The 72089-nt window shown below is 42.5% G+C and overlaps 1 protein-coding gene across 3 annotated transcripts; it reads left to right on the plus strand.

The window, feature by feature from the left end:
* Positions 1-9937: 9937 nt before the first annotated feature.
* Arf6 (ADP-ribosylation factor 6) lies at positions 9938-51583 on the plus strand. 3 transcript variants are annotated; one of them, XM_076210700.1, is made up of 4 exons: positions 9938-10091; positions 42015-42218; positions 42809-43007; positions 45635-51583. In XM_076210700.1, exons 1-4 carry the CDS (start codon positions 9954-9956, stop codon positions 45775-45777), a joined length of 684 nt encoding a protein of 227 aa, XP_076066815.1. In that variant the 5' UTR covers positions 9938-9953; the 3' UTR covers positions 45778-51583. The 3 variants fall into 3 exon arrangements, with proteins under 3 accessions (XP_076066815.1, XP_076066816.1, XP_076066817.1); XM_076210701.1 differs by lacking the exon at positions 9938-10091 and adding an exon at positions 11041-11124; XM_076210702.1 differs by lacking the exon at positions 9938-10091 and adding an exon at positions 19840-19860.
* Positions 51584-72089: the final 20506 nt, after the last annotated feature.

Here is a 72089-nt window from a genome sequence, read left to right on the forward strand (position 1 = left end):
AAATTATTCAACTGCGTTGCCGATACTTTCTTAAGACGCAGCTAAGGGAAAGTTTAACCATTAAATATGAAGAGCGCATTATCATTCCAAGATCAATTTACCTCCGAACTTCGCTCACTTGTCAGATGTCTTCGGTCAGAAGAGGCGGAAACGGGAGAAAACGAACAAAGTTTTCTCGTGTTTGGTTTCACAAACTTTCGGTCGAATTATTCCGAGGAAAGAGCTCGAATCCACGATGAAGTTTGATTACAGATTCATTATACAGTTGGGTACCTCTTGGTGAACTAGATCAACATAAAATATATAATAAGGCAGCACGACGGCGGATAGAAACGCTCGTGAACTAACGTCCGTAACAATTAAAACTGTGGGTATCTTTATCTCGAGGTGCGGCCCTGAGGGGCCAGTACCCGGTCCCCGGACCGAGCCTACTACCATGACCACTCCTCTTCCTTTTCCTCTTCCTCTTTTTCCTCTTCCTCTTTTTCCTCTTCCTCTTTTTCTTCTTCCTCTTCCTTTTCATCTTACTCTTTCTTCCTCTTTTCCTCTTTCTCCTTTTGTTCATCCTTCTCTTCATCTTGCTCTTTTTCTTCTTCCTCTTTCTATTTCGCTTCTTCCCCTTACGCCTCTTCTTCTTTTACCACCATCGATCAAAAACTTAATATAATCTTTGTTTCTTTGTTTTCAGGTGAGAAGCTTGGCGGTGCGTCGGGCGTCGCCCTGGAGGCTCGACCGTCTTCTTGGTCCAAGAACGGCGACGGTGTCAGGTCAGCTTTGTCCGTTGTTCCATGTTTACCTTTTATTTTAATCGGGGGTAGGGATGGTCTTCATTTCTCCCACCTCCTTGTTCTTCCTCTTCTTTTTTTTATTTCTCTTCTTTTTTTATTTCTCTTCTCTTAATGTTGCCCTTCCTTTTCCTTCAACTTCACCTGCTACTTCTCCTTATCCTCCTCCCCATCATTTAGCCCCCGTCCTTCCCTCCTCCTCTAACCACAAAACTCATCCGCGTCCCTTTGTTTCTCCGGATTTCATTGCACAGCCCCCCCCCCCATCACTCGCGACTCCTCCCACCCCCTCTCGTACTCCCAAATCATAGAGGTGTAACGGACGCAGACCACGTCACGCTCCAGGTCGTCACCGTGAAAAATGACTCGTGTGTGACGTCGTTTCCGTTACGTGACGACACTTGGCGTCGGAGGACCTTCCCACGGCTGATCACGTGATGCTCCGAGGGATGCGTGTCACTTGTAGGGAAACTCTCTCTCACTCTCGCTCTCTCGCTTTCTGTCTCTCTCTCTCTCTCGCTTTCTCTCTCTCTCTCTCTCTCGCTCTCTCTCTCTCTTTCTCCGCCTCTCTCTCTCTCTCTCTCTCTCTCTCTCTCTCTCTCTCTTTCTCTCTCTCTCTAGATATAGTTTGTGTGTGTGTTTTCCAGAAGGCAACAAAATAAACGACATAAACGATAACCAAATTGAAAATAAATGCTCGCTTGATTATTAGTTTAGTACAAGGTAGTTTACAGTCTTTGTTCAAGCTAAAAAGGTTAGGATTTCTCTGCGGCTGAAGGGTTCGAACTTCCAGTTCGAAGGGGCTTTCGAGACCCCTTCACGCTAAAGGGATCAATGTTTACTCTCGTTTTTTTTTTTTTTTTTTGGGGGGGGGGCAATTAGGAGCAAGGCTGAAGGGAAACTCAGCAGGATTGGAAGAACTACATACAAAAGAGCAGTTATATTTATGCATTGAAATGTAGGTAGCCATTGATGGATATTGGCTATAAAGTTAGCTAGATTTAGATAATGATGGTAGGTGTATGTATATATGTGTATGTGCGTGTGTGTGTTTACCTAGTTGTATTATACGGGAAGGGGAGCTATGCTCGTGGTGACCCGTCTTTGTATCTCGCAACATCTAGTTTGTTCTTAAATTCTTGTATGGTGTTTGCACACACTATTGTTTCGTCCAATTTGTTCCAGACATCCACCACTCTGTGTGGAAAACTTTTTTTCAGATCTCTTCTATAACTATCCTTTTTGGGTTTCTTTTCATGTCCCCTTATGTTTCTTCTATCCCACTTTAATAAGTCTTCTTTGTCAAGGACTTCCGTGTGTGAGTGTGTGTGTGTGTGTGTGTGTGTGTGTGTGTGTGTGTGTGTGTAAAGGCATTGTGAGTTGATGTACCTGAAGCTAGTTAGCCAGCTTCACCCATGCTACACCGTCCCAGAAACAGCTTTCTCTTCCGATGAGCTAAAGCCAAGATGTACTGCGGATGTGGAAACCGTCGGAGGCACAAAACCGGACCCGGACAGGACCCTCATCATCGAAAAAGCGCAGACGTTTGCCGAACTCGGGAGTCCTGTGTGGACAGATCATTACCTGCCTGGAGGAGGGGACGAGTAACGAGGGGGGCCGCGAGATGTGTGTACACACGCTGAGTGCCACCTCCCAACCCCCCACACCCTCCGCGCCCTTCGCTGGCGCCGGGGTTCAGGGGAGTAGGGGGTACTGGGGGGAAATGATTTAAATCGCGTGGCGCCAGCCGGGAAAAAAAACTTCTAGCCTGTAAGGATAAGGTTAGTCTGTGTTTTTTTTCCATAGGGTCGCCACGGATGTGAATGAAATCGCCTGGCGGCAGGTAGAGTAAGAGGGAAAGTGCCACCTGGTAAGGAAGGAGGGTGGGGGGTGAGGGGGTTGTGTTTCTGCATGAACGAAGCTCATCTCTCGGTCACGCTTGCCTGAGTAGATCCAATTTTCTCTCGATTTTATTCCTCCCAGTGATGAAGATTCCCGTGAGAAACGAAGGTTCATGTCACGATGGGAGACTTCCACTCCCACGCCATGCAGTGGGAGGAGAGGAAGGTACTCCTCCCAGCTGAATAGAATCCCTTGGTGGCAGCTAGAGGGAACGACTTTTTTCAAGTTTCAAGCTGGGTTTTATATTTATTTTGTCTGTTTATTAATTTATTTATTCATTTTTATTTTTTGTTATATATCTCCAGAACTCAAGTTCGGTTCGTGATAGAATTATAAACCCTTCCACTTCGGAAGGAGTAAATATAAACTATTTTCTTTTTATATATTTTCATTTTATTTACTAAATTATTTTATTTTATTTATTTTTTTCTATTTGTGTCTGTGTACTTGTTTATTAGCGCCTCTTTCCCCTCCTGTCCCCCGTGACCATTATGGAACTGCAGATGCTGTTACCAACCCCTCGGTCTCCCCTGGCGTCAGCTGTCAACCACACATGTCATCTCCCTCTTTGATATCTTCTACTGGTCGAAGGACTAGTGGTTAGCGTCTGAACCAAACACCGAAGGACCGGGTGTGATCCCCGACAGTCCTGGCCATTTGCCAGCAGCGGTGGACATTAGAGGGACTATACACCAATATGGTGTTTCGGTGTTTGTAGTAGTATGAAGTGCAGTAGAAGTAGTAGTAGTAGTAGTAGTAGCAGTAATAATAGTAGTAGTAATCACGTCAGGTTGTGTTAGGTTAGGATAGGTTGGCAGAGATTAGATATTGCAAAAGTATTGGCTAGGATTATAAAACAAATAAATACTGATGATGATATCTATCGAGTATATAGCGTATTGTCCATGTGTGTGTGTGTGTGTGTATAATGTATATATATATATATATATATATGTATATATCAGATTGACATATCGTGACCTGTTGTGGCAGGATTGTGGTATGAATTGTGGTGAAGCTCCACAGATTGTGGTTACCCACCCTCGTCCTTCCCCGACGGGAATGTGGGGAGGGGGGGAGGGGTCGGTGGGTCAGGTTTTATATCAAATTCTAAGTAAACAAAGAATCTGTTTCAGCCCTCGATCTCTCCTGACTGTGATCGATCAGGAATAAAATGCCGTTGACCCAAGTGTCGGAAATTCGTGTGAAATGTACTTGAGAGACTCGTGACTAATCACCCATTGAGTTGTGAATTGTTATAGATCCCTGATGTTCTGTGGAGAGGCAGTTCCAGTATAATTATAAAGCCGACAATCCAGAGTCTGTCCACTTGAGATGAAAATATCGAAATGGACGTGTACATCGATCAAATAATTCCGACAGTTGTCCCCGGACTCGAACCCGAGACTTGCGCGTGGCAGGTCGTTGCTCTCCCGACTATGCTACCAAGACTATAAGATTCTTCAACCTCGGGGTTAATCTATTATTTGATTGACATCGTCGTCATCGGCGATTCTATTCAGCTATATATCGATGTATAATAAGCGCAGGGAGGAAACACACACATGACAGGATAACGCAGTGGTAGAGTTCCCGGCCGCCACTACGGCGGTCCGGGTTCGAATCCCGCCCAGGGCTGAAAAAATTCAGTATCGCTGCGCTGCGAGCCGTTACTTCAACTCGTGGGCGGGGAGTTGTGTGTGTGTGTGCATGTCAGGTTACAGCATTACCCATAGATCGGTCATATATACGAGCTCTGAGCTCTCTTCCACGAAGGTAATAGCTGTCGATCACGAGTCCAACACGTGATCCAAGACCATGGTGGTGAGTCACACAGGGATGGGTTCTCGACAGTGAGTGTCTTTTATGGCCGATCGACGTTGGAGTGTTTGGGATCGATTACGATTGTGGTCGTCGACGTCGTGGAATGTTGACTCCGGAGGCGGCCGTTTGCTCCACGTGGACAGTGACGACGCGCCACCTGGAAATGCCTGGAGCTTTTGTGTGGTGGCGAGATGTCCGGCTTTAGACCGAACGCTGTTATTTATTAGTTTATTATTATTACCTCACGGGTAGGCATTCAGGTAGGCTATATTAAGTGTATGTGTGTGTGTGTGATTCACCACCATGGTCTTGGACCACGTGTTGGACTCGTGATCGACAGTTATTTCCCTCTCCAAAAAGAGCTCAGAGCTCATTTATGACCGATCTATGGGTAATGTTGTGACCTAACACGCCCACATACACACACAACTCCCCGCCCACGAGAGTGGGAGTAACGACCCGCAGCGCAGCGATACTAAAATTATTTCAGCCCTGGGCAGGATTCGAACCCGGACCGCGGTAGTGGCGGCCAGGAACTCTACCTCTGCGCCATGAGTCGTATGTGTGTTTGTGTATAATAAAAAAAAAAAAACACCGGGAATTTGTGTTCAAATAATATAGGATTCATTTCTTGGAATGTTATGTATATGGAACAGAGCGGATATGTATACATTTCCAGTGCACGAAAGTACAAAAGAAAAAGGTACAATAGACAGAATATATGCATAACCTGGAATACGATGCATTCCAGCTCCGTCCTTTGTGTTTTTTTGGAACTTAACAGTAAGATGTGTGCGTGTGTATTGTCATAACTTTTGTTATGACACTGAACTCACAGGTCTTTAGTTTATGGGTTGGTTACATTTCACCAAATACTTCGAGTGAAAAGCCGTCTACAACTAGAACACCTGGTCTAGCTATCGCCAGCCGATTTTATTCGGTCAAAGGAAACCCGAATACTCAGCGAAAGGGTTAACACGTTACAGCATTAATGCGTACTTTGTGTGCGCTGTTGACGTCATCAGCAGCGACTCTCACCTGCCCCAACAGCGTCATAGGGCAAAGATGACGGCTTCGACCGCAGTGACGCGCCTCTTGGCGTAGACTCCTCACTCTCTTCGAGTCCATCGATACCTGATTATTATTTTTTTTTCGTGACAGGTGTATTCGGAACGCGCATCCTCGGCTGAAAAGACATTTCATTTTGTATTCCATCAAGCCAGATGTGTATGCGCACGCACGCACCTACTCACTCGTGGAGCAGTGGTAGAGTTCCCGGCCGCTACTACGGCGATCCGAGTTCGAATCTTGCCCAAGGCTGAAATAATTTCAGTATCGCTGCGTTGCGAGTCGTTACTCCAACTCTCGTGGGCGGGGAGTTGTGTATGTATGCGTGTAAGGTTACCATTACCCATAGATCGGTCATATATGAGATCTGAGCTCTCTTCCGGGAGGGAAATAGCTGTCGATCACGAGTCCAACACGTGATCCAAGACCATGGTGAATCATACACGGTGTCGCGGGGATGGGGGGGGGGGCGGCGAGGCACGTGGTATTCCCACCAAGTAAAGTGATGGATGAGACGACGTGAGATGGAATTGACACGAAGGGACGAGGGAATGAGCTGAATACGTCATGAGAGGTACAGCTTACCCCCCACCCCCCACCCCCACACACACGCACACCCTGACTAAACAGCAGCACCAAGTTGTCACTATTTTTGTCCAAACAGAATTTGATGAGGCCGGTCGCTCAGTTGAAATCGTTAAAAATGGTCATGGACATTTTCGTGAGTGCATCTGTAAAGTGATAAAATATTGTTTTTAAATACATATTTATGTGAATCAGACCAGTTATATAATAGGGTGACAGGATATCTGATTTTACTCCTACATTATGCAGTCTTCTGTTAACGTCTATCAACACCTCGCATGTTACGTTATGACGTCATGTCGTCTCGGTTCCAGCAACGTCCGTTGGTCATGCAGGGTTGCCAGTTTGCCTTCTTTCGGGAGCGGTTGGTGTTGACATTTTTATTTCATGTCCCAGACACTGACTGGCTTTATTTTGAACATATTTATGGTGTGGGCAAACTACATATGTTTACAGTTTCTAGCGCTGTGGTTGGCTTGTGTCGTGGAGGTTTCTTTTCTCAGAGAAAGTGACCTGAAATACCTTAGGACAGAGGTTGGAGATGGAGACGGGAGGAGGGAGTGGGGAGACGTAAGACGCATAAGGAACAGGTAGTGGGGAAGGAAGTAAAGGATGGGGGGGGGAAACGAAAGTTGATAATTGAATGGAAGTTTCTCTCTCCCTCTGTGTGTGTGTGTGTGTGTGTGTGTGTGTGTGTGTGTGTGTGTGTGTGTGTGTGTGTGTGTGTGATTCATAATGGCCTCCCGAATGTGTGTGTGTGTGTGTGTGTGTGTGTGTGTGTGTGTGTGTGTGTGTGATTCATAATGGCCTTTGGTCACGTGCTGGACTCGTGAAAGACAGTTTTCCCTCCCGAATGTGTGTGTGTGTATGGGTGTGTGTGTGTCCACCGTCCACATACTCCATAATTGACCTCTTGCCTGCATTGGCGTACTACCGACAGCCACTATAGAAGAAAACGGGACACAAGTTAATACAGAAGGGATGTGGAGATTGATTTCAACGCTGCCTTATACATCCATTTATTTTTTCATCATCCCAACATATATAGTATGTACATTTTGTGATGCGTAGTGTATTGCATAGTAATAATGATAATGATAATATAGTAATAATAATGATAATAGAATTCTAGTTCCTAGCATATGAATAAAATCACATGACGGCAGCAGAGCTAAAAGGAAAAATAACATCCAGTACAAAAGAGGATGGTGATTTTTTTTTTTTTTATGGAAGAGTGGGTGGGTGGGGGGTGATTGGGGGGATTGTCACCCCCCCTCCCCCCAGTCTGACCAAAAGGGGTGGGCAGTGTGCCAGAAAGTTCGGGTGCCTCTTCGATAGATTTACATCGCCGGCCGGAACTTGGCGTCCGGGAGGGAGAGGGAGAGGGGAGGGGGGAGGGTTCTGGAAGGAGACGAGTTTGCTCATCTCCCCCCCCCCCACACACACACTCCTCTCCCCCAAGCTCCCCATTGCACTACGGGTACGTGACTTGAGATATTTTGTTCTGGCGAAACTCCAAATGGGGGAAGGATCAGAGCGAGATGGCTCTCATTTGATCTCGAGTTTATTCAACGATGAAATTCATCTTGTTCCTCCGGAAGAAGGAAATCTAGATGGAGGAAGCCTCTCTGGAAACCTCCTCCTCCCCTCCCCCCCTCAAACATCTCGAGTAAATAAAATCTAACAAAACACATATACCATATATTTCTCATTTTATTTTCATCGTAATAATAGGTTAGATAGGATGATGTCTATTACATTATCACAATAACCAAGAATATGCCGTGTGTGTTTAATTAAATTACGTATATGAAGTTAAATAAAAAACTAAAGTGCATTAGCTTATCTCACTTGTTCTCGCGGAACCCTTAGGGACCTTTTACGGAACCTTTGGGTTCCGGGGAACCCTGGTTGAGAAACGTTGAGGTAGAGGAATGGGGGCCGTTGGCTGTGATTTGACGCGCGTGCATGCATATGCATTTTATGGATATTTCCTTCGTCACTGAATGAGTTTGTTCGTATTTGTGTGTGTGTGTGTGTGTGTACACCAGAGAGAGAAAAGCGTTAAGGTTGGGCCATAAGAGAATGCATATAATTTGAACAAAGAATCCTAATTCAACAAAAACCCACTGTGTTGGATAAGAAGAAATGAAATAAATTAATTCCATATATTTCGATCACGGACTGTGATCCTCTTCAGTGGAATACAGAAAGGTAGAGCAAAAGGCATGTCTTATATACAATAAAAATAAGGGACAAGGGTAGGACTCAGGTAGCGTCTAGTGCTTTGCGGGGCAGGTCACCCGCCTTCACCAACGATGGTAACAATTTGTTGACTGCCCAGGTGGTAATACAGTCAGGTGACCACTGCCCATATGATATATTAAAATTTGGAAATTATGTAGTCCACATTATTTGGAAATGGAGATAAAAACCATCAGGAATCAATTAAAAAGAATATGGTATCCTGATTGGTTTCTAAACAGAGCCCTAAGTAAAGCCAAAATTAGTTACTTTGGATCCACTTCCCATTCCAGTAAGAACTTCAGTTGGGACAAAAACTGTATTAAATGTCCTTAAATGACATTTCTCAATTTCTTCCACAGGAAGATATTAAAATTGTTTTTAGTTATCCCAATAATTTTTTTAAGAAAATAGTCAATGTACATCAAAGACCTAGAGAAGAAATACATCAAGGTGTGTATAAACTCCCTTGCTCTGATTGTAACAATGTATATTGGGGACAAACAGGTAGAGATGTATATACTAGGATGCAAGAACATAAAAATTCAATTAGATACGCACAACATAATTCCGCTGTTTTCTAACATGTAGACAAGGAAGGCCATCATATGGATTGGAATGAGGCAAAGATTATCTTTAATTCAAAATGCAGTTTTAAAAGAAAAATAATAGAATCATCCTTGATTAACAAATTTCCAAATTTTAATATATCATATGGGCAGTGGTCACCTGACTGTATTACCACCTGGGCAGTCAACAAAGTGTTACCATCGTTGGTGAAGGCGGGTGACCTGCCCCGCAAAGCACTAGACGCTACCTGAATCCTACCCTTGTCCCTTATTTTTATTGTATATAAGACATGCCTTTTGCTCTACCTTTCTGTATTCCACTGAAGAGGATCACAGTCCGTGATCGAAATATATGGAATTAATTTATTTCATTTCTTCTTATCCAACACAGTGGGTTTTTGTTTAATCTTTACGAATGTGTTACGACATTACTTTATAGTTAAAGAATCCTAAAGTTAGGCACAAAAAAATGATGTACTTTTCACACTCCATTCTTTCAAGTCCTTTTCTCTTCCTCCTCCGTTTTGTGCTGCATCCTCCACCACCTACTTTATATCCACTTTCTCATTCTTTTCCTCCACCTCTTTAATTCTCTTTGCTTTTTTCCTTCACATTTTTGTCTACCATTTATTCATAGTGTGGGGGGGCCGTCATTAATAGTATTTCCATCTTCCTTTCCCAAGCTTATTCGCACCTCTTACATTCCCACATACATCAGGTTTTTGTTCTCATCATTCCCCCCTCCCCCCCCCCCATCCATTAAAGTGACCCCAGTGAAAGGAGAGTGAGGAAAGGGAAGAGGACGGAGAGGAGGAAGGAGAGGTAAGCGACGAGCCGAAGTGTGTCCTCCTCTTCCTCCCCACGCTCCTCTTCTGTCATCTTTCCCTCATGGCTACGCCCCTGCAAGAAACCGGGAACGAGGAGGGAAGGAGGAAAAGGAGGGAGAGGGGGAGACGGCGAGGCTGGCTGGGTGAGTATGTGTGATCGTGTGCGTGTCCGTGTGCAGTTGACGGGAGAGCGTGGAGGAGGGAGGACGGGCCGCGTCAGACCTCTCCTTGGTTGCACGTGTGAATTGACTTACACGTGGCATGGCGGCGTGTGCCTGCTTGTGAAGGTACGTCGATGTGACGTTAAGTCGTCAAAGAGTGATCAACGTGTGGCGTAGGCCTGAGGCGATAACGGCCTACCAATATTTTTTCCTAGTTTGAAGCCGCTTTCACGGGCGAGACAAGAGAATGTTTCGATAACCGTTTGTATTAGTATTTGAGCTTGTGTATTTGTGTGTAAGGAGGTTATGACTTTCCTTCGCCACCGCTAGTGTGAAAAAGAACGGCTCAGTGCGCGTGTGAACGTATCCAGGCATTTTCGCAGTGGTGTGTTCGTTACGACCGGTGGAGTGAATGGGAGGAAGGGGGACGTACAGGGAACCAAGTCCTGGCGGCCTGAAGGGCAAGCCTGAAGGTAAGGAGCTATTAACCTTTAGACTTAGAGCCTCCCTCAGCAGCTCAAAGGTTGTCCTCCGGTGCATAAGATCACCAGGCTGCTGCAGTAATTGTACAGTGAATAGTCTTGAAAAAAATGAAACTGCAATAAGCCAATATTGACTGGACAGATATATCGCAATTGTGAAGGAGTGCTGGAATGAATAATGTATACCCAAACTCTTGGGAGATGTTCCCGGCGTCGAGAGGCCTGGCTGGTCGCAGAACAAGTGATGTGTAATGGAAACCAAGGACATTCTGTGTCAGGAAAAATGTGTGGAGTGGATGGAGGGGGCCATAGGTGGTGATTATTAACTTACGTTAATATTGTCAGACTCGTTTTAAGACCATGTTATTAAATTTAAAAAAATAATTGATAGCTTGAAATTGTTAAAAATTCTTATACACGGTGGCAGTATGTTAACATCAGTGAAGCCATGAAGCGTCACTGGCTGAAAAAAGTGTGTATATTGTGCTCTTTGATAAAGTGAGAGAGCTTATCGGTCAGTATCGAATTACGTTATAGTCATCAGCTTATGGACGCCCCCCCCCCCCTTCTGGACGTTTTGACTCCCCACCAAATGAAGTACCTGGGAAATGAAGCCTAGTGTGTCTGGTGCTGCTACTACTGCTGCAGCGTCCTCAGAAACTGCGACAGCTGTTGTGGTTGGTGTCTTTGTCTTGTGGGAAGTGAAGAGTGCATTTTCGCCTGTCGAACAAGAACAACGGTAGTAATTATTTGAGACGAAAGCCAGTGTGGATTAATGCTGTGTCGAGTGGCTTAGAATGCTGGTTTAGAATTTTAGTGGCTTAGAATGCTGGAACCCCGGTTTCAGACTACCAGTGCATCTCTTAGGTCGAGGTTTTCAATGTTGAAGAGACAATGCGTGGTGTTGTGAGATGGATATGTCATTCTTTGAAGTGATGATATTTTGGTCATGGTGGAGAAAATGATGCAGTGATGTCGTAGTCGACGTTGTGTGAGTATGTAGCCGGTGTGACTTTCCCTCCTTTGGAAAAGGGTGACGAGTATGTCCATGGCCCGTTCGCATGTTTAGGAAGATCAGGACTTCATGATTAGGGATGAGTTGTGAAATAGCGGTAGCGTGAGATCATTTGGGCTGATGAGTCAGCGCTGTCTTGTAGTTGATTGTCAGTGGCCACGCATGCTGGAGCAGATGCCGTGGTGGCGATAAGAGTGATGGCGGCTTGATAAGTGCGCTTGTTTTGTGCAAATTTATTTTGAGATGTAGTGTATAGGAGACACGGGGTAAAGATAGCCATTGACCCAATTAAAATGTGTTTCCTTGTTGAATAGACTCGTCTGGCAGCACCCAGAACATGCTTTTGCATTATGTTGATATCGCGCGCGTGCCGGCTTGTACGGGCTAAACTTAATGAGGTGGCGGTGAGGGAGTTTGTGTTGGGGCAGCTTCCTCAGCCTCCCTATTTCGTAATTGAACGCTGCTGCTTTTGCAGGCGACGCCTGGAATATTGATGTTAGGCTGGGGAATTGGTTAAACATTTAGGCGTTTCTCTCGCGCTGTGCACTTTTCACTGTAACACTTTCTGTGCTTTGATGCTATGTTTGTATGGTATATCTTTGCCTGTATGTAGTCGCTGTGTGTATTTTTTATATAGCTGAAGGTAATCTCTTGGCGACAACAAAAGTAAATGAGTAACCGGATCAGTTTTTGTTTTTGTGTCATAGGTGCTTTACGGATGAATGACATCATCTGGAGTCAACCAGACGGTGACTGCTCGGTTTAAACGGGGTAATCGATGTAAGACTCAATTCTCCTTTCTGTAACCAAACTGTTTGATAGCCTGAGGACGCATGATAACAATGCAGAAGGCTGTACATGGCTGTGAGGGAGTGAACTGTAGTGAGGCCGTGTTGGAATGCGTGCCTTTTTGGGTATCTTATGTGCGTGCGTTTTTGAATGTGCAAATGACTGTTGTATCAGTGGAAACTTTTCTGGACACCGTGAACATTGCTGAATGTCCGCGAGCGCCTACAGGACTCTTCTCTCACGGTTATGATCTTGTTCTTACATAGGGGGGTGGGGGTGAGCAGGGGATTTGAGGGTGGGTGGGAAGTGGAGGGGATGAGGCAGGAAGGGAGGTTGGGTGGAGGGGGGAGGATGTCGGCATGTAAGGAATGGCGGATGGTCAAGCCTTGTTCCGCTGAACTTGCTCTCTGTATTCTCTCCTTATTGATATTGCTTCACTGATTTTTTTTTTATTGAGGGGCGTTGCTTTGTACTTCTTTAACGAATAAGCAGTCTGGTCTGATACTTATGTTGTCAAGATAAAATCACCTCTCCCTTAACCTTTCTCCTCGTTTTTTTTTTCTATCTTTCCTTTTGTATCCATACTTTATTTTCTTTCCTTTACTCCCGTCCTCACTTTCTTGTACTACAAACTATTTCTCTCTCATTATTTCTGCACAACACTTCACTCTTTTCTTGTGATCTTGCCTTCACTGCCTGCCCCCACCTCTCCCTCCCTCCCTACCTCATCCACCATCATTGCTGCTGTCTACTTTCGTCGCTTCCACTTGTGTTCTTGTCATGCCGCCCATTGTCGTGCACTCCCCCCCCCCCACTACCTCCCCCTCCCTTCGCCACAGGAGGAACGGCAGGGTGGGAATGAACTATCCTGGCGGTAGACGGAATTATATGAAGTGAATTATATTAAAATGGTTGATATAGACTAAACACCTACGACGAAAGGTGTGGCTTGGCTGAATAAATTCGCCTGGCGTCAATCAAATGGAATATGTACGTCAGTGTTGATGGAACTTGGGGCGTTCTTATTGCCTTCCCTTTCCTTCTCATGTTTCAACTTTCCAAATTGGCACTTTATCGGGGTATAACTCTAAGAGCTAATTTCCTAAGGCAACACGGGTAAGTCTGATGATGGAGTTTATCGAGTTTCAAGCGTAAACTTGGCTCCGCGTTAACCGAGATTAACGAGAATTCCTAATGGTTCAACACTGGATTCCTGTACGTTTAAGTTCCCTTGAAGATTTTTTTTCCAAACGTCAGGAATAAAATAAAAATCTCGTATCTGTGTTGGATCCTTTTCCATCTTAATTCATCTCCATTGTAGTTGTCGGTGCAATTGAAAATCAGAAGCAAATTGAACCCTTTTACCTATAATGAATACGTATTGTGGTGTTGGCAGAATGCAGCACTAGTTGGACGATGAGTAGCTGGGTCCTGCTCTCTCATAAAAGGAGTGGAGAAAGTGCTGAAACGGAAGAGGTGAAAGTCTTCTTGTCGACCTACAAATGTATTTATTAAGACTCCATACTTGCCATGGCGCGTGCATCTGGCAACCGCTTAGGGAGGTCAGGCGCGTGGGCTCGACTCCTTATCATGACGCAAAGGCGAGTCCCAACCGCCAAAGCCAAATGTCCTTTCATAAGATCCCGTACTTATGACAAGGGAGTTCATGATTTACAACCATATCTTTATAATTTACTAAACCACGAATGTCGCCCACGTCTTTACTCTCCTGTCCCTCTTCTTAAAACTTTCTCCCCTTACACTCACCCCCACCCCTTCCCAAGCCTTTCTACTCAATAAACTTTAACTTAAAAAAGGGTAGAATTGGGAAACTGTACCCATCTATTTTTATGTGCCCCCAACGGCAGTAAAATATTGCCCGAACACATAAAAAAGTTTAGGGGAAAAAGTGTATAGACCAGAAGTGGGTGATATAAACGAAACTTGTAGACAAGTTCAAGTTTGGTAACGGTTGGCGCAGTAGAGGTGAGATGATGAGAATAGCCTGGCAGCGACTAGGCTAGAATAAAAAAGTGACATTTGTTACGAAAGTGGGTGCCCAGAAATAAGATTAGTCTTTTATAAGCGAGAATCCACGATTTCATTTTTTTGTGTTCATTTTTCCTGGGTTGTATTGTACACCAGGATTTTTTTTATTTCAAAGTTAGTTCTCTTTATTTAGATAGATTGTTTCGTAGATATTGTTTTAGCAATTTCGGTATGGTTCTGGTTATCAGGCAGGTTTGCATCATGGTTGTTATGCAACGTTTGTAGTGTAATCTAAAGATAGCACCGTAGGTATAACGTAAGGTAGTTTACGAAATTTTAAATCTGGCTGTATATCTTGCTTGATATTTACCGTGTCGGGTAACACTTTTCTCTGTTATTGTGTGTCGTCTGCCTGTTTTATTGAACTTCGTGGCAGTACCTCGATGGCAGAGGGCTTGCAATCCTCACGTCATGACTTGCCAACGGCTGGGCGTCATGACGTCACTCGAGAAGAACAATGCGCGCTATCTTGCGCATCTGGCAACATTCATGTCGACTTAAACCAGTGATCGTTTTGTTATCCCTTTTCCCTCTGTGTTTTACTTAGTCGTTAATCATTGCTCCTCCCCTCCCTCCCTCTGTAGTAGCCCATGTTTCCCTTTGTATGGGGTGCCGTAAAGATAGATGAAATAGATTGACAGGCGGAATGAAAAAAGGGAAAAATGCCTTTCGATACGGAAAGGCTCCATGGAGTTATTCAGGCCCCATCACTTTCGAAGGGTTGGCGTGGTTATCTAATTCGCCTGGCGGCAGTCAGAGTACAAGGGCATATATCGTGTCAGCAATGAGCTTAAAATTGCGTATACACTTGCGTTTCTGTGAAAGTGTTTCTTAAAGGTGATTATTTTGCTATGGTATGTTTCGTCTTTTAAACAAATTCCTGCGTCTGAAGAGGGGGGTTAGTCATTGATTTTTACTCAAAGAATTATAGTTCAAAATTGATAATTGATAGATGAATATAATATGTTGGCAAAGGTGTTTATGGTTCATGGAAGTTAAAAATTCCTGTTTGTAAATAGACCACTGAAACTGTGGAATCGAACTAGCTTCGTATGACCCGTCAGTAAGCGTGTGAGTGACGTAATGTTGCCGTTTCCTTGCCCCAGATCACAGAATGTCGACAGGATGTGACGTCATGTCGATTCCGTAGACGGTTTGGACTAATTTATTCAGGGTCTATACATAGAGATTCTCTGTCTGTCTGTCTCGCTCTCTATTTGTTCCTTCACCTTTACACATTTATCTCGCTTTCTCTTTCTGTCTCCTAACCCTTAATAATTTGTTTGCGTGTGTGTTTATTCCAGTCGTTGTCCCCTCCACCTTTTGTTTATATGTTTCAGGTTGTTCTTCCCTTGCATCTTTTGTCCCTTCCCCTCACATCCTGTGTCCAGCCTCCCCTTCTCCCCCACCTCAACTTTTTCACATTTTCCCCTCACGACCAGCAGGTGAAGTCCTCTTTGTAATGGATTTCCATATTCTATCTCTATCTTCCCGCTCTGTATTGGTTACACTCTTCGTTCTCGGCTGAATAGAGATACCCTGGCGACAGCCAAAATGAAATTCATATATAAAGCATAGCTTGAGTCCTCACCCACTCCCCTAGCACGTGTTGTTGAACATTTCCCCTTGCCGTCCTCTCTCCGCTTCTTTCATTTCCCCCCTCGCACCTGTCCTTTATAGAAAGCCGTACTCAGCTGGGGCAAGGATACGAAAAAAAGGCGACCAAAGGGTCTGGCTCGACTCTTTCGTTTCGTAGGGTGTTGTCTTCGGTTGGGATTCGTCTCATATTAGCGGCATCTAGAAGTCATAAAACACAGCGAGAGTGGTTGTTCCCCCTCCGTTCAGATTAAACACTATTCTTGCAGCATCTCACCCATAACGATCGCTCCCCCCCACCATCTCACCAGCCCTTCACACATCTCTCACTCTCTCACGTACTCTGTCGACATCTATGATACGCTTGCCTACCCCACCTTCTTCCTTCCTCGCCCTCACCCGGATATAGTTGACATCGATATTATATTTCCTTTCAGTATATTTGCTGCACACGCTTTTATTGTCACCCTACACTTCCTCCTCCTCTACCTCCCCTCCCTTCTCTATTCCTCATCCTCCATTTCCATCCTCGCTACGGTGGTGCTTCATCGGAAGCGTGCTGGTCCCGCGATTGTTAGTTGTGGGTTCGATTCCCGCATTCTTCTTCGATTTCCAGAAGTGACAGTTACCAGCCCCAAAAAATAGAACGCTGAGGTGGCGGCTTCGGCCGCAGCTACACGTCTTCTCACCTTTTTGGTCCTCCTCCTCCTCCTCCTCCCCCCCTGCAACATTCGTCCTGTGTTATGCTACTCCTGTTCCCCGTCCATCACTTGCTTTATTGTTCGACCCATTCTTGTTTCGCGTTTTTGCTTCTGTTCCCACCCGGTCTCGTTCTCCTATCCGCCGTCTCCTCTCACTCGACTGTTCTCTCCTCTTTTCCTCATTCACACACACACCACCAATTCACCCCCCCCCCTCCGTTTTATACACCAGCACAAAGGAATATAGGATCACTTGAAGAATCGTCACCCTAGACTTCGGCAGGGTGACAATTCTTGATGTGTGCTATTCTAGGGTAAGAATTCTTCACGTGGGCCATCCTGGGCTTACGATTCTTCGGTTGTATGAATTGATGACAGTAAACATAACCCTCATTCAACCTAATCTAACCCAATCTTTATCCTACTGTTGATATTCGGCGTACTGGGGTGACAATTCTTCAGGTAGGAACTCATGGGGTGACGATTCTTCATGTGACCCACCTTTTGATATATATTATTGTTACCGGTATTATTACTTATTTTTATGTTTATTTATATCTGTTTATTTTTGCCATGGTTGTTGTTATAATTATCATCATAAATCACAGTAGCATGGACTTCATTAGATGTGTAATCCCAACTGGCCTTTGTGGATAAAATAGTACTGCCACAATTAACATGTTTCCTCGGGTTAATAAAATGCCAGACGACAGACAGAAATACAGTAATGTCCATGAGGGTGATGACCTTCCGTCCTGACGTTGGGATGCGTCCTCTGCCCACACCAGGAACCGGAAATCCCGCTGGGAAGGGATTTCTGTCCGTCCGGTCTTGCTCTCCTCCATCCGGGAAGGCAGGACCTCATCTCCCGGCTCTTTTGTTTTATTTTTTCTTCTCCTCCTCCTCCTCCTTCCTCTTCTTCTTCTCCTCCTCCTTTTCCGTCTCCGTCTTCTTCTCAGGAGGAGGTCACGAAGGATCGTATTTTTTCTTCTTTTCTTCTTCTCATTATCTGTCTTCTTCTCAGGAAGACGTCATGAAGGATCATACTTACTACCATGGCAACATGTAATTTATATTAACTCTTTTGACTATTCATATGGAGTTCGAATATATATTTTATATATAATATAGTAAGGCTGATAGACTAGAGAGCTAGAGTAAGACTACTTTGTGATGGTAGAAGGCGTTCACTGATATCATCACGGCCCAATATATGTCAGGGTTTATATGTAGAAGAAAACGCGTGGAAACACGTGTATTATATATATATGTGTGTGTGTGTGTGTGTGTACCAAACCCCCGATACAACAAATGTGATTTAATAGATGGAAATTAAATTATGTAATATCCGGGCATTTGAGCATTAATAGATTCTGCAACCTCTGTGTGCATACGCACTCGTGTGTCATTATGAAAAATATATCCCATTTTTGTTCTGGTTCCCACCTCTATTGGAATAAATCGTTACCTGTCAGCCAGAACAATATTTATAAAGCTTCACTTGTGAGTAAATAAGTTAATGTTCTGATGTGTGTGTGTGTAATCCGTTTGTTCTTTGAAGCTCACACTCCCTCTTGTGAGTGATCGGGCCGAGCGGAACCTAGCCAAGGGGGATCAGCGCGTACATGCATGGAATGCGTTTATGAAAGACAAAATATTTCCTCGACATTTTGCTAATTTCCAGGAGTATTTCCCACATATTATTAATGTAGACTTTTTCGTCAGAACCTTTTAGATGTAATTTGTTAGTCTCAAGAAATACGAACCCAAAATAAGTAGACTATTGAGGGAAAACAACCATGGTTTGTGTGTATTTGCGTTCGATATTTTGGGTCCTTCCGTACGCTAAGCAAGACAACAGTAAATCTGGGCCCACATTGAGACTCGTGTAGCACAACAAGAGGCAGTGCCGAGTGCCCACATTGTCCATCACCAGTGTCACACTGTCAATGCTGACAGATGGTGTATACACACGGCGCTGCACTCAGCACCGCCAACTGCATCATGCAGCGCTACACGAGGCTCGGTGTGGAGCCGGCCTTACGCCCTCCCGTCGCCCCCTCCTCCTCCTCCTCCCTTCCCTCGCAGACCTCCACCGGACCTCCTTGGAGTCTTTCTAATTATTCGCTTCACTCGAGGAATGTTTACCTCCATCAGAGGAAGCTATGACACTCGGGCGTTTCATGCGAATGCCTCAGCTTGCCTCCGAAGTACTCGTGTGTGTGTGACGAAGAAGGATTACAAAGGGGGAGCATGTCAACAGGAGACCTTTTGGTCCATAACTAGGTCGAATGCATAAAAAACAATAATGATAAATAAATATATAGATAAGTAAAAATACTATAGATATATAAAATAAATAATAAACAGTAAATAGTAAATAATACATTGAGACATTATAATAAGTGAAAATCAAGCAAATGATAATAAACAAACAGACATACAATTTTGCGCGCTCAATTGTTCTTTCATGCCCGTTTTGATATTGCTCGCACGTCCTCCCAATAACATTAGGTTCCTTGTGCACACACTACTCGTATTCTACGTGTGTAAACATGTGATTCCGATTTCATTGTGTGTATAATTTTTGTTTTAATAGCTAGTATGATTGCGTATTATAGTCTTAAAAGTAAACCCACCCACGGCTTCTTTATAGCTGAATGAAATCGCCTGACGTCATTAAGGATAAAATATCAAAAGTACGAAAAGAGTTAATAAGACTCTTGCCCGGCCTTCTTTTCTGAGCTGAATGAATTCTCTTTGTGCTAGCCGGAATAAAGTTCTTAATTTTATATAGATTTATTATTTAACACTTCAGCGGTGTGGGCTTCCTTCAACGGAATAAAATAATATAACGATAGTTTGCATTGCTTTACAGTTGAGTAGTGTATCCCGTCCAGTGATAATATTTAATTAATTTCTATATGCCGTGGCTTCTCTTAGGTGAAGTGACTTCTTATTAACAAAATTGTTAACGTAACAAAAAAAAAGTATATTTGCTTATTTGTGTTGTGTCAGGGATCAGATTCAGGTGTCCGGGTGTTACACGACATCTTGCAGTACTGTTTCGTGCACGCGCGCACACTGTGTCGACCTCTTCTACGAAATAAACCGGATGCTATGACGTCACAGCCGGTGGTGCGAGAATTTTCTCCACTGTGGCGGCATTTTTTTCGAGTTATCATTACTCGACTCTTTCCGCAGTTTGTCAGACTTAGGTGGCAGCTCCTCAAGTGTTGTGTTGTCTTGGACTGCGTTGGCAGGTGTGTGAGCTGTGTGTCGTACACTGACCTCAACAGGTCTGTTTTCAAAAGTTGACTTCTGTGGAATGGAACGTGACATGAAGGGTACAGTTATCGGATGTGCTTGCGTGTTATCAGATGCGCTTTTGGCATACACACACACACACATATATATCATATATATATATATATATATATATATATATATATATATATATATATATATATATATATATTCGAACGTGTTAGTGTTTGATATGAATGGTGGGCTTGCTGATAAAAGTTATTTTTACTGCCCTCTAGTTCGAAGCTGTACTGTGCTGTTACTAAGAATTTGTGTTTGATAAGTGCAGTGCTCGGGTGTAAGTTAAAGTGGTTTTCTGCAGTATCTGGTAAGATAAATCTTCGAAAGATTCTGACAGTCTTAAGGTTTGCATGTGCTCTGCTTGATGGTTTATTGGGTATGTATTGCTCGTGCGATTGATATGATGAAAACCAAACCGTGGTATTGTAGTGGTCACGTCGCTGCAGACCGGTAATAATATTTGAACGCAGCCCAGTTAGCAGGGCAGCCAACTTTCGCTCAGTTTCGTTCGATATCACTTTGGCGTCTGGAACACGTTATATTTTGACAGTATAACAAGCCATATGTTGTAACTTCGGTAGCGCTTCATTTTTCTTTTTTATAGCTAGACTTTTTGTGCGGTCAGATTTGTGAGAGTATGTGCTGGCTTTTGGTCATCGGTTGGTATGCCTGGAGTCTATATATTTGTTGTTGAATTCTTTCACGCATCTGCCAAATGTGACACTGCTTATGTGTAATGAGAGATGCACCAGTCTTCGTATATTATCTTTAATAGTTTACACGTTGATGTTAACGTAAAGGCGTGATATTGTTACGCAATGTAAAATGGTGTTCAATTTTTCACTTAGCATGTTGATAGATCTGATGTTTTGGCGGGAACGAGACTCGGTATTTACTGTACTCATATAAATGGCTTTGCCAAGTGACAGACAATTAACATGCAAGAGAAGCCTGATTGCGCATTTTAGATATGTTATCCAACAGTGGTATGCCATCAATAGACCATACATGCAGTCGTTTCATGGTATTTGGGGCTGATGAATGTGCAAGTCAAGTCGAGACAGTTGATTGTTATATCTCGTGACGTCATATCGATTTTCTGTCTGAAGGGAAATTACGTAACTTTTCATTTGTACCTTGATTTATGCATGTACAATTAATGGTATACGTGTGTGTGTATATATAATATATATATATATATATATATATATATATATATATATATATATAAAGTAGCACACTTAACACATGTACATTTTAACAGCCGTATTGTATACACCTGTGCTTATTGGTGATATTTCTTTCATGTTTGTGTTGATGTCAAGACCACAACCAGCTGGCATACATCAAGTTGTGGATAACTTTTCAGCGCTAAACACGGAATGAAATCGTTAGTCATAAATCTCAACGAAATAACACAATGTGATGAGATCAATACTCGCCCGTGGAACGAACTCATGACTTCTGATCTTTCTGTCGTATACCGGATTTGAACAGCGAATATCTGGTGTTGGTCAGCGACCATAAGTACTTACGGTGGTATTCTTAAGAAAATATTCCATATAAATTTTATATAAATCCTTGGGAGGGAAAGATTTCTTTTAAGAATACCTCCGGAAGAATCTTACGTTGGTATTCTTAAAAAAATATTTATATAAATCTTTCCCTTTCAAGGATTTATATAAAAAATTATTACTTTTTATCTTATTATTATTATTATTATTATTATTATTATTATTATTATACCACCGTTAATTTCTCCACCTTTCCACTGGACGAATGTTCACAGGTCTGTTCCCAATTTCTTCTATTGCACATATTAGTCTTTCCTTCAGAAGTCTCACTTGTAAAACTCATCGCGCGCACACACACACACCACCCGGATGTTGTGCTTGCAATATATCATTGACTATAAAAATATTACTCTAAACTAAGTTTAATCGTTCACTGTAGTTGCCGCCAAGCAATTTTATTCAGCTAGGATGTGTGTGTGTGTGATTCACCATGGTCTTTGGACCGCGTGTTGGACTCGTGATCGACATCTATTTCCCTCGGAAGAGAGCTCAGAACTCATATATGACCGATCTTTGGGTAATGTTGTGACCTTACAAGCACGCAGACACAACTCCCCATCCGCGATTACTGGAGTAACGACTCCCGGCGCAACGACACTGAAATTATTTCAGCCGTGGGCGGGATTCGAACCCGGACCGCCGTAGTGGCAGCCGGGAACTGTACCAACTGCGCCATCGAGTGTATGTTACCATGGTCGTGGACCACGTGTTGCACTCGTGATCGACAGTTATTAACCTCCCGGGTGAGAGCTCAGAGCTTGTATGACCGATCTGTGGGTAATGCTGTGATCTTACATGCACACACACACACACCCAACTTCCCGCCCACTAGTGCTGGAGTAATAACTCGCAGCGCGGCGATACTGAAATTATTTCAGCCCTAGGCGGGATTCGAACCCGGACCGCCCAGGGCTGTGTGTGTGTGTGTGTGTTTGTTGTTTCACCTTCAGAAGGAAAGTGTTGGCAAGAAAGGGGACACTTCCCGTCCGTATCCTGCAGGAAGAACCTCTTTGCTCGGTGAAGTTCTCTGGAGAGACTTTTCAGGGAATCCCGGGTGTCACCATTCTCAAGGCCGCCATTGTGGTCAACCACGATCTCACGGCACTACACTTCATTCGTCACTGTCTCATGGGATTGCAATGCATTATTTTCACGTTATCTCAATATTGTTTCACTGCATGTGCGTTAACGTTAAGGTTGACTAAATTCACTGTAGAATGTGGTGTCACCTTCAACAAAACTTGGTCACGGGATTGTTTCGGTTATTTTAATATTAAATTTGTCCGTGAGTAAGCAACTGATATTATCAGTGGGGAAGTTCCCCCCCTAAACGGAATTTAATGTCCCGCTGATAACCAGGAAAAGATATGGCTAAGATAACATGGTTAGGTTTACTGAAGATAACGTTGACCACTCGATAATGGTGAGGTTGTTGCTCGATGATACGTACTTCAGTTAAATCAGTTATGATCAGTTGATATTGACTAGGCAGTGATTTTTAACCTGGGTTCAGGGTGAGGGTGGGGAGGGGTGTCACATACAGAAATCTAGTGGGATTTAGTGGATGTTTAGCGATTTTGTTTAGTGTTACAGTATGGGGTTCGTGTGAAATTTTGTTGAATCCCTGGGCTTAAACATATGGAGGCATACACGAAGCCCACCACTATAGGTTTGGTTCCCTCGGCGTAATAAAATCGACTGGCGACGCCCAGAACAAATTAGAAAATCAATAACCATGAAGAGGGAGAGTTGAATCCAAATTTTCCCCAGTTTAGAGGATATGATAGTAACCAGGTAAGCGCATTCACGATTGAACAATTGGAATAGTTTTAAAAGGAGTAAATATTCATGAGTCGTGGTTCGAAGTTGGAAGGCGCCTCTCCTACCCGCCTTCCCCCAATAAACTACATTTTTCGCCTTCGTTGGGGTTGTTAGGCTTGCCACCAGCAGGACCAGCCTGCTGCGGGTACTCTCCTTCCACGGGTACAGGCTAGTATAGAGTAGACCAGGGAGCTAGTTACAGGCATTAGTGTGCTAGCCTGTCCGCAATGCCCATGTAAACGTGATCCTAGTTCTTGTATACAGTGATCATTATTTTACTCTATGGGTCACTGGCTTGATCTTTGTGTCGTGATGCTCCCTGCCTTTATGTGAAGGAATTGTCAGATTATTGGTCTACTAGCCCGGCCACTTTGCCTGTAGCCCAGGTTTTAAGTCTTAATAAGGGAAGATGTTTGGGCGAGATACGATCTGCCCTTGTGTAATGGAAGTGGGCACCCCGCATGTGATTAGTCTTAGCGTAGGAAGATCGTATGTCCCAGCGGTTACGAGCCTTGTGTGGCTTGTGAGGTCTATCTTTGCGTGGGGTGGGGGGTGGGGGGGATATGGAGAAGCGTTTTAAACTAACTTTCCTACCTATTCTTCTCCTTCTCCTTTTCCCCCTCTTCTTGTTTTGCCTTTTCTTTCTCCCCATTCTTCTTCACGTTCTTCAAATTTTTTTTCTTCCTCTTTCTCCTCTTGTACTCGTTCTTCTACTTATTTCCCTCCTCTTCGTATTTTTCTATTTTTCTTCGTCTTCCTCTCCTTGTTCTCATTTCCCGTCTCCTTTGTTCAATAGTAGCGATCATTTTCAAAACATCTGCTATATTTGTAGGATATATAGAAACATATCTATCACAGTGACCCCCACACGCGTCATTTTAATGATTACATTTAAAATGAGGTGTCCTTTAGATTGGGTGATTATGAGCGGCGTTGAATAAAACGCCCGTTGTGGTCAGATTGTGACGTCACATCCGGTGCAGGAACCCAGATGGCAACCGGGGGACGTCGAGTGACTGCCACGGAGATGAATTAAATCGTTTGACGGCAGCTTGGGACAGGAAAATAAGACAGGCAGTGTAATGGAGATACCGTGGAATCAGTGGAGATTTCCAGATGTACTGTTGCGTGAATTGTCCGTAGGGCTGTCAGTAATATCCCAAAGTTATTGATTACATAGATATAATGTAATTACTAGCATCTTCAGTATCGAAGAGGTGCCTCGTAGGTGAATAAAATCACCTGACGATAGTCATGTTAAGATTAAAAGTACCCCCCGGTAAGAAAGGGAGTTCATTAGCACCGTCGTATCCTGTGACGTGATGGATGAGTCACTTACAGTAGGAGGCCCAGCGTGACTACGGCGAATTACCATAAGACAGTCTTTTATTACAAAAGTACAAAAAAAAAAGTGTATATGTACTTGTTACCCCATGTGTACTTGTATCACGTGGATGCATGCCACTGAGCAGTACATCGCAGTCTAACGTTTCTCCTCAGAGAGGTCAATGGATCGTACTTTCAAAACTTTTCGTCTCTCCTGGCGAAGGCTGTCTACCACTAGAAAATAGAGCTTGACCTAATTTTCTAGGTAACCTTAGGTGTCTTAGTAGGTAATCTATAAAATCTAGTTTCCGTAAGTATAGGTACTGAAGTTGTTTTCTAATAGAAGTTATTTCATAATAGTAAAGAGCGCTCGCCAAAGCTGGCTCTTGCTTCTCTGGGAGTTCAGGTTTTCTACAATTGAAACTGAAAAATATAGTTGTTACTATTATTATAATTATTTTTATAGTTTATATCACTTGGGATCGCATGTGACGAGAAAGGGAGGAGTGAAGTTGGAGGTAGATTTTAAAGCGAGAGAAGCAAGCAAGTGCCTTGGGGGATTAAAAAGTGTAATGGTAAATAGACATTTGGGATTGGGTGCTAAGAGGAGATTGTATGAAGGGGTGATTGTGCCAACAGCACTGCCTGGGGCAGAGACACGGAGCATAAGAGAGGAAGAATTTAAATGTGTTTTGAGATGAAATGTCTGAGAAGTATGGTAAGGGAAGGTTGAGTTGAGTTAGAAACGAGGAGGAGAATAGGGATAGAAAGGGAGATGAGGTTGATGAAGTATTGGGATGGTTTGGACGCATGGAAGGAATGAGTGAGAAAAGATGATTAAAAAAAGTGTAGAAGGCAAAAGCGAATGGAGTGAATATAAGGGGACGACTGAGAATGAGGTGGATGGATGGGGTGAAGGGGGCATTGAGCGGGAGGGAGATGTCTGTTGAGGAAGAAGAGAAGGCAGAAGATAGGGCAAAGTGGAGAATGGATGTGTATGGATGATACTCGATACATGTAAGGGAGTGGGTGGGGGATGGCGGGATAGAGAATGGTTATGTGGGAATGATATCTTGATGCAGTCCGAAGGGATTTTGTCCCCGTCTTCAATGTTATTATTGCATGAAGGGACGGAGAGGCGATGGGCAAGATCCAGAGATGACACGTCATCGAGGAGGAGCCATGAAATGAGGGAGGGAGGGGTGGAATGGGTGCGAGTGAAATTATGCCTTTTGACTTTGGCTACCTCCCTTGTGAGGGGGGAGGTAGCCTTTGGTATATATATATATATATATATATATATATATATATATATATATATATATATATATATATATGTGTGTGTGTGTGTGTGTGTGTGTATGTATGTATTTGTTGTCATCATCACCCTTCTCCTGCTCGGAACGTTACTTTTGCCTGTATGAAGTCACCTGGGGATTATCCAGTGTTGGTGAATTCCCTCGAAAGTGTTCATCTGCGTGGGTTGCACCGTTTCCCTACGTTGAAGCTTCCTCGCTTACGTCATGTCGCCTGCAGATGGCGGCTGGAACAAATTTGAATAACGGTCAGAATGATGATTAATTTGTATATCGTAAAACGCATTGTAATTAACTTTCGGTCGTTTGATTTTCATTAATTTACGTATGTCTTGGTTATTTGTATCTTCTTGGTTCCAACTATTGAGCCTATACAAAACGGTGTCGTCATATTACGTTGGCTGCCACCGGGAGTAATGATATTTGTGGACCGTTGATTTCCAAGAAAGGGCAAGTCATTGCTGGTTTACTCAACGCGACCGAGATGGTGGTGGTGTGTAGGGGTGAGTGGGCGGGTGGGGTTGACAACGGGTCTTCCATTAGTCGGTGGTGCGGAGCAACTGGAACTGGTTTTTGAACCGCCTACCATCTCTCCCTCCCATCCTCTCCTTCCAGGCTGTTCCTGTGCATTTCATCCACATCGTTCTCTTTCTCGCTCCCGTCTACTGTTCCTGTTCGTTTCTCACGCGTCCAATTTCTGTCTTGTCTTTCCTGTCTGTGCCAAATTTATTCTGCGCTTGTCTTCCGGTTGAATCCTCAGTTTGTAGTACCAATTTCCTGTCTCTTCTCCCACCTCCCTTGCAATCCCCTTTCCTATCATGTGCGTGTGTGTGTGTCTTCCCTCCCATCCTATACCATTCACGCCCTCCCCCCTCCCCCTCCCTCACTCCAGAAGTCAGCCGTCGCCTCACGCGTTGTGTTGGCGTGCGTGCTATCGTGAAGGGTGCGGTGAGGGTGGGAGCATCGGTGACAGAGACACAACGGTGCTTTGTCGAAGAGTTACACTGGCGTGACACCACCGTTCATTGAGATAAGAGTGTTGCTGCAGGTGGTGACCTTTTGTCGACGATAACCAACCGTTCTGTCCACAGGGACAGTGTCTCCCCGAAGAGGTGGTGAAGGGGGAGAGGTTTAAGGAGAGCGGAATTTAAGAGTAATCTGTCATTGTTTTTAGTGTAGATTAGTATTCCAGTCGTTAAAGGATGCTTCGTGATTCTAGCTCGTAGGAATGTAACTAAATTCACTAAAATAAGAGCTACATAAATTTATATGTAGTCAGTGGGGGTGGGGTTGGCTCTCGTGGTACAGTGGTCGTGCGATGTTGCCGTTGTTGTGGTTGTGATTTATCGTCTCAAATCACCTAGTAATAACCCCCTTTACCACACGCACACAACAGATTCCATTGACTTCTATTTGCCTTCGAAGTGCCTAACACCCAGGGCAAAGGTGATGACCTCGATCACAGCTAAGGGACTCGTGGCGTGAGCCACGGTATACATGGAAGCGAGCGACCGTTGGGCGATGGAGTGGAGGAAGAGGAAGGGGAGGGGGATGCAGGTCCAGACAAACAAATACTTATTATTTGAATTACGGTGTATTTACAAACATGAGTACGCTGTGTTAATGGATATTCTGGATCACGATAACACTACTGGTACTACTACTACTTATACTTCTTTTCCTTCTTATTCTTTATCTTCCTTTTCTCCATCCTCTTTTTTTCTGCTTCTGTCGTGAGGACTGGTTCGTGATATGATATTACACGGATCCGGTCAATAGACGAATCCCAGAAACCCACCCAGAACTGACTGAACCCGTCGTTGACTAACCAGGCCCAGTAGCCAATTCACTGGATCTTCCATCCCAACCTTAACCCCTTTACTACGAGATCGGTGGCCGGGTTAGTCAAAATTCTACATACATAAAACCCCGTATTTCCCTTTGTAAGGGAGACTGGATAGAAATTATAAATATTTAATCGAGATATGGGTGTCTGTATTCGTATATCTTAATGAAATCACCTGACGGTAGGAATAGTGAAGGGTAAAGTATCGTATGGTATTTAAGAGTACACAGTTCCTTCGTCCTCCTAATCTCTCCCTCTCCCTCCCGATATTGGATATCAATTGCATGTTTTATGCAGTAGATATTTTATGGAGACTAATTTCCATGAAACTAAATGTAATGCAGATCACATTAGTTATTGGTGACAAATACTGAAATATTCTCTCGTGGTTGAAATCGCCTGATTTTGACAAGCTGTAGCGTTCTGGTTTTTGTTGTTTCTTTGGGGCCAAAAGTCTGGCTTTGGCGACTCCGTATTGTATGCGCAGTGCAGTGTCCCCCCCCCCACCAACACCACACCCACCCCCGCACGCACACCGCCTCCATCTTGCGGGGAGGTTGGTGAGGGGGGGGGGACGGTCTGTTGTGGCTTCGGCAGGTGCTCTTACCAGACCCTGGTAACAGACCACGAGCAAAGAGGTCTGCAGGGGAAGAAGAGGAGGGAGGAAGAGAGATTTGGTGTCTGTGTGTGTTCGTGTTTGCCCGGAACAAGAGCTCTTGAACCACACACACTATCACCACACATCACCACCATGCCCTTGTACCCCTATCCTACCCACCATTCGCAACCCCCCAGTGTCTCTACCCTCCTACTTACATTGTCCTTGTCTCCACGCTTAGGTCATACCTGTACAACCCAAACAGAGTGAGATCATGTCTTTACGAACCGTGTAGTTCGCATTTCTTAGGTGCAAGAAGGAACAGAGAAATCACGACATGATTAAGACAAGAATTTCCTTTTATTTCTTTCTTCCTCTCCATTGATGCCGCCGCCTCGGGTTAAAGACTATTGATCCTGGCCTCTTCCGTGTTTGCCGTCTCTCTCTCTCTCTTTTTCTTCTCTTTTTTATTATTTTTTTTTCTGTGGCTGGCGGCAACTAGTAGAACAAACATGTAACTCGTAAATGGCAGTGGAAGAGTTGCTCGTGACGGCTGGAACCTCTCTTATTGGATAAAATCGCCTGGCGACGAGTTTCCGAGTTGTCACCAGTGACAACTGTCGATAATTTAGTATAAAACGGAAGTTATTTGGAGCTGTTGGAGCTTCAGTTTTTGTCACGTGTTTGGTGTGTTGTCAGGCGATTTTATTCAGCTGCGGGAAACGCCAGCCCCCCTCCCCCACCCCCCGCTCTCTGCGGCGATGGGGCATTAAGGAAAGCGGATATGGTACAGGTGCGATTGTCCGCGGCTAGGAAGGCGGGCAAGGAGAGGCAAGGGGAAGAGTCGAGGGACAACCGGCAGGCAGGTAGGTAGGCGGGTTGCGAAGGTTGCGACACCCTGTAGGTTGTCCTGCTGTGAACAATGGGTGTCGGACGCAGGCTATAACGTCAGCAAGGTTCTTCACAGATGACCGTATTGGTGGTGGTGGTGATTGGGAGGGAGTTGGGGGTTGTCTTCTTACCTGTAGGGATAACTACCAAACACATAAAATTGTAGTATATAATGCCTTCATTCGATTCCCCGTGAAAGTTTACAGAAGATGAATGGCTGTTGCCCTTGTTCTATTACCCTCCCGTAGTAGTACTCCTAACACCAAAATAAATAAATAGATCAATAGATGAATACGCAGCAGAAGTTAACTAGACTAGTAAGTTAAATCAGTAAATAGTCTATTGTTGATAGAAATGTGGTTCTGTTCGTTTCACTTTTTTTTTTTTTTTTTTTTTTTTTTTTTTTTTTTTTTTTTTTGGGCACAACTCTCCGACCTTTGTAATTAGTCACGCTCCCCGGGTTAAGAACAAAGGCTGATAAAGAATTTAAGGCGTTTTGTCTCCCCTAATGGAGGGAGCTGGCTTCTTCGAAGGCTGCGTTGTTCCTGGGTACCACAAGATGGGCCGCTTTCATTTTCCCGCGATTTTTTTTTATTTTTTTTTTATTTTTTATTTTTTTTTGGGGGGGGGGGGTAGCCAGTGGGAAAAATTATGGGAAACCAGGTCCATTTACTCCACTCTCCACGGATGGATGGATAGATATCGGCAGAAACCGTTGATGTGGACGGTAGCCATCGCTCGGTCCACTTTTCTATCGGACGCGAGCCACCATCCACTTAACAGTGGCCCGTGCGCGGGTTGGGGGTACTGAGACGCTGTTGTCCGTTGGATCCGGGAGAGTCCGATCGCTTGGATGAGTGATGGGCAGACTTACATTGTGTCCCGGGCAGCGTTAGTGTTGATGATGGATTAATGTGTAGGGGAAGGCAGGAGCCAGGGACCAGAGGACATAATGGTGATGGGGAGATGGACATTGGAGTAAGGGAAGAAGAGGAGGAAGTTCAAGAAGAAGAGTAGATGCTGGGAGATGTGGTAATGGAGGACTTGAGTTCGGGTGACGGGAGGGGGGAGGGGACTGTGGGAAGGCAAGGAAGCACGGCAGAAGTAGAGCAGATAGCGGAAACGATGGCGTATATAAGCGGAAAGGGTGAATGGAAGAGGAAGGATGAGCGAGTGGGTTGGTATGGTCGCCTAGGAGAGTGTGGGGGGAGGTTGAGGTAAGAAAGCGGGTGAAGTTGGGGGGATTGTAGAGGGGTGGGGGGTAAAGGAATGACACAACAGAGGCGGGGGGAAGACGCGCATAGAAAAAGGGAAAGAAAGCAAAGGGATGTGAATGGGGGAAGAGAAAGAAAGGAGGAGATAAAAAAAAAACGTTAGGGGGCTAGGGAGAAGCATAATAGTGAAAGGAATATGAGGGTGATAATGAGAGAGAAGAAAGACGCGGGGAGGAGGGAGTGGGTGGGGTAGGGGAGGAGGTAACCAGGGAGAATAGAAAACGTGCAATAATAGCGACAGGAAGACGAAGGTGATAACGAGTGGTGGGAAAAGGAAGAGACTGTGAAGAGGGGATGGGTGGGGTGGAAGAGGAGGGGGAAACGTAGAAGGTGGGGGGCGGGGGGGGGGGAGTCGCGCAGGAGCGAAGAGCGGAAGAGGGTCCCGTGTAAGTAGAAGGGGAGTTGGAAGACTTCAAATGGGATTACCGTACCTGGTGTGGTGGGGGGTGGGGGGATTGCGCGGGCAGGTAGTCCAGGGATTTTGAGGAGTGGGAGGGAGGGTGAGGGGAGAAGAGAGGAGGATTGGAGGGAAGAGCTTTGGGAGGGAATGAAGTGGTCTGTGGTTACCCGGCGCTTCTGTCTATGTAGACATTCATACACGGGAGAAAGGAGGGAAAGAGAGGAGACGACGGGAGGAGGGGAAGGAGAGGTAGTGAGAATGGGAAGTTTAGGCAGGAGAGAGACGGGGGGGGGGAGAGGAGGTGTGGGAGGGAATGGACTGCCCGGATGCTTTCAAGAGTTCAGGAGTCGATCTGGAGGAAGGTGAAGACTGCCGAAGGAGGCACGAGTCTGTTGAAGATGCTCACAAAGGGAGAAGAGGTAATGCGAGGCGATTGTAGAGGGACTGAGGCGATGCTGTCAAACGTGTAGCGAACCCTGTCAGTTGGTTATTTGATTATGACTTTGTTTTTATTCCGTTTTATTTGTTTGTGTGAATTTTGTTTTCTTAATTATTTTTCGTGGGTTTACTTGATTTCTTAATTATTTTTCGTGGGTTTACTTGATTTCTTAATTATTTTTCGTGGGTTTACTTGATTTCTTAATTATTTTGCGTGTGTTTACTTGATTTCTTAAGCCGTATGGAGGGCCTCTTTGCACCTCCTCGTAACATGGAGGTAGTGCGAGAGGGAAAAAGACCTACTAGGAGGCGTTTATAGACAAGAAAGAGATGCTGCAAGGAGGTTCCGAGAGAGAGACACGAAGCGCGCAGAGGGATAGGAGGTAATAGGAGACTGAACGAGAGGTAAGAGTTCATAGGAGGCGCACAGAGAGGGAGAGGGTGTCACGTGAAGCCTCAAAGGAAGCGAGCAAAGCGAAGCTATGCAAAGCAAAGCAAAGCGAGCCAACGGAGCGAAAGGAAGCGGAAGCTGTTGATACAGAAGTACAGGCAGGAGGGTGTTAGAACCGACTGTGGAGATGAAGTTCGCTATTAGGGAGATGATATGGTACGTCACGTCGGAAATGAAATCCGTTACGGGGGGACATGTACGTCACATGGGGGATAAAGTCCGTTACGTGGAGGGAAATGCACGTCACATGGGAGATAAAGTCCGTTACGGGGGGAAATGTACGTCACATGGCGGATAAAGTCCGTTACGTGGGAGGAAAGGGTGCGCGTCACGCAGGGGAGAAAGTCCGTTACGGGGGAAGTGTACGTCACATGGGGGTTAAAGTCCGGGGGAAGTGTACGTCACATGGGGGTTAAAGTCAGGGGGAAATGTACGTCACATGGGGCATAAAGTCTGTTACGGAGGGAAATGTACGTCACATGGGAGATAAAGTCCGTTACGGGGGGAAATATACGTCAAATGGGGCATCAAGTCCGTTACGTTGGAGGGAAGGGTGCACATTACGTGGTGGATGGCCTATTAGGAAAGAATGGGGTCTTCACGTGTTTGTGTGTCTGCGTGCGTTTAAAGAACACCATATGGTCAGACTGTTTCTGGTAAAAAAAAATTAAGGAGGCGAAGGGGTAAAGGAGATGAAGGTGGAAGGAGGGAGGCGACAATCAAGGAGGGAAAGTGGAGGGAGGAATGAGGGGGGGTCGCCTAGCGAGGTGAATAAAATCCCTTCTGGAAAGGCGTTGAATTACATGTTTGGTCTTTTAACGAAACAAGTGACGCTTTTTTTTTTTTTTTTTTTTTTTTTTTTGTCAAGGGCAGACGCTTTTGTTTCGTCGTTGTGCTCGTCGATCAAGTGCCTTATTATTTTATTGATTTATTTTCGTCTTCTGGGTTCTTCCATTTTTCTTACGCCTCAGCGGAGCGAGATTGCCACAAGGAGAGAAACGCTGGTAAACTAGCCCATAACAGCAACAAAAGTCATCCTCGTCTTCCTCTTCTTCCTCGTCCCATTCCACTTGTTCAAATTCTTCGTCCTCCTCTTCCTCTTCCTCAACTTCTCCTCTTCCTCGTCTTCCTTCTTGTGTTCCAGGCAGGGTTAGGTATTGATGTCTTTTACCGTTATTAAATCCACCCCTTTCCGTTAGGTCTGTTCTCTCCTTTCTTGTTCTTCTCGCCCCCTCGCACTTTTCCATCCTCCTCCTCCTCCTCCTCCCTCCATTCCCCGGCATTTCTGTCTGCATAGTCTAACGTTTTGAATTTTCATTTCTTCGTTTATTCATTTCTTTATTTCGAGTCCAGTTGAGACATTTCAATTAGTTTCGTCCATCTTTCGCGGGACGTTTCTATTTGTTTCGTTTGACATCCCCCCCCCCTTGTTATTTGCGTTTATCCCCCTTGTTTGTCATCTTGACTCCCTCTCCCCTCCCCTCTCATCCGTGTGACCCTTCATCTTCAACCAGGTGCCTGTCCCCTTATCCCCCCATTCCCCCCCCCCTCAGTCCCCTCACTTGCAGAGATCTCTTCAGACACTGGAGAGAGAGAGAGGGGAGTTTCCTCTCCAGAACTGGGTAAAATCGTCTGCCACCAGCGTTGTGTTGTACTAAAGATTCGTATCAAGTTTGGTGTTGGGTTCTTCAAAGACGAATTGAATCGTCTGACATCCATCCCAAATGGATATATCTTTCAAAGTTGGCGGTCTTCGATTTTTTTTAGATTATTTGTTTATTTTTTCTCTCACTGGGAGGCATGGGGGATCGATAGGGGGCGTAAGTGATCGTTCAGGGTAGGGGGTCGAGAGGGGAAGGCGGATAGGGGGGGGAGAGGAAGGGGGCGTTTCCTTGTTATCATAGGGCGGTTGACGATGCCCAGTTCCGAGGCCAGTGTGTTCGTATGTACGTTCAGTATACATATAATGATTGTGTGTGTGTGTGTAAGCTGAATATACAGAAAACCTACATTTAAGAATACCGTCTCTGTTTATCAGTCCAGATTCGTATGTGTGTGTGTTTGCAGATTTGTTATATACAGGAAAATATATTTGAAAGTTTCCGTTTCAGGCTGTGGTAATGTGTACGTGTGAATTATTTTATCGTTTTGCGCCTGGAAAAGAGAATTGCGTGGCTTTAGAAAAGGAATGTGTTTAATTTTCAGTAGTATATATTATTCATTTTGGTTATTTGCTTGCTTGCTTTACTGTGTTATTCCAAGACTTCGAGTGGTTTTAGCTTGTAACAACATTTTCCATACCTGGTGATCTTTTTTCATTCTTTAACAACATATTGTTACACCTCTATGAATACACAACACCCTCCTCCTTAAAAAATGAAACACGTTTCGTCACATCCAATTTACTTATACATTGGTTCTACCCATCGTCTCACCACATAACCCCTCTTCTCCACACACACACCCCAGCTTACTTGCCTCCCCTCTCTCCCTTTCGCTTACCTGTATGGGACGAAATTTAACTTTATCTCTTAATTCACAGATTGCTTGCGTGCTTTATATGATTTATTGATTCATTTCATAACTTAATGATTTGTTTATTTGCTTGTTTTGTTTCGAGACCGGTTGGATCAGGTTGGCCGAGATGGAAACGTAACGGAAAAATCGAACGGAACTGTTTTTGAAATCGAATTTCTGATCAGAATTGAATACTTCCTTTTACAAAAACATGACCCTGCTCTCCGTTATTCTGCGGATTTGTCTGAACGTGCGCGCGTGTGCAGGAACTCCTTATCACTGAGAAGAAGAAAAAAGTAAAACACACTTCTTTCAGCACTTTGAAGTTCGACCGAATGTTAGTTCCTTGATTTCCCGCTCATGCGCGCTGTCGGCGTGGGTCCCGGTTTTGGCGTCACTTGCCTGAAGCGGAAGATATATTGACTGCGGTTGTGGAGTTTGTTGTTATAATAATTTTAGTATCCCAACAACAAAGTGCTGCTGGTCAGGCTTGAGTGAGCTGTGGGGGTGATGTTTGCAATGTTCCTACACAATTATTATGTTGTTTTCCTGCTGCTTCATTTTATTACTACGACCGCTGCTATTTTATTATTGTTATTGTTTTTACTATTTATTTTTGTATTATTTTTTATTTTTCTTAGCAACATAAATTTTCGACTATTGGGAGAGGGGAGCCTCGGAGAATGATAGAATAATCTGGCAGCATCAGTAGTAAAGGGGAAATCGCTACCCTGTACGGAAGGGGTTATGATAAACTGTCACTCCCCAATTATTCCTCCCCCCCACCCCCACCCTGATCTCCCAGCCTGTGAACTGCCTCTTAAATAGGATTCTTCCTTCATCTTTACCTCTCTCCCTTCCTCCTCCTCTGTCAGTCTGTCTCTCATATCTGCCTCCCCCCCCCCCCATCTTCCCCCTATTTCCCGTAGGGTGAAGGCTCTCTTTCCTCCGTCCTCCCCCTTTACCCCCCACCCCTTCCCTGCTTGTCCTCATTGGGTTCAATTCAGCTCCAGACGCTTCGCACTCTGCTCTAGTTATCATATGTTCTTGTTTCTTGTGAGTCCTCACTCTCACCACGAGAGCGCGTGCGCACAAGCACACTGCTGGATAGATGTACGAGTCTATGTTATTGACCGCAGTTTACATAATGCATATATATATATATATATATATACAATACACTATCGTAAAACTGTAATATCACAAAACCAAATGCAGTACTTGGCACTTTTAATTAAGTTACCCTAGATTAGGGTCGACATGCCAGTAACTAGGCACATTTAGAGAAAAATAGAAGGAAAGAGTTGGGTAAGGGGGGATTCGACGGAATGGCACGCGCTGATGTACAAGCCAATGGGATTAGTGGGATGGGGGTGTGGGGTGAGGTAGAGGGTTGCTGTAGTGGAAGGGTAGGATGGGAGTGGGAGGTGGTTGAGCGACCAATATCATTGTACGCACGAATTACAAAGTTTCCGGATGTTCTGCAGACCTTTGTGTGTTCTCGGTCAAGGCCAAAGTCAAGGCCAGCGAAACTACTTCGGCCTAAACAAGAACAGGGTGGTTCTATCTGAAGTGAAAATAACAATGGTCGTATGACGTCATGAGGAGGCTTGTCTCGTCACCATGACGTCGTCGTGAGTTTTGATTTTTAAGTGAATGTCCTGTTCTTTTTTTCCACCATGGTATTGGCTCTCTCTCTCTCTCTCTCTAGCTGTAGGGGTAATTGTTGATGTGGACGAGACAAAGAAGAAGAAAGGAAGCAGTCTGTCTTGGTGGCGGGTGGCACTACACTTTGTTAATTTCTTACAAGTGGCAACAATCATGCGTGGTGGTGCTGAGGGAGGAGGAGGAGGGGGATTTGTGTTGGTAGAGGTTGGTCGTGAAAAGGAACAACATGGATGTTGTCAAGAATTGTCCCACATGCAAAATATATGATTTTCTCAAGTCTTAAAATTTTATTTATTGATTTATTTTATTATTATTATTATTATTATTATTATTATTTCTATCGAAGTCACATCAGTTGGAAGCCCAATTCAAAGGATTCCACAAGGTAAGCTGCGATGCCTTACGTTTAGCAAACTGAAATGTTGACTAAACATAAAATATCTGGGTATGATTTGTCATTTTCACCCCTTATAATCTCAATCGAAGACGTTTCAAAAGTAAAAAATAATAATAATCAAGATACTGTATCACCGCATCATGGCTACCAACAGATCTTACTGAGAGATGAATGAGAACGATGTGACGTCATAACGTCTAAGGAAAATTAAAAGAAAATGTGTTGGGAGATTTATAGCCTACTAAAGTGAGATGCAGAAAAGTAATAAAATGAACAAGTAGATAAAATTATAACCGAGTAATCAGTCTGACTAATTAAGTAATTAATAAAGATTACAGCGTAATGCTTGAGGCTTATCTAAGTGGATCATAAAACCACGAAATAATTACATGCCATTGTTCCTTCATGACTTCAGACCATATCAACGCTCAGACATCCAGAGGCCATTGTTTCTTGTCTGTTTTTGTATTTAGTGTGATATCTCGTTATTAACTGTCATGTTATCAGTTTCCTTTCAGTGAGGGTCTCTCTCTCTCTCTCTCTCTCTCTCTCTCTCTCTCTCTCTCTCTCTCTCTCACCCCTTCACCATGGAGATGGACTGAGAAAAGTGTCACCCGTTAAGGAAGGGTTTAGAGGACATTTTTATGTTAATCACGGGCTCAGGGGGCGTAGGGAAAGGATTGGGATGATAATGGGAGCGGGGAGGGTTGTGGGACGGGATGGGAGTTGGGTGTGACGTGCAAACGAGTGGAACAGGAGGATGAGGAGCGGGAGGGACGGTGGGATTTGGTTGTCTTTGGGATTTAGGGCAAGACGGGGATTGTGTGTGTGTGTTTTTTTAAGTGTGTGTGTGTGTGTATTTTTGTATGTGTGCGTCTTTGGATCACGTGTTGGGCTCGTGATCGACATTTATTTCCCTCCCGGAAGAGAGCTCAGAGCTCGTATGTGTGTAAGTGTGTGTGTGCTTTAGCTCCTGAAACATTAGAGCGAAGATCACTCTAGTTTTAACCCTGTGCAAGGCACGTGTCTCCAAACAATCCAATTCATACTCAGGTGGAAATAAAAATACCTGGTGAGGGGGGGGGTGAGTTCCAGAACCTCCCAGTGAAAGGAAAGATCATATTGGCTCGGAAAAGGTCATGGAGGGGAATAGTAAAGGTCATTGCAGTGCCACGGGAAGAAGATAATGCTTTGGAGAGGGGAGGGAGTACCCGTAGGGTGAAGGTAGATCCTGGAAAGAGGGAAAGGAGTCCTAAAGAGGAGAGAAGAAATCCTGGAAAGAGGTGAAGGATTTGCGTAAGTGGAGAGGGGGTATCCTGTAGGAGAGGCTGGGGAAGAGGGAATCCTGAGATAGTGGAAGGAATGCCGCCAGCGAAGAGGAGGAAATCCTGGAAAAGGAAAGGAGAGTCTTACATGTGGAAAGGGGGAAATCTTGGCCAATGGGGAAGGAGTATTGGGTACATGTGTGTCGGCCGACTCCGAGGGGGGGGGGATGCGGCAATTCCCGTTGGCCCGGGAATGGGAATGGATAAAGTTTAGGTTTGGGCCAAGAAAAACGGGAATGCCCTGGCGAGATGGAAGAGATGGCGGCGGGCGCCAACTGCGTTTTGGTTTGCGCCCCCCCCCCCCCTCCGGCCCAACCCCAACCGAAAAAAGTGACAGTTGGCAACCGCGAGATATTTTCTTTGTCCTCAGTGACCCGCAGCTCCAAGCTGTTTTATTCAGTTCTGCGAAAGAGTCCGGTTCAACCATGCCCCCTCTCTTCTACATAGGCCATGGGGATTCTTGGCTTTATACAATATCATTACGGTTAGTCATGACAAAATTAGTGTGTGTGTGGTATTATTTATTTGCTTATGTGTGTGATTCGTAGGGGGCTTGATGCATGGGGAAAGCAATAATTGTGAATAACTTTGTTTTGTGATGGTCGCGTACCAATCGCACATAATTCAGTCATGTATAAGTTACAGTGAGAAAATATGACGACAAGAGACATTTAGATCCATAACGAGCACCCCTGAATGAATAGACAAACAAATTAATAAATGGATAGATAAATGGGAGAGGATTAATGCTTTGAAGATTAGAATTTAGGGGAAGGCTGAGGGCCAGGTCGTCGTTGGGGTTGTTTCAATGCTCGATGATGTGGCAACGTCGCACCTCTGGTGGACGGAGTTGATAAAGTATTGGAATGAAGCGCCGCCGAGCGGAACGATGAATCTGAAACAAAGTTTTGCGAACTCTTGAAGTCTTCCTCAGAAGTTGGGAAGCCCGTTTCAGCCGAGAAATTTATTTGCTGAAGCCCAGAGCCTTTCCGGGCTGGATTGGATAGTGATTCTCTGTTTTATTCACCTCTGCGACTTACCTACGATAGAGAAGGCCATTTCTGGATGCAATAAAGGACAGTGACAGTAAACGAACTTTGATACTTGATTAGACATTTACATTAGGCTGAGTTGGGACGTGGAAACATTCTTACCCAAACCCGTGAGGTGAGGAGGGTGGAATGGGAAATTGATGATCCAGATAAAGATGTAAACATGTGGACAATAAAGTGCACACACACACACACGCACACACACAATGTGTATGTATAAAGATGAGTGTATTTTAGAGTAGTGCAAACGTACCAAGAGAAGAAGGTGGGGAGTGGGAAGAGTGGACTCGGAAGACCGTTTCCCAACGGACGCTGCCTGAGAGGACGTGGTCCTACTTGCGAATGAATAATAGGCAGAGCCGTTTTGTTGCGGGCGCCTGTTTCCGGGGATCAGAAGAAAGTGAGGAAGGAAGTCAGTTGGCAAGTCGGTGACGAAGAGGTATGAGAGGGAAGTAGAGAGACGGAGAGGGTTTCGGTAAAATATGGGGTAAGATGGAGTGAGAGGTACAGGAGCTAACGAAACAAGAAAGGATGGGTTATGGGAAGTTTTGAAAAGAAAGGGAGATGAAAGAAAGGAAGGATTTTGTATATAGCAGAGGGGAATCCGAAGTTTGGATCTGGATATTCACAGCCACAAGTCACAGCACATTTCCTGAGTTAAGGTCTTGGTTTAAATTAAGTATTGGGCGATATTTTCAAATTATCGCCATATTAATTGTGACATTGGTCGAAAATGGCGAATTATTTACGGCGATGTCTGAAGCCTCTCTCTCCTAATTCCAGCTTCGGCGGCTGAAAATATTTGAAAGACACAGGAAAAATATTAAACTATCCAGTTTTTCATTATTATTTCAGTCAAAATGTACACAAGTTTATTTTTATATATTCATTCGTGCAAGAAAATAATTTTAATACTTTGACAGAAGCATCATTCGCTTGCAGTTTTGCGTTGACAGGATGTGGCTGGGCTTATTCCAAGATATGAACAAGTCCCCTCCGATTAGTTTTTGTAGTCTGCCCTTGGGGAGGACGTTGTGCAACTCCAGACCACCCGGCGTGGCAGGACGCGGGTGACTCAAGCCGTTACGGACAGCGATATGATGTCATGTCGACATTTTCGACAAATTCGAGACACGCTATTAATACTTACGGCTGTATTTTTTCAGCTTTTCGCCGACTCAAGTCCATATTCCTTACTGCCTTTCTATTTAATCTATCTGTATTTTTCGTAATGTAGTCAGTGAAGTTGGCGAAATTGTATTTCTACGTAGTAAATAACGTTTGTTTTGCAAAAGTTTTTAAAAGTACTGATTATGAAAGGGTCGTTGTATTTAAACCGAACGCCTGGCTTTGGATGCATAGTGATAGTTCTGGAATTGACATTGTTTGCTTGTTACTGAATGAAAAAATTGTCGATTTTTAGAATTAGGGACGATTTTAAGGGATGATACAGAAAGTAATTTAATCGCTGGGTCGAAACGTAAATTCTGTGGAGGAATGACATTACGGTTTAAAAACTGAAGTTTGTTAGAAACTAGAGGGTTTCCTCACTAAACATGTTAATATTTCTCTCTCCCTCTCCCTCTTTGCATTGGTGTTTGTGAGCTGCGAGAAGTGTGTGTCTGAGTCAGTGCTTGCGAAACAAAAGCAGTTTGACACAACTTGTATACCGCCGAGCGTTCGTATGGCATACGCGTGATTCGTCTTTGTTTTTGATTACGTGTTGGACTCGTGATCGATAGCTATCGTCCTCCCGGATGAGAGCAGTGTTGTGATGTGTTTTTTTCAGCACTGAGCGGAGACTGAACTGAATTAGCTTTGTGTGTAAATGTATGTATATACTGTGTATCTGCATATATGCTTATCATTTTTTTCTGAATTACAAAAAGGCCGAAATCAACACGACTTCTGAAATGTAGACAGCTACAGTTTTAAATTGTCGCGGGAAACGAATGGCTCACTCAAAATACAGTGAAAAATGATGCGAAATTAAGAATGGGACCCGCTGGGAAAGAATTCTGTTTGCATACTACTCTGTGTTCATAGTGACAAAGAACTGGATCAACCGTGCGTTTGTGTGTGTGTGTGTGTGCTGGGGACATACACAGTACTGATTAGTGTGTTGATTTGTAATCCCTTGTCGCTTTTCAAAGACGACGTCTAACCGTTACAAGGACGCCACGTCACCTACAAGACCACGACTGATGGTAGAGAATATATTATCCCTTTTCACCCAAGAGCTCCTTTAATCTGAATAAAGTTGCAAGTCAGTAATAATAAAATTCTTTGATGTACCTTGATACAGTGGGTGCGAACAAGTAGCACATTTATGCTGGATTTGTATTTTTGCCATGGTCGATCAAAGTCATGTGTTTTGTGCGGTGATCAATACTTTGTACATACGAAAGTGTAGCCAGGAAATATGTGGATGATTTCCAAAAGTGGTGTTGTTTCCTAAATTGGCTGTCGGCCCCAGTTTTAAACGAAATATAATAACGGTTTCTGTGTTTACCACGGGAAATAAATATTGCAGACATTCAAACTGGACTAATTATGTAGCCTTGCAGATGGATCCTTAATATATATATTTCAATATTTGTATTTTAATGCGAGTGACGTCGAAAGTAAATTTATTTTAGTTGAACAACAGGGAAAGATGGGTTTGCGTAGATCCGATATATCACTGGCCATGTCCGAATGTCTGCATCTGTAATACACGACCCTGGATTTAATTGAATTTCGCGAACTCGTACACAGGCTCGTGGATTTGATTGATTGATTGTTAGACACGAACCTTTCGCATGGACCATGCATATCGACTAAAACTCGTACCATGCATTTAACTAATTGTAATGGAACTATGCTCGAGCACCAGCACTTAGCAAATTACTTTAAATTAAATTATCTTTCTGTTGGCTGTCTGGACTTTCTTTTTCATAGTCGCATTCATGCAGAAAAAATTCTTAACTTTCTCTTCCGACTTCTTGTTGTGCCCTTTTGGCATTCTTTTGTCCCATATAAATAAACTCTATCTTGTATCTTCCACGGTTCTAAAGATATGTCATCTGTTTTCTAATGTGGACAATCCCAGCTTATTTACTTCCATCGTACTCTTTGTCATCAAGGCTAGATCTGATCAATTGTAGTTCTAAAGTGATTTGCGACGAGATTAAGACTGTTGATCTTGACTTTTCAGGCACGGACGGAGAGCAGGATGGGCAAGCTACTGAGCAAGATCTTTGGCAACAAGGAGATGCGAATCCTAATGCTGGGACTGGATGCTGCCGGCAAGACGACCATTCTCTACAAACTCAAACTCGGCCACTCCGTCACTACCATTCCTACCGTCGGTTTCAATGTCGAAACGGTCGCTTACAAAAATGTCAAATTTAACGTTTGGGTAAGTGGCTCGCAAAAATTAGTGGGATGCATTAATTTATTGGTTATATATGTGGGTATTTAATTGTGTTTATATATATATAGTTTTTACAAAATGTGTTAATTCGAATAGGAACTGTATTTATAAATACTTCTAAAAGGTGTTGCAACAAATTAAGATCGTTTATGTGGAGTCGTGCGCCGGGAGATGACTGGAATAATCCCGAGTTTGAAATTAGTTCCCCATGATTGATCACATCTCACATCAATACAATTATGAGCAAAATGTAAAGTTATCAAAGTATGGTGTCAAAGTAAGCACACATATGGCTAACACACACACAGAAAAGGTTTAAGAAAATATTTGTGCTGCTTTCTAGTTTTCTTAAGCTTGATACCGCATTTCAGCAGGGAATGTCAGATTTAGCAGAGATTTGCAGTGTTATGTTTAGCTTCAGACGTCTTGTTCTTGTTTTTTTTTATAATAATTATTATTTTTGTATGTATCACAGTTTTAATTTCCTGATTGTTTCACTCCCGCCCCCCGCCCCCTCTCTCTCTTGTATCGGGAGATATGGTGTATGGTTAGAATAAACGCTGTTGTGTTTCCAGGATGTAGGAGGGCAGGATAAGATCCGACCATTGTGGCGACATTATTACACGGGCACACAAGGACTCATTTTCGTGGTCGACTGTGCAGATCGAGATCGAGTGGACGAGGCCCGACAGGAACTCCATCGAATAATAAACGACCGAGAGATGAGGGACGCGATCATTCTGGTCTTTGCCAATAAACAAGATTTACCAGATGGTGAGTACTTTGCTAAGGGAAGGCTATAGGGCATGGAAGATCATCCCTTCAGCCCACATCATCCTTTCATCCGTTCACCTCAGTCTTCAGCACTTCTGTGGCCCCCTTTCACCACATCCATCCACCTCATCCTAAGTCTTCCTCTTAAGTTCATGCTATTTTTTTTTTCTCTCTCCCAACTCACTTCAACACTGATCTACTTTGTCCAACAGCTCTACTTCTACTCTAGCTCTCTGTTTACCTCCACATTTCTCACTATCTGTTCTTGTAACACCCACCATATTTCTTAGAAACACTCACTCCCTTGTCTCTGGCAGTAAGCAAAATTTACCAGATGGTGCATACTTTTCCCTTGGGTGAAGGCAGGCAAATGATTTTATTTGTTTATTTGTTGTTTATATATATATATATATATATATATAATATATACATACACACACATACGTGTGTGTGTATTTAGCTAGTTGTATGTTATGGGAAGGGGAAGCTATGCTCATGGTGTCCTGTCTTTGTATCTCGCAGTGTCTAGTTTGCTCTTAAATTCATGTGTGTGTGTGTTTTTTCCCCTAATTTTTTGTTGAGACACCAGGTGATAGGACGTAACAATTATTTTTCAGAAGTTCATATGGTTAGGATCACTATGGTCAGCCAATAAATCAAGAATGGAAGTACTGAAATTTATCATTTGTTACACAAAGCTAGAAAACTGTGATTACTGGATTCTGATCAACTGTGTCCAACAGTTCTTTCCACCTGAGTTCTACCTCACTTCCAAATTTCTCAATATCCATGCTTCTCAGAAACACTCAGACTCTTTTGTATTCCATATTTCTGCTCCATGTATTGGAGGGTGTATAATCACTCCTTCATACAACTTTCTATATATGATGATACATACATACATATACCAAGGCTTTTTTCCCCTTCCAAGGGAGGTAGCCAAAAAGGGAAAGGCATAAAAACACTCCCACCCATTTCATCCCTACATACACTCCACACCCCTCCCACCCTCCCTCTCATCTGAGCACCTCCTGGATGACGGGTCATCCCTGCACCCTGCCCACCGCCCTGGGTCAGAAGCAGTGTCGCAAGACACAGCACATCCACAGCAAGGCCGCTTCATTTAATCGGCGACCCCCCCTCCCTTCGGGCTGCGTCAAAATTTACTCACACATACTACCCCGCCCATTCCTCCTCATGCAATCACAACATCATCCATATTGATGATGATATGGTTTAACTTCACGAACTCCTCCCTATTGGGAAGATAGGACGGTGCCCCTTACAGAGGACTTTGTAGCGTGGAATTTAATGAACCATGCTCTTGGTTAAACTTTGCCATTGGCAGGGTATGAGCTGCTGTACCCTCGACCTTCACTGCAAGTAACAGTTCCCTAATCCACTCGGCCAGCGAGCTTCCAAATATAGAGTAAAAAATATGCACTCCCATCTCACCAAATAAACATGAATTCTAAGAAACTCCATTAGCACACTGCTCACAGGTCTTACCCAACAGGTATTAGGAAGTTTGAGCAAGAAAGTACCACCTGGCTGAATGGTAATGGTGGCAGTAGGCACAAATAAGGCTTTTGACACATTAATTATAAATGTTCTGTCAGATTTATCACAAAACTTATGCACAGCACTAAAAAAAAACAGTTATCACACTTGGAAATTGATGAAGACAGAGACAAAACTAAGGTGAGGAGTGTACACTGGAAGGCACATGGCTGGCTGAAGCTGTCGCCTTTCCCATATGTGCTTGGACTGTTAGGGCAGGTAACAGTCACTGCTGGAAATAAGAAAGAAGTGTGGGATCACCCACAACTAACTGAATGCGAGACTACCACACATATGATAATGCCACATTAGTTTTGTCAGTAACTTGATGATATGGTTTAATGTCACACACTCCCCCCCTATCAGGAGGCTAGGACGGTGCCCCTCACAGAGAGCTTTGTCAGTAACTTGAATTAATAAAACTAAGGAGTGCATAGAAAGGAATGGAGAGATTGGTGATGGAAATAATGTTGAAATACTGTACAAGTAAAGAGCAAGTTGGGTAATAGAAGACTAGTAAAATATATTGTAGAGGTAATAAACGAGCAGAAATGGAGTTGTCCAAGGAAGGTAACCAGAAGGGAGGCTGGTAGGTGGAGCAGGTGTGCTACCGAGTGGACCAACAAGATGGATGCATAAATGAGGGAGACTAGACAATGTGGAGAGATGAGATAGAGAATGTTATACGAGCGACAGGTTGACTCGGTCATACAACTTGTGGAAAAGGTTAAAAAGAGTCTTTGTTACACAGTGGACTCCAAATGGCTGATTAGATGATGTTGATAAGATATAGCTTCATAGATCATATCTTTATCTAGAGTATCTTAAAGTGTCATTCTACTTTTAGCTATTTTGCAAACATCTTAAAAAAAGAGGAGATCAAATGTGTAAAACACAAGTCAGAAGAGCTGAATAGCATGGGCAATTCTGAAAATATTAGGTTATGTTCAGAAGAATAAAAGTAATGAGATACTATAGTTCAGGTTGACTTAATACAATCATACAATTTAAAAAGAAAGTTTAATCATTAGGTTATGTTCCTTATTCTCTTCCTTTTTCTTTCACAGCAATGAAGCCTCACGAGATACAAGAAAAGTTGGGGCTAACACGAATCCGGGACCGCAATTGGTATGTCCAACCATGTTGTGCGACGACAGGGGATGGACTTTACGAGGGCCTTACCTGGCTCACTTCCAACCACAAGTCATGAGGGCCTCTTCTGTGCCGCTCTTGCCTCAGTTACATTTTTTATGTCGAACTCTGACTGAATGCGAGTGATGTGGTCCGGATCAATCTGTGGCCTTTAGGGAGAAGAAAATGGGAATCAGGTGACCATAGTAAGCATCTTGGGGATTATGAAAGAAGATATTTGTTTTTGTCATTATTATGGTTATTATTATAATTTCATTTCTTTAGATGAAAGTAGAAACTGTTATTATATTCTTTTTTGGCCAAATCAGTGGTCATCATCTTGACTTTGATACAAATCATTTGAATTTAGAAGGATTTTGTCAGAAAAGGATGAGAGATTCTTTAAGTAGTGAAAAAGCAATAGTGTTTTAAAAGAAGTGCTTTCGATCCCCATGCCCATGAAACTCAAGTGACACACACACAGTACTTTGAACCAAGAAGTCTAGACAGAAGGCAGGGGTTCATCTTCATCCCATTTTGTCAGAAAAACAACTGAGCCAATCTTAATTAGGGATGTGCTTCCACAGCCAGGTGACCAGTGACATATATGTTTGATTACAAAGAATTGGATCATGTTATTGGCTCACCAGAGAACATGGCATTGTTATGCGAGAACAGCAGTAAAATGATATGGATCATGGATCGCAGTTAAAAAGGAAGTGGATACGATTTCATTGAATGTATCCAAGTGAATTTTTAATCTCCTTTGCAAGTTATGGAAATGGTTATTTCATCTGTGTTGGTTAGCCATTGAAAAAAAAAAAAATACAAATCATATCATAGGTATACCAACTTGACCTGAATGGTTGCTGCTGCTGTGAATAGTGTGCCAGACATACAAGAAGGTCAAGGATGGACCAGTGTGGTGTTAGTCCCAGATGCCAATGCAGTCCTGTAGAATTGGCAACACGCTCATGATTAATAGATGCAACCTGCAAAAAGAAATGCCAAGATCTCTTGTATTAAACAGAATGGTAAAGGTATATGTGGTGTACATTGATAAGAATAATACCGGTAAAAATGACAACTAATATTTGCAAAAAAAAAAAAAAAAAAAATATCAAGATGTATAATAATGATTTTACCTTATAAAACTAATGACTTATGAAGGATTTGGAAGTATATACCAATATAGCAATATTTTAGACAGGCAGAGTCTAATCAGACAAAACCATACTTCCCACACAAGCTCATTGGGTGGTGGCCAATCCATTATCCTCATTGTGAATCAAAATTGGGTGTGTACCTTTGAAGCCACAGCAGTTAGGACATGAGAAAGCTCTCAGGGCACATTTTAATGTCAGCAAAGTGGGGTGAACGAGTCAGTGTTCTTTCAGTATGCCATAATTTGGTGGAAGTGTTATATTTTGATTATACCACTGCTCTGTGGTGAAAGAGTTTGTATTCTTTAACTGTGCTGAAGCAGAGTGTAGTGAAGGATTAGGGTATTCAGACATTGTTTTGTGGTGAATTGTCGAGGGAGTTGAATTTTCTCTCATTATACCACAGTCATATGTGGTGGAAGGGTAGAATATTCTTTTATGGCACAACAATTGGTGATTATTATCTCAAGATTTGATTGACTTGAGTACGAATTTCTCAATTGTTTCCTAGCAGTCTTTTATTCACTTTTTATAACAGCAGTGGATACAGTAATGTATTTTCTTCTACTGCAGCAAGGGGTGGGGAGAGGTGGGAGGTAAAGTTGCTTGTATTCAACGTTGATTTGCTTGCCTTGCCTTTCTTGTTAGTATTGTTTCATGATAGAAGATCTATAAGTTCTTCAGTGAGGGAGGGACTTGCTCCAGTGGCAAACTTTTATAGAAGTGGAAATGGGACAATTTTTTTGACAGTTGGGATTCCATTATATCTCCCCCATCATAGCTTCCAGGGACTGTTTCCTCCCCCCTGGGGCCCTTGCAGTTGGCATAGGGACATCACAGTCTATCTCCTATTCTGCTCTGGTGGCTCAAGCAAGCCCAAATGCCAAAACTGGTGCATTATGTGTCATGCAAAACCTCAGTGTAATCACCCACATGACGAGTGCTACGTACATACTTAAAAAGTTTTGAAATTACGTTGTGTATTTGATCAGAGTTTCGCAGCATGGAGTGAATGGCAGGATGGTTTGTTTGTCATTCGGGGAAATGAACTCACTGTGGGGTTTTTTCTTGTGTCAGGGTTGGGTCGCATTCTCACTGCTCGGGATGGCTCCTCTCTTGAGGCATATTGTTATGCATGAGAACCGAAAGTTGTTATGGTGTTGCCAGAGTGTTGTTCATTTTCTCATCCATAAATACTCAAGTTTATTTTTTTTTCATTCCCCCCAAGGGTATTTATCGAGTTTAGTTGCCACTGAAGACCATGGTAGGGTGCATATCCCCTCACAGAGGTGCATCTGTTGCTCTGGTATATGCAGTTGCTCAGCTCAGGATTGTAGTTATGGATTCAAAGTGCTCTCACGATAATATAAACATGCATTAACCATACTGGAAATGCATTACAATCAAACACGATAATCAAAGAAACAGAACAAACACAGCAAATAAACCAAACACCTTGTACATCAGAAACAGGAAATGGACAAACAAGTGAAATAATGTACAGGTATTAGACACTTGACATATCCAACTCGTCACTAGGAAACCTTGACAATTTTTTCCAGACCTAATCTCTGATATTGTTATTGGAAAAATCTAAACTGTCAGAATACATTAGACATTAACTTTGAACTTAGACAGGCTTAAAACATGAGACACTAATCCTAACTGTCAAATTCAACTATGAGAGAACTTAAAGTGGGGCAAGGCTTCTGATGGGGCACTGCAAAAATTGTTAGGAGTTGTAGCAGGAAGGTTTAGGTGGTTTTTATGTCAGAGGCTATTTTCCTTTTATGTTAGTAATACCTAAACAAGTTGTACTTTTTTGCCATCCTAACCAAATGTGTTCAAAACAGTAATGGATCATGACTGATTGCTCCACATTGCCTGTCAGTATGGATATCTCAAGAAGATTTACGTGATTATTGTTTTGTTGAAGCCCCTTGCAGCAGTTGGACATTTCTCACCATCAGCTTCCCCGTCCCACGTGCTGATACTTAGGCAGGTCACAAAAAGCTTTGCTGTGTATCATAAAACACACCTACTAAATAACAGTGCAACCTTTTTTGATGAGTCATCCTCTCCACCCAGTCCTGTGATGTGCAATTGCAGCTCTCATCCTTGCTTTTATTGGTGCCCCACTGTTATCACTGCCCCTTCTCGCCCTACGTCTCTCACATACACCCCAAGTACAGTTGAGGGGGAAAAGCACAAATATTTTCTTACACCTTTCTATGAGCATTGACCCCAGAGGAACTCCAAGAGTGCGTTGGCCATATGTACACTCACTTTGACATCATACCTAGTTGCTGAAAGTTTACACACGTGACTATTAATAGACAAGGCTAGGTGCATTACGGTGATTTTTTATTACATTGATATAAACTTTTATCTTTCATTTCATAGCAGCTTTTCTGATATATTTTTACAATGTAGGTCAGCCAACAAAAAAACAGGGTTATATACATCATTTAAGAGTATGATTCCTAATTGCTGTTGTATTTTTATAATTTCTTTAGAACTTAAACTCATTTTGTCTAAGACCATCCCATTTTCCAGTATATTTCCAGGCATATTTTGTTCCTTTGTTCAGATGTTTAGGTGTCAGTGTTTAAGAGGTGAAAGATAAGCAAGAGAATTCAGAGAGGAGGTTGTTGTTAGTCCTTATTTATGTCCAGTGCATCATTAAATATATTATTAATTTTGTTACATACCTGGAGGGGGTTAGGGCCTAGTAATGTAGAGGCTTATATGTTTAGTATGCAAGTTTGTATCTTTCACCTCTGCCTATTTCTCCCCTCCCCCCCTCTCTCTCTCTCTCTCTCTCTCTCTCTCTCTCTCTCTCTCTCTCTCTCCCTCCCTCCCCCCCCCTCTCTTTCTTTCTCTCTTTCTCTTTCTCTATATCTTTCTGTGTCTTTGTCCTATTCTGGACAACTTCCCAAGATATTGTTTGTTGGCTCAAAGGGCGCCTTTAAAACACACAATATCATTGATCCTATACCTTGTACATTGTTGTATGTGGTGTGCAAGTTGATCATCTCAGTCATCAGAACAGACTTAAGGAGACAATATAGCTTTGTAGAGCCTGCAGAGGTCCAAAGGGTATTGGTCTGAAAAGGGAGACTAAGGTCATATCAGATTTGGTTTGGTTAAGGTTAAATCGTGATTGGATAGGGGCTGTTGAGTTGGTAATGAAGAAGAACAAGATGTGTTTGTTTGAGGTCATGTATGATGAACTTTTTTCTTGCTGGAAAGAAGTGATGTATGCAGTCAGAGGACAGCATTGATTCCTATGGAGAAATCACCATTTTGAACCCAGAGATCACTTGTATACTGTGGTGGTAGTGTTATGAAGTAGCAGAAGTGATGCTTTGTCTGCTTGGGGCTGTATATATATATATATTTATATATATATACTTTTTACTTTTCTTTTTCTTTTGAGGAATATATTAAATGTGCATGTCTGGAGGCAGATGTGGCGTTGTAGGTATTCAATCAAAGATGAATGAAAAGTATACCTGTTTATGAATGTAGAGACCTTACTGTTGTGGAATAATGAAGGAAGTGGTGCTTTCTGAAAACAGCAGGCAAACAGGCAAAGGTGATTGTGGGATGAGAGAATAAGGAGTGAGGGCCAGTTTGAAGGTTTCTCACGAATTAGATAGAAATCACCAGCAGCAGCATATACACAAAGGAATGAAAGTAGTAGTAGATTTTTTTTTTTTTTTTTTTCTCCCTTGTTTCCCGTTGTTGTTTTTCTTTATTTGGGTAGAGAATGGTTTGGCAAAATCTCATTAGGTTGGACATTTGCCTTGGATTTGTATATATATATATATATATTTCCTGTGTCTTGAGCTGATTTGTACATATTGGTGAAATATCTAAATGGAGGGTTTCAGGCTTCAGTTTTATATTTTTGTGTTGAATGAAGAAGATTGTTAGATTGTTATATATATGTGTATATATATATTGTGTATATGTATATATATGTATGTATATATATATATATGTATATGTATATATATATGTATATATATTTATATATATATATATTTCATGAGTTTGCTTGTCTCACTGTGCATGGAAGGAGGGAACGCCAAAGGGTGAAGGACAAAGGCTATTTCTGATAAGTCCACGGAATCCAAGGCCACAAAAGACAATCTCCCTCATGCTGTTCAAAATGACACTGCTTCAAAGGGAAGGATGAGTGTTCAAAGACAAACACTTGCTGCTTGTCTACTGTTGAGCTCAAGGTGTAGCTGATACGTCAGTAATGAAGCAAGGAAGCAATCTAAAGAGAACTCAGTGCTGGCGTGTTTGTGTGTACACGTGCATAGTAAAAGTCTTATATATATAATGTTTTCAGTATTGCATGTTTGTCAAGAAGAGATGATACTGCTGTGACTATTTGTATTTCCGTATGATGTGGAAAGGTGTGTGTGTGTGTGTGTGTGTTTCAACAAGCCTGATGTACATAGTGTAAAAACAGCACGCAAGTGTTTTCGCACTGCCCAGCTTCGGATGGAGTTAGTATCCTCCTTGATACTATGATAGTTATCATTATTATTACAATTATTATCATGATGATTGTTTTTATTATCATTTATTATTATTATTATTAAATTATTATTATTATAAATTCTGTTGTTACTACCATGTCATTGTTTTGTGAGGACCATCCTGATTTTTCCAGTGTCATTGAAAAATATATAAAATCCATTTTAATATCAGTTTCTTTACCCTTTGACTGGTTATTGTGTTGGATTCTTTATGTTAAATTCTAACATCCATATCAACCTTACCCTTAAGTATTCAGGCTACACATCAGCCTCGGCGTAGTATGAAATGTGCATGGGAGAAAGTCGTACAGTTTCAAGCATATGAACATTTTGTGACAATGTATCTGATGTATTGCATATACACAGGGATGATGTTTCATTCACAAAATGTAAGATGGGAAAGGTTTAGATGGATGTAAATGCCCCCACATAAGGAGGGAAAGGCTTTTGATATGTATGTACCAAATATACTGGTGCCTTCATTTATATGAGAGAAATTTATTGCATAGTGTGAGTTTTCTTTGTTGGGGTACTGACTGAATAATTATATGGTGTCAGTATGCATACAATTATATCCAGTCAAGATGTTTTTAAAATGAGTTGACAGAAAAGGGGAGAGATAGTGGATAACAGGTAAACCTGAGAGGTACAGAATATAGTGAAAGAGAAGAGGATGTGGGGGTAGAAGTATAAAAGTATGCAAAGATGGTGTTGGTTGAAAGGTGGGATTAGAAAGATGGGCAGTGAATGCTGAAATGAAGAAGAAATATAGTGGTGGAAAAGAGTCATGCATATAAGAAATTACTGCAAAGAAAGAAGATGCGAGGTATAGAATAAACAGGTTGGGAGTGAACCACTGGGTGAGGCAGCCCAAGAGAAAAATGGGTGCAAAGTAGATTGTAGGACATTTGGGCCATGGTGAAATGGACATTTGGATCATGAGACATAATCCTGGAAATAAACATTAAAACATGTTTTCAAATAAAATATCACACTTTATTAGACCTCATGTATAATGCAATGAACAGAAATGTACATAAATCTACCTGTTCGGCTGTCTTCCACACAGGTTGTGGCTGATGCCCTTCAGCAGTCCTGGAATGGTCTTTCTTCCTTTCTGTCAGTCACCAGGTTGTAGAGATGAGTGAAGTCTGTTGTAAACTTTGTTTGCTTAGTGGGGTGGGTACCACACTCCTCCTGAAGAAGCACAGTGTCCACATGGGATGACTCAGCTTGGAGACACTCAATGAGTTTCCACACTGTGGGGTTTGTGTGTTCCACAAGACTGAGGAACTTATTATTCCAACCCTCACAGATGCTGTTTGTCCTGGGTTGGTTGTCTAATGTGGCATAGTACATGTTCCACTTCTTGGGGGCAAACATTGAAGGAGTTCGATAAAGACATACAGGTTTGATGAATCCATTGTGAGGACGGTTGACTTGGACGAGACATAGCTGTCCAGACACACATGTTACATCAAAGTATTCGATGAGTGAGGCAGCCTCATCAGTATGGTTGAGCAGAGGTAGTCCATGCCTTCCTTCACATCCTCTGGTGGGAGGAAGGCCAGCCCATCCACAGAACAGACGGGACTGGTCATCATCTTCATAAAGAGTCTTCAGACCCAGTGACTGAATGTGGCACCAAACAGACTGGGACAGGTGGTAGAAGCAAAATTGTATGATGAAGTCTTCTCCAAAAAACACCCTCAGAGCCAACTCCACAGGCCCTGATAACATAAGCAACATCCACCTAAAACACATTGACCACAAGGTATACACGCACTCACAAACATTGCAAACTACAGCTATTCACACAACACTATACCCGACATCTGGAAGCATGGTAAAATAATCACCATTCCAAAACCGAACAAAGACCCAACATCGCACCGCCCAATCACACTTCTCTGCACCCCCTCTAAAGTCATTGAACACCTAATACTTAAACTTGTCACACCACATATTCCCCTTCCTGACTCACAACACGGTTTTAGGCCACTACACTCCACAAACACTCTCCTGACAAACCTCACACAAAGAATTTTAGATGGCATCAATTCAGATAGGCCCCACCAAAGAACACTTCTTATAACATTAGACATTAGTAAAGCTTTTGATGCTATCCCCCGCCACAACCTAACAAATAAAATATATAACACAGACATGCACAATAACACCAAAAGATGGCTGGCCAATTATCTGGCAGGTAGGAATGCTTACGTGTCATATAATGGCCAATCATCGCACATCAGAAACATTAAGAACGGAGTACCACAGGGCTCAGTTCTATCCCCCACACTATTTAATCTATACATGCATGACTTACCCACGCCAGACACCTCAGAAATACAAATCTCTTCCTACGCAGACGACATAACAATCACATGCACACATCGTAACACAGACAAAGCTGCAGAAATAATCCAGCCATACCTTGACACACTCAACACATGGTTCATCACAGACTCAAAATAGCTCCAACCAAATCTACAGCAACACTTCTCACCAACTGGACAAAAGAACACAAATACATACCTCATCTCTACATCAACAACACTCTAATACCACACACAAACACACCAAAAATTCTTGGTGTAACATACGATACATCTATGTCTTTCAAACAACACATCACAAACATAAAAAACAAATGCACACCCAGACTTAACGCACTTAAGTCAATCACTGGAACAACATTTGGACAAAACAAAGAAACTAATATAACAATATACAAACAATGCATACGCTCAGTGTTGAATTATGCGAGTCCTGCATGGGCTCCTAATCTCAGTGAGACACACCACAACACCCTTCAAATCATACAAAACAAAGCCCTAAAAACAATTACAGGCTGCACAAATACAACACCTACAGACCATTTACACCATGAAACAAAAGTCCTCAAAGTCAAGGACCACCTCGACATGAGAGGCACACAAACACTTGCCGCAGCCACCACAAACACATTACACCCGCTACACTACATAGCAGAACACCCACACACACCAAGAAACATTAAAACAACACCCAAAGACCTTTATCACGCACAGATACTCTCTTCTCTTCCTCCACAACCACCAAATACCAGCCTCCGGAAACATATTCATAATCATATCACTCACCGCTCCATTAACACACTGAAAGACAACACACTGCTGCATGCCAGACCCCCTGATATCCACCCTTCTGAATCCTCTCTCCCACGAAAGGACAGAGTCCACTTGGCCAGACTGCGGTGCGGTCACCACCCAGCACTTCTAAGCTACCAGAAGAGGCTGGATGACCGCGTTGTGAACAGCTGCCCAGGATGTAACACTTAACCCCATACCATACAACACATAATGGAAGACTGCATTATACACAATCATGCACGCAAACAACACAACATACGCTCTATAAAGGATTTGTGGGAAAACCCAGTTTCGGCTATGGCATTCCTTAGGGAGATGGGACTGCTCGGACAGACAGTCTAGGGAACGACAACAACAACAACTCCACAGGCCTCTCAAAGTCAATGATTACCTTGCTGGGGTTGCAGCCACTCTCCTCCAGGACATGGAAGACCTCCTTGTATGTCACCTGGGTCTTGCATTGCAGTAAGGCGAACACCAATGACAGGTAGACCTCATTGAAACTACCTTCAATGACATACTGTTGTTGTTGTTGTTGTTGTCGTTCCCTAGACTGTCTGTCCGAGCAGTCCCGTCTCCCCAAGGAAGGCCACAGCCGAAACTGGGTTTTCCCACAAATCCTTTATAGAGTGTATGTTGTGTTGTTTGCATGCATGATTGTGTATAATGCAGTCTTCCATTATGTGTTGTATGGTATGGGGTGAAGTGTTACATCCTGGGCAGCTGTTCACAACACGGTCGTCCAGCCTCTTCTGGTAGCTTAGAAGTGCTGGGTGGTGACCGCATCGCAGTCTGGCCAAGTGGACTCTGTCCTTTCGTGGGAGAGAGGATTCAGAAGGGTGGGTATCAGGGGGTCTGGCATGCAGCAGTGTGTTGTCTTTCAGTGTGTTAATGGAGCGGTGAGTGCCATCAGCTCTACGCAGATGGCACCGATCCCCAAGCAGGAGCTACGCCTACCTGGGGGAGTACCACAATCCTTTTTTCCAACACACAATGATGTACTGTTGACCAGACAGCTTAGGTGCAACAGAAAATGTTCCATCCATGCACCACTCATCACAGGCAGCAAGATGCTCCAGATGACTAGCAGTGGTGAAAATTATGATATGTTCATCTGCATCTAGGCCATTGTCATATTAAACAGTGGAACCCAATCTCCTGTGATCTCCAGCTCTGCCAAAGACTGCGAATCCTTTGGCCTGTCAGCAGAATGGACACATTGGAGTGTGTGTTTGGTTGTGTCAGGTAGAGACACGTGCCTTGACTGCCTCTGGTAGGGCTCCTGTTGAGAAGTTGAAGATCTGGTTGGGTCTGTTGTTAATTTCAGAAGCCTTCCTCTTCATCAACTGATGGCACTGTGCCACCTGGCATCCCACATTGTCTGCTGGGTGGGTGGTTGTGGTCTGAGAACTTGAGGGGCCTTGATGTTCTTGGTAGTCTTAATAATGGCACAGCACTTCAGGTCAGAGGAACACTTCACACAATACCAGACTATTTCATCCACAGACTTGGCTACATGTTTCATTGTGTACATGTAGCCAGACAGACAGACCTTCTGCCCACCTCTCATTGATGTAATTACTTTTATACTAGTTGAATAGCTCTGAGGAAACTGATTTTACATGAATTGGCAGGCCAGGTTTATATACTGAGTTGGCTGCCGGAGGTGTGAGGTAAGGTAACATCCATTAAATTTGAACTTGCAAAGGTGTGTCATCGCAGGCACAATTTAGTTTGCAAATAAGATGAGTAAAAATATTTATTATCTTTTATATTTATTTTCAATTTTTGGTCCATGGCACAAATGTCCATCATTGAGTCACCTTTGTGGCCCAAATATCCAGGTTATGTGGCCCATGGCCCAAATGCCTGTGGCCTAAATGTCCATCCACACATAAAGTAGGGGGGGTTCAAATTTTGAAATAATAAAAATATATTTACAAAGGTGTAAAGAGTGCAAAGAACCAAGTCGGGTTAAGAGAAAATAAAAGGAACAAATGGACAATGCTTGTGAAAGAAGGCTGTGAGAGGAAAATGGGTTGACTGATAATAGGACAGGAAGAGTCAATGTTTCTGAAAAGTGTTTGAGAAATGTGATAGATGTTACAAGAGTGGATAGAGTAAAAAATGAGGAAGTGAAGGAGAATAAGGGTGGAAGAATGAATGTTCAATATTGTCTGTATGATGATTGCATCTGGAGTAGTTTGCCACAGGTCATGACTATTTTATATTGGTATTGTCTTAGTGCTGGATGGTTATCCAAATGTAATCATGTTAGTTTGGTTCTTAGTAAGAACCAAACTAACATGACTACATCCCTCTTAAAAGTAATAAGAACTTTTTACAACTCTTAGGAGGGATTTTTTTGTGGAGCATATGTCTGAAGTGGTTTGATGGACAAGGGTATTTGGTGGTTGGTTTTGAAGTGCTTATTTTGTGATGTGGGAAGTTAATCTATTTTTGCATGAATGTCTGTGGTGGGGTGGAAGGTTGTTGATGTTTGAATATGCTACTGGTGTAGTTTTATTGTTGGATTAAATTAATTGTGCTTGACTGATGTAATTAGATGTGTGAGTAGGTTGAGGGATCTGACGTAAATCTTTGTACCTATCATTTTCTTGATGATCTCGGGGGGGAAGATTTTCGGTTTCTATGTTCAAGTGTTTTGGTGCATCCAGTTATTCTTATGATTCTTATCTATATACACACTTAACAAGATGGTGCATTAGAAATGTTTGGAGTGTGGCATGTCCCACAACATAAAAACTGTATGGCAGCCATAAGTTCAGATACATATGGATTGCCTATTAACTAATGTCAATCTATCACTTCCCTCAAAGTCTAGAGATAAGAACCTATGAAGCAAAGCTAGTATTAATTATGCTCAAGCATGTTAACAATTGTGAAATTATTATAATTGTTGCCTTCATTTTTCTTTCAATATACCAAGGACTTCTCCCTTATAATGGAGGTACCCAAGTTGAAGGCACACTCCCACTCCTGTCCACCCCTGATTCCCTCTCATCTTACCTCCTCATGGATGAAGGGTCATCCCTGTCTCCTGCTCACTGCCCAGGCCAGAAGCAATGCAGCATGACACAGTACATCCACAATAAGGCTGCTTCATTTAATCAGTAACCCCCTCCATCCCCTCATGGGGAAAATAGAGAAAACAGGGAGAAATCTCTTCAGGCTGAATCAAGATATTCACACACAACCACTCCTCTCCCTCCCAATATCCTCCACCATCTCCCTTTCTTGACATAGAAAAAAGAGAAGATGAGGAGAAAATCCATTTAGGCTTTATCAAAGTGTCATCTATACACATTCATTCTCCATTCATCCTAATCCCCTGTCTCTCCCTTCCTTGCTCAAAGCCTCTTTCACCCCATCCATCCATCTTATCCTTGGTCATTCCCTCAGGTACGCTCCATCCACTTCTGTCTTCCGCACCTCTTTTGCTAATGTTTCCTCACTATGTGTATAAGCCTTCCCAATGCTCTTTCATCAGCCCTATCTATCAGTTCCTTTACCTTACTCCACTTTCCTCCTCACCTTATTTCTCATTCTATCCAGCCTTGTAACCCCTACCATATTTCTCAGACACTTCATCGCAAATACATTTAAACTTCTCCTTCCTGCCTCTCATAAACTCCGCCCCATAACAATTTTCAATCCTCCAAGACATTTACTTGCTTCTCTCAATCTACAAGTTACTTCCACCACTCCATTTCCTGCCACATACAACCCCAAATACTTAAAACTGTCCACTTCCTCCAGCCTCTCTCCTTTAAGACTTACTTCCAGCTTGCTGCAGTCCTCTCGCCTTGTACATCTCATCACCTTTTAAGTACACTTACCTTCAACTTTTTCCTATTACATACCTTCCCAAACTCCGTCACTAGCTACCTTAATTCCTCCTTTGACCCTGGCATATGCGTAGTGTTGTCAACAAACTGGCTCACCTCCCACTTCTCTCCATTATTTTTAACCATCTCCAGTGCCCTGCCCATTACCCTCGCATTTACCTTCTTTACCATCCCATTCATGTACATATTGAACACCTGTGGTGACATAACACAGCCTTGACACAGCCCCACCTGTACTTCAGACCACTCTCTAGATTTCTAATTCTAATACAGGCTCTACTATTTTTGTAAGAAATCTTGATTGTCTTCAACAGCTTTCCCCCAGTCCCATATAACAATACCTCCCACAGTACCTTTCTATCTACCCTATCATATAAACCTTCTCAAAATCTATAAAGGTCCAAAAATATTTATCTTTTGCCAAAGCCTTCTCACATATCTGCCTTACAACAAAAATCTGATCCACACATCCTCTACCTTTCCTAAACCCACAGTACTCCTCACCAACTATTTCCTCTGTTCCTCTCCTAATCCTCTCAATTAGACCCACCCTAGCCTTCCCCACTACACTCAACAAACTGATCCCCTATAAATACTACAAACGCATTTGTCCCCTTTTCCTTTGTAAAGTGGAATTATATAGGCATTCCTTCATCACTATCCCCTCCTTTAGGTACACATTAAACAACCTCACTAACCAGTCCATTATTACTGTACCTCCCTTTTTTTTAGACACCCTCCATGACATCCATCTAACCTACCGGGTATGTACCTTACCTGCTCTCGTTTTCAAAACTCCTTATACCTCATTTTTTTTTTTTTTTTATGTTCCACTCCCATCATTCTTAGAGCCTCCTACCGCCACCATCAATCCTTCCCTACCCTCCATATTAAACAGCTCTAAAATTTTCTATAAAATATTCTATGCCTTTAGTTTACCTGACTGAAAACCTGCATCCCCACAAAGGCTCAAAACAGTCGATCAGCCGTCCTTGGATTAGTGAATATGAATGATAAAATTACTTTCAGATGTCTCATTTGCGCAAAAGATATTTCAGTTTCAGGAGTGACCCCTTGAAACTCCTGCTCGTCATCTGGTTTCTGCGAGACATCACTTCGTAAGTTATCGTACCTTCCCATATTGGTGGCTATTTGGCTACTACTAACTTCCTTGGTCATCTTCTCTTTTCACTTCAAGCTCCTTTCCCAATTATTTTCTATACTTTCATTGTTCTCAGCTACACAAACCCCCCAGGATTTCATTTTTCTTTTTCATTTGTCATCTGTGCCTTGCTGCCACTGCAATGTTTATGTTTCGTGGCTATTCTTCAGAGCACATGCAGTATGATATGATCTGTGATGTTAACAATATATAGACAATTCTAATCAGTTTTTTTTTTACAATTTCTAGTTGTTGATCAAGGTATGGTAAGTAATATCTTGCACACTACACATTATCGAAAGAATTAATTTTTTTGTGCTAATAATAAATTTGTTTTTCTGCATCCTGGCTATGCATTTTTTGTGTGGGATTCAAAGTCAACACAGTTACAGTATCATACCTGAATGACTTGTGGACCTACCCAGAGGGTGTTGCCAATTGCCTGAAGGCAAGAGATACTAGGGGCAGTGGATTTGATTGATTGTCTGGGAGTAAGGGGGTAAATGGCGAAATACCGAAGGGGTAAATGATGGAGGTTGAGAATCCATGCTACAGATTGTTCCAATTTGCACGTCTGCATGGGAAGTTTCATTTCTTCACATCTTAGATATATGTATGATTTTTTCAAGTTGATTTTGTGATCTCATGATTCCATTCTGCTTCAAACCAAGAGATATTTTTCAGTTTTGTCCACCCCTTTCTATTATTTCAACACTGCAATGAAGTCTCTCTTCTCTTTGTTCCTTTAAAGATGGCAGCCTAGTCCATTTAGTCGCTCCACATATTGTTTACCTGCAAGGCTGGGAACCATTTTGTTTGGTGCTTTTTCTGCTCTCTTGTTCTTATTTATATCTTTCTCTTAAAGCTGGGACTATATCACTGCTGCAGTTTCCAAAGTAGATTAGGTTAGGTTTTTTTTTTCTTTCTCACCAAGCCATGTCTCACACAAAACTTTATTGATATAAATATCAAGTGACAGGTTATCAGCACTTCCAGGTATTTCTCTGTTACCCACATGATTGTTTCTCTTCCAAGTGAATAACTCATCACCTAAATAATATACATGCCTAACAGCCAGTAGAGAAAAATGAATCTCGATGCCAGAAAATGGAAAGTATGAAAAATTGGATGTAACTCAATGAGACCACCATTGAAAGAACGAATCAATCAATCTGTTGACCAGGTCTCGCTCCTGCAGTGACCACCAAGGGTCCTCAATCTCTTTCATCTCTCTAGGAGGAAATTTTGGATTGTTGTCTGTCATGTATTAGTGGGGTAAGAGGGTAGATGGGTTCTGAAAAATAGGTTGCAGGGAGATAATTCTCACAGCTGTCTTTCATGCAAGATCACTATACTGTAGATTAGATAATTCTGGGCCGGCTTGTTTACTTTTGTTAGGTACTCTTTTATTGAGTTATTATTTCTGATATTTCTTTTGATATTGTTACTTGTCTAATTGTATGATAACTTTCCTGCCATCTTAATCTATATCCACAAATAGCTGTACCTATAGATTTAGATCTAGTGATATATGATCTACAGTTTGAAATGCAGAAGCATAATCAGTTCCACAATTTCCATTGCCTACTATTGTCACTGAGCATAGGGTAGTTTTTGAGGAATGATTTTCTATATAATAAGTAATTTTCGTGTATTGTTTATATGACTTGCAAGTATGACAAGTTTGATATTGATCTATGCACATTAAGGTCTTCTTGATCTTTTCCTTTGTCTGAAGATTTGATACATATTAATTTTTCATTGGTGTGAAACTTGATTTTTTTTCATACACAATTTTAAGGTATATATTTTCTGTCACAGCATTGCTTTCAGACTTAACAGTTCTTCTTTTGGAAAAAAAAATATCTTCCTTTTTCTGTAAGTCATGGTTATTCACTATGTTAAAGCCGCTTAATTGATCACATTCATGACTGGTCTCTGTCATCATCATATCTTGTCGCACCAGAACCGTGTCCATATAAGGGCAGTTTCATTTGCTTCCCTAAGGTCTTGGTCGGAGCAATGGGGACTCAATGGACATTCCCGGAGGACGTGGACCATCGTCTGTACTTCTCTGTAAAATAGTGAAAGGTCTCGGGTACTTTATTCTTATTCGTATCATGAACCCTCCAAACTGAAATGAGTTGTGCGCAACTGTAAAAAACGGCCTGTACGGTATATAGCTTGAATGAAATTATAAGTCACAGGCACAGAAACCGTTATATTGTTTTGTACTAAGAATGCCACTGACCATTTTGAAATTTAGGTTTTGGTTGATAATCTTCAGATAATGATTTCGTTTACTCCAGTACATTATATCCGAATTCGCTCCATCAAAACATTTTGTAATTGTCTTGACATATTCGTAATAGACCCCACCGTACACCCACCCACTCATCTGCGTCTCTTTTGCCCTAGATATGACAATATTGACGAAATATTGGGATCTCGATTAAAGTGTTTCGCTCGATGGATGGTGGAATAGATATTGAAAATGTCAAATGTAGGAGAAAAGGTAGAAAAATGTAAATTATTTTGTGGTGCTGTAGCGTTTTCAAACGACTCATATGCCCTATTCTCCCTCTGTCTCTCTTTTACTTATGTTTATTTTCTATTTTTGAATGTGTTTTTCCTGAAAGAGTAATGATATGGGGCTGTTTCAACCCGTAGATTGATTATGTGTTCTACTCCACGCTTGGCCCGAAGCGGAGGGAGAGGGGTAGCGGAAGGAGGTGAGTGACTTTCCTAATTCATTGCAGCGACGCTCGACGTCGCATTGGATGAGACTACTTTTATGGTTCAGCGCACCCAGGGCGTCCCCTCGGGCTGAATAAACTCGTCTGGTGTCAGAAAATAAAATCGTTTTGTATGTGCCAGTATAAAAATGTTGAAAAAATGACTTCGAAAAGTATTAATCCGACTCAACGTGATTACGAATAGCATTAACCAGAACTTTATATATATATATATATATATATATATATATATATATATATATATGTATGTATATATATATATATATATGTATGTATATATGTGTGTGTGTGTGTGTTTGACAAATTCCTATGGTGTGTTGGTGATCGCCTACATGGAGAAACAGACCCTCACGCCATAACCTGTCGACATTTGACGGTTCATCACAGCGGTTTTTTTTTTTACCCTTCCCCCCCCATTTCAGAACCTGGCTATGCCCCTGGGCAAGATAGCACCAACACTTTCGTGAGATTTGAACAAATGAATCAAGAAATAACGGTGCGATGACGTGGAGTCACAGTTGTGATGTTATAACGTTGACAAGATGGCAAAAATTCGCGGGTTTTTCAGATGACCTGTGGTGGGGCCATACTAAAATGTGTCCAGTGGCGCGTCCTTTTGGATAGAATAATAATCAATACGGTTGGAATCAATTTCGAAGTGTTTGCAGATATACTTCAGATAAATAATTTGAGCAAGTTTCATGGGATATAGGTCATTAACATTGAAGTTATCTGCACTGAATTGTCAGGTTTGTAGTTTTCTGTAATAGCCAAGAGACCAGTTTTGCTTCAGTTCCTTGACATAAGATCGCAAGACAAAAAATCATAACCTAACCTTAACTAATTTAACCTAACCTATCCTAACTTACCTAACCTTTTTTTTTTTTTTTTTTTTTTTTTTTAAGGAATCGAAACAAATATGGCCGCTTGCAGATTGCTTGACGCTACAAACCTACAAACCTGACAATTCACATGCAGATAAGTTTACTGACAATGGTCCAAGGTCCATGAAACTTGCTGAAATTATTTATCTGCTGTATATATTGTCTTAAAAATCTATTCCAACCGTGCAAGTAGTTATTTTAACCAATTGGCCACCAATGGTTGCTATTGGACGCCATTGGACGCATTTTGGGATGACCACTGTGGTGTAAACGGTAGAGGTATAATATCGCAGAATATTACTTAAATCTTGGTATAATCCAACACACAAATAAATTGGTTATTTTTATAAGACAGAAAAGAATAGAACTTGTCACTCGTTGCAGAAGAGGACAGTCTGTGAACTGGCACTGTCAGTCTGTTCTGCCGAGGTTTGGAAAACTGTCAGTTTGGTCATTTCCTTTCGGTTGACGGATGTGAACGCGCGCGGGAATAGACGGTTTCCATTTGCAATTTGAAAAAGCTCAAGCGATAAAATATTATCCCCTTCCGTGCCAGTTGGTTCTCTCTCTTTTAATCTAGTTGTCGCCAGGCCATTTTATTCATTTCTGTGGCACCCCATCGTAGAATATGTATATAAGGCGGTGCTTTTGACTCTAGACGCTAGCTTCTTTATTCGCTACTGAAACACTAGACGCAAACGGTAAGGCTGAGCATGCTTTAAGGCAGCGTGGAACAGACGCTTCGAATTCATTATTTTAGTCGTTAACGAATTAAGACGTTTATCCAAAGCGAATAAAAGCAACGGCGTGTAAACCACGCTTCAGTTTATGTAAACACAGCGAAATTTGTCTTTAGCGTTGTGTGGGTTTGTGGTGTGGGTATATCGGGATTTTTTATTTATTTGTTTTATTTTATTTTGTTTTTAGAAAATTTGAGAATCATGGTAACGGCACATGGCCTCTCTCACCTGTTCTCTCTCTCTCTCTCTCTCTCTCTCTCTCTCTCTCTCTCTCTCTCTCTCTCTCTCTAACCCTGTCTGTGTGCGTAAATGCAATGACCAGCGTTTATGTCCTCGGGGACAATTGATCGCACCGCAGAGGAGAGAGCCATAAAGGAGGTAAAGGAGCGAATCAAGGAGGGTACCAGGAAGGAGGGTTATTAGAAGTTAATAGAAATTAATTTTCTTTGTTCAGTCCGAAATTCCGTAGGGACTTAGGCGAGGGCCGATGGTTTTATTAATGAGAGACGTCTAATTAACTGGAGTGGTGTGTGTGTTTGTGTGTATGTGTGACGTGTCTGTGCGTGTGACAACTGACAGGAGCTTGAAGTACAGTCGTGGCAGAAGGCTCCAATGTAATACATCTGTTGACGAAATTATAGAAAACTAATGAAACGTGATTTTATACTCAGTTGAAGCTTAGGTAAGTTATGTAAACACGATCACGTCTTTCATTTTTAGGAAAATATATTTTCACTACAAATGCGTAGTCACCGTCTTCGTTGTTGCTGCACTATCACATAAGTAACGTGCGACTAAACAGGAATATGTTTATAACTTTTAGGAGATTAGGCCTATACATTATTTACTGCAAGTCCAGTGTTGCTATTATTGTTGCTACATGGTAACATATTATAAAAGTGTCGATAAATTTATCCTGGAGGCTCTGTGTCGTTTGTGAGCAGGATGCAGCGTCACTTCTGTCTGGGGCGATGACGTCACACCTGACGGATGAAGTGTAACGGTCAATTTTCGCGCGTTCAAAAACTCTTTACTCAATTCGTTAATATTTCCTTTTGGCCCTGGTGGCTATTTTCTTTTATTTCGTCTGTCTTGGGCTCTTTCATTTATCTCCACGCCTCCCTTCTCCGACGCCACCCTTACTAGCGAAGTAGCCTATCTCGAACTTCTCTCCTATTTATTTTATATTATTTATTTCAGCATGAAATTATTTTACAACCAGTTCAAGCCAGTACCAATACGAATGAAATAATCAACAAATGTAAAAAATATAGACTGAGTCACAGGTAAGAATATAATAGTGTACTAAGGATAACTTAAAAAATAAACAATAAGGGGCCTCTGTCGCTGCATTGATTTTGTGTTTGTGTGGTACATTATTTATTTCCTATTTTGTTTACCAATGTTATTTCTATTATTTCTTGTTTATAGGCATTACTTTTAATTTTCATTATATATATATGCAAGTAACCACTAGGAAAATAAAGACATGGTAACCGAACGTTTTCGTCTATTTCAGACTAAAATGTTCGGTCAGCAATAGTGCTGGGCAAATACCGCTAATTTCAATACCGGAATTACCGGTAAACAACAATGCCGTTACCGGAATTACCGGTAATTTACCGGTAAAAGACTCGTGAGGTAGTAGTGACGTCCCAAGTTCGAGTCGCCTTTATGACTTAAATCTAAACAAATTTCATCCTACTATGGTGTGTAGTCAAGTTTTGTAACGTCGTCACTATAAAAATCCTGCGCTCCGAGTGTAAGGTCACAGCATTACCTCCTCTCCCTCAGTGCATAGGCCTACGCACCAATCCCCCCCTCCCCCTCTCACACCCCACTTCCGTCTCTATGTAAGTGCAATTTCATACAAAGAATATATTTTTCACATAGAAACACAATTTCATAAAAGAAAAATAATTACATGCATCATTTTTACACATTACACATAAACATTCATTTCCAAAATCACCCATTTTTCATTTAGTCAGGACAAAGTTTTTTTTGTACAATTGAGGTTTTAAAGGTTTTGTGCGAGATGAATTGACATACGTAGGTCATTTTCATAATGTTTTTTTTTTACCAAGTTCCTCTTATATTAGGCTCAGGAACACAATCTCAACCCTTTGAATTTCTGTCAAAGTTTTTTTCAATTGTTCATAGTTGCCATTTTTTATATTGGAATTACGTTAATTTTGTATTAGCAGGACTCTACGATCCCTATATTTATATTATAGTACCTTTAAATGGACAAAAAACACACGCATATGTTTTATTTTAATTTTTTATTCTGTGCATCCATTTGGATACATGCCCACCGGAACATAGGCTGACTAATCGAATACGTACATTTTGCACTGAACCTCTGCGGGCCGAGATGCGAACAAAACGATCTAGCACGACTGTTAATTTTCATATTCGAATACGTACATTTCGTACTGTGCATCTGTGGGCCGAGAAGGGAGCAGGACGATCTAGCACGTTGAATACGTTCCTGTTAATTTTCATCCTACGTAGGGCCGTCAGTACTGTCTCTCAGTACCACCAAGCCGAAACGTGCTTACCGCTCTCTGAGTATTATGGGATAGCTTATCGGTTAACGGAGCCTAAACGGTAGCAGATTTTTTGCTGGTAAGCTACCGTCAAGGTTGTTACCGATAAAACCCGTAACTACCGGTAGCTGCCCACCACTACCGTCACTCAGTACTACCAAGCCGAGACGTGCTTACCGCTCCACGAGTGTTTGGTATAGCTTATCGGTTAACGGAACCTTAACGGTAGCAGAATTATTGCCGGTAAGCTACCGTCAAGGCTGTTACCGATAAAACCGGTAACTTTACCGGTAGCTGCCCACCACTAGTCAGCAAGTTTTCATTTTTCTAGCGGTTGTGAATCACGTGCTGTTTGTGATTTCTTTGCATATATATATATATGTATATATATATATATATATATATATATATATATATATATATATATATATATACATATATATATATATATATACATTCCATTTTTAGTTCTGCTGTTCGCTTAAATCACGTCTTATGTGCGCTCGAGGGAATGCCAACGACTTAAAACAGACCATAAAACTGGGAGAGTCACGTTTGTGTATGCCCAGTGTATACACTGTAATATTTATAGTTTGCTTAAATTATATATTTGTTCATGATTTTATATGACTCGTTTTTTATTTCTTTTTTTATTGATTATTAATTCAGTTGTTTATCTGTTTTATTCTGTGTATTACATACTACCTCAGGACCAAAAGATCTGTTGGTATTTATTATTCGTCTTTGTTATCTCACTGTGCGTACGTGTATGGTTCGCCATGACCATGAATCACGTGCTGGACTCGTGATCGACAGCTATTATCCACTTGGACGAGATCTACATATCGGGTACAAAGAATGTGAGTACGTGCGGGCGAGCTAAGCATTCCGGTGTTTGTATAACCTCAGGATGAAAATTTTTTTTGTGCTGTTTTGGAGTTGTGAGCGTTCAGTTACCGTTTGCGTAGTAGTGTTTGTTTGTTCGTCTGTGTGTAAGTGCTGGCATTCGCGTGCACAAATGTACACAGATTGTTTTGTGTACAAATCCATAGAGGTGTATGTATGTTTACATCTATTTGAAAGTTTTGTTTTTTTCAAGGATAAAGGATATGTTGTAACAGTAAATTGCAGTGTATGTATATCTATTTTGTGTGAATATATTTCTAATATATGCATGTGCATTTGTTTGTATGTGTATATGTGTGTGCATGTATATGTAGGTATGTGTGTGTGTTTGAGATTTACCTCGATATTTTCATGTGAAAGTTACTATTGTGTGCGTGCGTTCGTATGTTCGTGTACGCAGTCTCCATCCGTATGCATTTACCAAAATGCACTCTACAGAATAAAAGTTATACTCGTGGGGTCCGGTCTGTGAGATTGATAGTTTTGAGAAGAATGGAATTATCTGGATATAGCCAGAACAAAGACGTCGTGGGGTCCTTTGGTGTCCACGGCATCTTCAAAAGAGGGTCCGTGGGTCTGAATCTAGTGGTAATTAGTGGAGAATATCGGGCGGTTTTATTCAGTGATGATTTGGTCTCCAGGAGGCTAGGGAACATAAGTGGGGAATGCTTCACTAAACACTAAACAGTAGCGTTGGGAAGCTGATGTAGAGGTAACGTTTACACGTTTTAGTGGCCGTGGCTCCTTGAACATATGTAATTGTGTGTGTGTGTGTGTGTGTGTGTGTGTGTGTGTGTGTGTGTGTGTGTGAATTTCTGAAATGCACACAGAAGGCTTGTGTTGTGTATGCGTGCGTAAGTTGATACGAATATGTGACGCTGCGGAAGGTATTATCAGTCGTTATGGAAGTCATCGTTTGTTTGCCATTGTGTCCGTGAGAATGAAGATGCGCGCATGCGTGTGTTTGTCAAGCGCACCTGTTTTAGTTCTTTCCGTATAGTTATAAGTGCGTGTGAATTAGCGTATATATATATGCGTGCGTGTGTATAGCGTTTACGTAGTATGAACTCCCAGTGTGAATATGTACAGTAGGCGTCAGTTTCCTGGATTAATTAGTTCTGTATATTTGTGTTGATATGCTCGAGACATTTTTTCCTTGTTTGGTTGCCTGAGGACAGATCCACGTTGGTTGCCATCTTGTGACTGCCTGGTGGAAAGGATAATCTGGACGGCGTGTCTCTACCGAGTACGGAAACGTTCCGGTCATTTTCTCCTAGTGGGCCACATGTTTGCAACTTGTCCGGTGCTTGTCTGGAAGAAAAGAACCTCGTTTTTTTTTTTTTTTTTTTTTTTCTTCTTCTTCTTCTTCTTCTTCTTCTTCTTCTTCTTCTTCTTCTTCTTCTTCTTCTTCTTCTTCTTCTTCTTCTTCTTCCTGCCCGTGTCCTAGACGGGCAAGGGCACTGCCATCCCACGGTCGGCCGTTTCATTGTGCCGGGTCACGCGATGGGGAGTAATGGTCTCCGCGCGGGCCTCCTGTCCGCACGTGAGCGTTGATGTGGGGTCTCTGTTTATGGAGGTGCCGCTGGGCAGTGCGGTGCATTTTTCCTCGCGAAGGTTCCGGGGTTTGGGGTGGGGGTGGGGCGATATCAGTGAGTGTATGTACTATGGACGCGTCCACACACACACAACACACTATATCTATATATATATATATATATATATATATATATATATATATATATGTGTGTGTGTGTGTGTGTGTGTGTGTGTGTGTGTAGTGAGATAGTAAATATTTGCAGTATTAGTTGCAGCTGTTCATCCAGTGAACAGGAATGCTGTCTCACACCCCTTAACCACACCACCATCAAGCCGTGTATGAATGTTTGTTCGTGTGCGAGTGAACATCAAATATGCTTCGTTGCAGCTTGTGAACATTCGAGGGTGTTCATTCTAAAGACGTGTTCACTTCGGGCCACGAGGGTCCTCCCAGCTGAATAAATTATTTGGCATAATATGAACAAAATCACCAAGTTGATCACTTGGGCCAGGGGTTGAACTGTCCTTGCGTATGACTTGGTTTGTGGAAATATGTGAACATATGTGAATGTATGTGGCACTATGTGGCACCAGTGGAGTGAACAGAAGAGGATAAGAATGAAAGAAACTACTAGAGTCCGTAAAACTTTCACTAGGCAGATTCATGTTCCTTAACACCTGCCACCCTTATCCATAAAGTTATCTAATCATGTCTTAAAATAACCAATAAATTCAGCGCTCACCACATGATTACTAAGTCTGTTCCATTCATTAACCACTCTGTTGGTAATCCAGTTTTTCCCTATTTTCTTCATAAACCTAAATTTATCCAATTTAAAGACAGAACCTGTGTGCGTTAATGTATACGAATTGTTTACCCCTGTGTTGCTAGGTGTGGATGTAGGGGAGTTGAGGTAGATGGGGGCTGTTCATAGCCCAACAATACCCAACCACTAACCTGGACCTCCAAATTGAAGCGAAAAATATTCGAGCAGAAATGTTTTCACGTATGTTAAACTTTAAATAATTCAACATTTTATTCCATATGCACCTGTACATTTTTTTTTCGGTTGTGCTACTTTAAAAGTTAGGTGGCACGGGATTTTTGATGATTTAAGAATTTTATGTGCACTTTGAACATACAAGTATACTTCATCAAATGAACAAAGCTCCCTTCCCATTTGGGCAGATGTGAAAATATTGATAATAATGAAAAACGTTTCTCCTATCTCTCCTTTGTATTGTACTCCTTGACACTCCCCTTTATCATCTCTGTGACTCCACCTTTAGGTGCTTTCCCGAGAATATTTCCTTTACCACTTTCGTGACACCGCCTCTTCCGTGCAATATTGCCCTCAAGGATAGAAACTTTGTATATAACCTGCATACGCAAGCAAATAGAACGCCCCAGGAACCAAACACAAAGAAGACCACTTACTGTTATAGGAACCGTTGAAGGAAGCTGGGCCAAAGGTTAACCTTGAACGACTATGGAAGCAAAAGAAAAAAATAGAGGATTAGAAAGTTTTTTTTTTTTATGATAGAGTGATGAGTCAGCACAAAGTAACGGAAGCTTTCAGGGCGCGCGGAGCGGAGTCCCTCAGGGAACAGAGGAAGGACCGAGAGTGGGTGGGGACGGGGAGGGGCGGGGGAGGAAGTCAGAGGTGTTGGGGGGAAGGAGGTGGGGAGAGAAGCCAAAGGGCGGGGCAGGTGGAGAAGTGAGGAGAAAGCGGAGGAGGAGGGGGAGGAAAGACGGAAGAGTTGAGTCGTAACATCATTTTATGATGTGAATGATAGCGTGGAATGCTGTTGTGGCAGTTTTGGGGAGCAGTGACCTCATAATGTGACCCTTAACCTCTCACAGTCTTTATTCTGGCTGCCACCAGTTGATGTTATTCGTCTTTGTGCATATGTTAGTGCACGGGGGCTCCTCTAAGGGAGTGGCTCATAACCGCTGGGTCGCGACCCAAAGTTGGGTCGCCAAGCAATTTGAATGGGTCTTTGGTGAACAGTCCCCCACATGTGCGTCTACGCGACATTTTGGTTTATGGTATCGTCGCTGCAGAAATGGGATGGACAGGGAATTTATATGTTGTGTAGAAACAGCTGGCCTTCGAGCTTATATTACTATCGTGTAGATTAGGTCCATATTACCCCTGTACTACAGGCATTTGTATCCTCAAGAAAGCACAACCTTGGCCCTGACGAGCCATGTTTCGGCGATGATGTGTCCTTAGCTACCTTTCGGTACGTCGGCTGTGTATATAAGTAGCCAGGTTTTGGTCTCCAGGGGCAGTTCTCTTCAGTACTTGTAACTCAGCGGAGCGCGACCCAAGGCCCACGCGGTCAACTTTGCGGTTGGGTCGCCTCAGAGACTGACCGCCCGACCCAGCCTAGGTCGACACTCGCACTAACCAGAATAAAGTCAACAATGTTACAGGTCCTCAAGGATTTGTGAACTTATTATTTTTCCAATATTCCTGATGAAAGTATTATCATAAGTAATAATACTGTATTCGAATACCTAAAATATTAACATCTAAGCACAACCTCGTAGAGACGATTTAATTGAGTACTATTATCTTAAATTTTAAATAAAACTAAATGTTAAAGAGGGTATGGGTCGCCATGGTCGTTCTAGACAAAATTTTGGGTCACTGCCAAAAATGTTTTAAGAGGTTTAAGGATTAAGGGTTAATTTGTGTCATTTTAACCCTATCCCTGAGTAGGATAGTGTTGTTCCCTTGGCCGAATTAAATCGCCAGGCGGCAACCAGAGGGGGCCTAAGCGATGAACAGCAGCGTATAAGATAAGGTTATCTGGTTAACCCAGTGAATGTAATGACCAACTTTACAGATTTTCTGCTAGCAAGCGGAATGTGATTTTATTCATATTTATAGAAAACTTCGTGTGGTGGTTAAGCCCGTCTCGCCAACTCTCCCCCACCCTCCCCTGCGTGGCGCCAAACGATTTTATTCATCGGGAGGCGAGGCCCCATACTGAAGGAACTTAAGGTCTGCCCTGAGGGCCTCCCTGGTGACGCCATTGTGTTTTTCTGTTCTTTTTTCGATTCAGGGTCGCTTCAGTTTTATGACGTCACGGACCTCATGACCTCACCACTGCTTTGTTGTGA

Source organism: Oratosquilla oratoria, chromosome 27 (genome assembly GCF_046742065.1).
Source record: "Oratosquilla oratoria isolate Oo_2021 chromosome 27, ASM4674206v1, whole genome shotgun sequence".
NCBI classification, from domain to species: Eukaryota; Metazoa; Arthropoda; class Malacostraca; order Stomatopoda; family Squillidae; genus Oratosquilla; species Oratosquilla oratoria.

Bases quoted from the DNA above. Each gene is read 5' to 3' on its own strand.
- Arf6 (XM_076210700.1), top strand. From the start codon at position 9,954: ATGTGTGATCGTGTGCGTGTCCGTGTGCAGTTGACGGGAGAGCGTGGA. The intron at 10,092-42,014 runs GTACGTCGATGT...TTGACTTTTCAG, and splicing joins GCGTGTGCCTGCTTGTGAAG to GCACGGACGGAGAGCAGGAT. The intron at 42,219-42,808 runs GTAAGTGGCTCG...TTGTGTTTCCAG, and splicing joins ATGTCAAATTTAACGTTTGG to GATGTAGGAGGGCAGGATAA.